The sequence below is a fragment of the Octopus sinensis genome, linkage group LG18 (genome assembly GCF_006345805.1).
Source record: "Octopus sinensis linkage group LG18, ASM634580v1, whole genome shotgun sequence".
Taxonomy (NCBI): Eukaryota; Metazoa; Mollusca; class Cephalopoda; order Octopoda; family Octopodidae; genus Octopus; species Octopus sinensis.
Window position 1 is genome coordinate 49,115,440 of NC_043014.1, and position 72,089 is coordinate 49,187,528.

The 72,089-nt window shown below is 36.1% G+C and overlaps 3 protein-coding genes across 4 annotated transcripts; all 3 read left to right on the forward strand.

Moving 5' to 3' along the window:
* Nucleotides 1-4,795: 4,795 nt before the first annotated feature.
* LOC115221268 lies at nt 4,796-14,068 on the forward strand. Its single transcript, XM_029791416.1, has 2 exons — nt 4,796-4,978; nt 13,535-14,068. Exons 1-2 carry the CDS (start codon nt 4,928-4,930, stop codon nt 14,066-14,068), a joined length of 585 nt encoding a protein of 194 aa, XP_029647276.1. The 5' UTR covers nt 4,796-4,927.
* An 8,854-nt stretch (nt 14,069-22,922) lies between these two features.
* On the forward strand, nt 22,923-30,733 carry LOC115221270 (interferon-induced protein with tetratricopeptide repeats 5-like). The gene is made up of 3 exons (XM_029791417.1): nt 22,923-22,952; nt 28,936-30,102; nt 30,575-30,733. The coding sequence occupies exons 1-3, from the start codon at nt 22,923-22,925 to the stop codon at nt 30,731-30,733; spliced, it is 1,356 nt and encodes a 451-aa protein (XP_029647277.1).
* A 7,170-nt stretch (nt 30,734-37,903) lies between these two features.
* On the forward strand, nt 37,904-49,396 carry LOC118767058. 2 transcript variants are annotated; one of them, XM_036511029.1, is made up of 2 exons: nt 37,904-38,338; nt 47,236-49,396. In XM_036511029.1, exons 1-2 carry the CDS (start codon nt 38,288-38,290, stop codon nt 47,461-47,463), a joined length of 279 nt encoding a protein of 92 aa, XP_036366922.1. In that variant the 5' UTR covers nt 37,904-38,287; the 3' UTR covers nt 47,464-49,396. The 2 variants fall into 2 exon arrangements, with proteins under 2 accessions (XP_036366922.1, XP_036366921.1); XM_036511028.1 differs by having other exon boundaries at nt 37,919-38,338.
* Nucleotides 49,397-72,089: the final 22,693 nt, after the last annotated feature.

The window sequence follows — 72,089 nt, forward strand, 5'->3', positions numbered from 1 at the left end:
AAAGATCCCATCTTTTTCTCTTGGCTTTCTTGAAAAAATTCTGTAGTTTGTAAGATATTTTCTTCAATTTTGGCAATTTCAACCAATCAATGACGTCTATTGAGGTGAAAACATTATTTGACGTAAAATTTTCTGGCGTTGAAATATGAAAATGTCCCGCGTTTAAGAAACAGATTGGGTTTATTTACATTTCTGAAGTAAAAAAGATACCTTTCCCCTCACTCCTAACCCTAACCCTAACTCTAACCGTAAAACAGATTGAAATGCAATAGATCGATACTAGGGTCATAATTATGGGTGGACACTAAAGAGGGAACGGTTTTGTTATCCAGCTGTTTACGAGTGACCCGTCAGTTTATGGCCAATGGGTATCTTTTTTCTCATTAAAAAAAACAGGGACATTTTCATATGACGCCGCCATAAAATGTTACGGCAGAAATCGTTTTCACATCAATAGACGTCATTGATTGGTTGAAATTGCCGAAATGCAAGAAATTAAAGACCAAATATCTTACAAACTATAGAATTTTCTCAAGAAAGCCAAGAGAAAAACATGTTTTATAAACACATTTTACCAGTATACGAAGTTTAAAATTTTTTAGTTACATAGAAATTATTTTAAAAAACTGCCGTTCAAACCGAAAAGATCCATGGCATTTTTTCACAGAATACTTTTACTTTATACTTTTAGTTGGTGGTGCAAAAACTGCTGCTGTTACCGTCTGAGATTACTTTAACAGATTTTATTACTTTTTCAATTTTTAATAGCTTGTGATGACCCTCCTCTTACGTTCTGGAAATTCATGAGTATCCTTTTCGCCATAACGGTGTCCCAACAGAGCTGAGTTTATTGACACGAAATTGAGTTGACTCGAAATGGGAGAACCACATGCAACAAGTTGAAGGAACATGGGCCGGCATAACATTTCAGTAATAAACGAGGCTCTGGGAAACAACTCTTTTAAGGTTTAAGCTAATAAAACGGTGAAATGGGTAACAAAACATGGCAGACAATACAATTGTTTCGCTAGAAATGAAATTGTAAGATTCCTTCTGCATCTGTTAAAATCGAAGTTGCTTGTATAGTGCAGCGATTTTATAGAAGTTAAGTTGGTGAAGGTGGTGGTGCCTGTTATATGTATCCTTAAATCCTTAAAAATGTTTCAGCCCGAAGGTCGCGGCCATGCTGGGGCACCACTGCTGTATATATACTCTTTTACTCTTTTACTTGTTTCAGTCATGTGACAGCGGCCATACTGGAGCACCGCCTTTAATCGAGCAACTCGACCCCGGGACTTATACTTTTGCAAGCCCAGTACTTATTCTATTGGTCTCTTTTGCCGAACCGCTAAGTAACGGGGACGTAAACACACCAGCATCGGTTGTCAAGCAATGCTAGGGGGACAAACACAGACATACAAACACACACACGCATATATATATATATATACATATATACGACAGGCTTCTTTCAGTTTCTGTCTACCAAATCTACTCACAAGGCTTTGGTCGGCCCGAGGCTATGGTAGAAGACGCTTGCCCAAGATTCCACACAGTGGGACTGAACCCAAAACCATGTGGTTGGTAAACAAGCTACTTACCACACAGCCACTCATGCGCCTATATATACAATATATATATATATATATATATATATATATATATATATATATATATAATATATATATATATATATATATATATTAATTTATTATAGAAGGAGCTTCTACAGGACTAGTACTGTTTCATTCAAGAGAATTTCTCTTGAATGAAACAGTACTAGTCCTGTAGAGCTCCTTCTATAATAAATAATTTTACTCTGCTATGTATTGAGTACCTTACTTACTGTGGTTAACCCGGATCAACCCGGGACCTACATATATATATATATATATATATATATATATATATATATATATATGAATAGTATATATATATATATACTAGCAGTATCGCCTGGCGTTGCTCGGGTTTGTAAGGGAAATAACTATATAAGCATTTTTAGAGAGTTACTTCCCTTATATAACCCGAGCAAAAATCATTAAAATGCGGAAAAATGATGGTAAATTTTTTTTTAAATCGTAGACTCATCGTACACGCGCGCTAATACCCAGAAGGGCTCGATATGAATGACGACTATAAGATACCCGCTTTTTGGTTAAACTGCACCGCAAAATGTGGGAGTAGTTAGGAATCTAAATCGGAGGAGACAGAGTCTCACACACACAACTTGAATTTTATATATAAAGATATATATATATATATATATATATATATATATATATATATATATACATGTAAATTTAAATTTAAAATAATAAGAGTCAAAAATTGAATATCAATTTGATTTGTAAGAATTTAAAACCAGTGGTGTAGCATATAAGACCATTGCGGATCTTCTTCCAGCAGAATGGATGTCCAGTTACTGCCCTCCCTGTTATATAATAGTTTCAGTATTTAAGTGAAAGTATCTGACATTACAACAGAGAAATGTTTTTCTTTCACTTTTGACACGTAATACTGAAATAGTAGAGAAGATACGATATTGCTGTTGGCTCGCCCTAGGCAAGAAGTTATTATTTTTTTTTGCTCATGACACCACATGGACCCTAATCAAGTCTAGCAGAATGTATGTCCAGTTACAGTTCATCCCTGTTACATAATAGTTTCATTTTAATAGTTTCAATATTAAAGTGAAAGTATCTGACATTACAATAGAGGAATCTTTTCTGTTTGATGGACGGAATTTTCTAGTTAACTAAACAATTTCAAACTTCGTATACTGGTAGAATGTGTCAAAAGAAAACATTTTGTAAACAAAATTGAAAACAAAATTGTAATTCGTAACTTAAACGTAGTTTAATTTTACGAATTTTAACTCATGAAATCGCAGCATTCGAGCTCAAATTATTTACTGCGTCTAAAAACTCACACACACACGTCTTATTCATCCTTGTCTCTTCTGTCTTCTACATGTGCTAGAAATAACAGCTATATCTCATCAATCGATGAATTTCGTCGCCCAATAAAAATATTAACGATATTTTTTGAATATTTTCTTTATTTTTTTTTACCATGGTTTTGAAGGGACAGAAACAACAAAAACAAAACAATAATATGCCTAAATCGGTCTCGCGCGTGGAGTGTGAATAGTATTGTAAAAATTTGCGAAATATTTTTTCATAAAAGGATGCCCCAGCTTGTCGGAAGCTGTGATATAAATTGGGAAAAAAATCCTCGACACCAGTGCGTAATTGGTACTTAATTATCGACCCCGAAACGATGAAACATTGACCCCTTCCCTTCTGGTTTATTTACCTTTTGTGCAAATTTGTTGCGGCAAGTGGCAAAACACGATCGTGTATGTGTGCGTATGTGTGAGTACGTATATGTCCGTTTGTATGTGTGTGTACGCTTATATATTAATTACTATGTGCTTGTGCAAATGTATATGCATGTGTTTGAGAGAGAGAGAGAGAGAATGTGTGTGTGTCGTGCGTCTGCTATATTTCTCTATCAATATCGATAACGCAGCAATGCTGGGATTTCATTGGTTAAAATTCGTAAAATTAAACTACGTTTAACTTACAAATTACAATTTTGTTTACAATAATGTTTTCTTTTGACACATTCTACCAGTATACGAAGTTTCAAATTGTTTAGTTAACTAGAAAATTCATCCATCAAACAGAAAAGATCCCAATAGAGAGATGTTTTACTTTCACTTTTGACATGTAATACCGGTTAAACCAGTATTCGAGTAGTCAATGCGGAAGTAAAATGTTTTTACAGAAGTCTTTCACTTTTACTCATTTAGTTGGTGACATTAATGGGCGTTGATATTATTATCTGAGATTCCCAAAACAGTTTTTATTATTCTTATTATTTTCCCTCTTCAATCATTGGTTTTAAAATTCGTAAAATTAACTACGTTTAAGTTACAAATTACAATTTTGTTTACAATAATGTTTTCTTTTGACACATTCTACCAGTATACGAAGTTTCAAATTGTTTAGTTAACTAGAAAATTGCGTCCACCAAACAGAAAAGATCCAATAGAGAGATGTTTTACTTTCACTTTTGACATGTGATATCGATTCACCAGTATTCGAGTAGGTCAATGCGGAAGTAAAATGTTTTACAGAAGTCTTTCACTTTTACTCATTTAGTTGGTGACATTAACGGGCGTTGATATTATTATCTGAGATTCTCAAAACAGTTTTTATTATTTCTTAATTATTTTCCTCTTCAATCATTGGTTAAAATTCGTAAAATTAAACTACGTTTAAGTTACAAATTACAATTTTGTTTACAATAATGTTTTCTTTTGACACATTCTACCAGTATACGAAGTTTGAAATTGTTTAGTTAACTAGAAAATTGCGTCCACCAAACAGAAAAGATCCCAATAGAGAGATGTTTTACTTTCACTTTTGACATGTGATATCGATTCACCAGTATTCGAGTAGGTCAATGCGGAAGTAAAATGTTTTTACAGAAGTCTTTCACTTTTACTCATTTAGTTGGTGACATTAACGGGCGTTGATATTATTATCTGAGATTCCCAAAACAGTTTTTATTATTTCTTAATTATTTTACTTCTCCAATCTCGACTGTTTTACTTTATTAATCCCTTCACAACTTCCAGCATTCCAATAGGACCTGGTTTCCAGAGAGGAACACTTGCACAAAAAGTGACACACTCTCTCTGTATATAATATTCGTTGCCATATATTTACCCTTCTGAGAAGCTTGGATAGAGATTGGATATAGATATTGACTGTTATAATTCATTATATCATTTCTACAAATTGACCTTTCTTCATTTCACGAATACAACAGAAAGCATAATTTCACAAAAAGAAAACGTACAAATTTTGTTGTCCAAAGAAAATTTGCCTTTTTATACACACACAGCTATAAAGGAATGGCTGAAGAAATGCAGAAAATAACTGGGGAAATGCAGGAAATTCTACTGGTGAGTATATCAATACATACACTCGCTTGAACAAATGTACACTCTTTACTCTCTCTTTTACTTGTTTCAGTCATTTGACTGCGGCCATGCTGGAGCACCGCCTTTAATCGAGCAACTCGACCCCGGGACTTATTCTTTTGTAAGCCCAGTACTTATTCTATCGGTCTCTTTTGCCGAACCGCTAGGTAACGGGGACATCGGTTGTCATGCACACACACTCAAACATATACATATATACGACGGGCTTCTTTCAGTTTCCGTTTACCAAATCACAAAGCTATAGTAGAAGACACTTGCCCAAGATGCCATGCAGTGGGACTGAACCCGGAGCCATGTGGTTGGTAAGCATGCTACTTACCACACAGCCACTCCAGCGCCTATATATATATATATATCGTCCCAGATGCGATAACACTTGTTCTGCGTAACTTATCAAGTCTGACAACTTCCGACAGTGTACAAAAGCGTGCTGGACGGTTTCATCGTCCAACCCGCATCTTGGACAAGTCGGTGGCACTGAAATTCCGTGCCGCGATAACTTCTCGCGAACAGGTAAAGCATTCCTATAACACTGCCAGGCCAGGGATCTTTGGAAATTATCCAAATACCCCGTCCTGAAAGTCTTTTTAAACAGGTTGGTAAGCTGGTCTTCGTCAAACCCCAGAGCCCCTCCTAGGACGTCGTCGTTCTTTGCCTCTACCAGCCTGCTATAAAATACCGAGGTGGTATTTCCGCAGCCGGCCTTGCCCGCCTTGTGGATCAGCGTGAGTGCCTGTCGGCACTCCTTTTGCCATAAAGTCAGATTCCGTCTTTTGATGCGACCGGGTTTAAAATTCACTAAGGAAGCCGGTCTCGGGAAAAATTCCCCTGCCAGCGGACTCCACACCTTATCACCCTCCAGGTGGTGCCAGAGATGCTTCAGCCTCAACGCATGCCTGCGCATCATCAACCAAGGCATTCCTAACCCACCCTTTAACGGTTCCTGGCAGCAAACGGAGCGCCTCACAAGTGGCTTTCCTCCCTTCCACAAAAAGCGGAAAAGGATTCGCTCCAACTTGCTAAGCCATGAATCGGGGCAAGGGACAGCGGTCAGGCGGTAAGTGATTACAGATGCAATGAACATCTGTGCCACCTCCGCCCTTCCTTTCAAGGACAGAGACCTTCCGGACCAGGTCCGTACTATGGCCTCCACCTTGTTCGTCACCTCACTCCAATTCCTCTCCGTTTGGGAGTCTGACCCAAACCAAACTCCTAGCAACTTAACAACCACAGTGTCACGACACTGGACGATATCGACTTGCTCCTCCAGGTGCCGAGGCGCAAGCCAACCGACTTGTCCTTGTTAACCCTTGCTCCTGCCACCGCCTCGTATCCTCTGATAGCATCTTCTACACAAGGTAGCTGGGCCTCATTGGACACGATGAGGGTGACGTCATCCGCATAAGCAGTAACCGTCCTCCCACCTCCGATCTCATCCGGGTTACTTCCCAGCCTCTCCAACTTTCGCAGCAATGGCTCGAGAGCCAACACGTATAAAAGTGGTGACAAGAGGCACCCTTGACGAACTGAACATTCGATCGAAAACGGTTCCGTTAGGTATCCGTTTATCTGGACGGTGGACTTGATGCCGTTATACATAGCGGAGATCCAACCGCGAAATTCAGGGCCCAGTCCAGCCGCTTCGAGGACCGTCGCCAGGTACTTATGGTCTACCCTATCGAACGCTTTACTTTGGTCTAAATGGACCATTACCCCGCCCTTGCCGGTTAATTTACCCACCCTATCTAAGGTGTAGCGTATAAGGTGAATATTGTCCTGGATCGACCTGCCTGGAATTGCACATGTCTGTGCTTTCCCTACAAGTTTCTCCACGACAATCGTCAACCTTTTTGCCAACACCTTGGCCAAAATCTTTAACTCTACATTAAGTAGAGTTATGGGCCTGTAATTACTAATGTTATCCCCCTTGCTCGGGTCTTTCTGGATTAGCGTCACCACTCCCCGGCTTACAGAACTGGGAATTCTCCCATTCTGCTGCCAGTTCGCGTAGACGCCTGCCATTATTCCCCCGAACAAGTCCGGCATACTTTGGTAAAACTCGTAGGGCAGACCATCCAACCCCGGCGACTTCTCCCCGGCGCATCCAGCCAGTATCCCCTCTATCTCCGCGGGAGTGATCGCTCCTTCACAGCACTCCACCTCACGCCCCGAGAGCCGCGGTCCGCCGGCTAGGAAGTCCTTTAAGGCCCTCCCCCGTTCCGGCGCCACACCACCCCCGAACACGCGGGCGAAATGATGGTGAAGAAACTTTTGCATCTCCTCCTGTCCATAGATCTTTTGTCCCTGTTCGTCAGTTAAAGACTTGATTGAAGCTTTGTTACCTCTCTGACTCTCCACTCGACGGGCCCATCCGGCAACGTTAATACCTTCTCGTTTCCCAGCGCGTAGCTTAGCTCTGACTCTGCAACCTTCGTGTTTGGAGTTAAGGTGACGGTACAATACCGTCCTTGCCGCCATCACTCCGGATGCAGAGCCAGCTTCCATTGCCTCGTTTAGATTCTTAACTAAATTGTCCTCTATCCTAGACCTATCTAACCTTAGCTGATTGCTAAATCTAATGGACTCTGAACGAATGGCTCTTTTGAGGGAGTGCCACCATCTATTGTTAATGATGGTGCCACACAATGCCCTCTGTACTAACACCTTAATCCGGGTACGGAAGTCTTCACAATTCAAAATAGACTTGTTCAGCTTCCAGTACCCGGGTCCCTGTCTATGGCACTTATCTAATTGCACCCTACAAGTCACAAATTTGTGATCCGTGTAAGGCACAATGTGAAACTGTGGACAACTAAACGTATCCTTATCTCTTTTCCTAACGAATATCCGATCTATATACGATGTGTGAGCCGTCGTTGTTACTCCACGTCCACTGTTAACGGTCCACTAGATCAAAGCTCTCTAGTAGACCCTTGAGGCTAGGTTTCCCCTTCCTATTGGTTGAGCCAACACTGTCGACCCGCGCTTCAAGGACAGTGTTAAAGTCCCCTACTAAGACTACCGTTTTCGACGTCGCTAAAAAGGGCTCCAGATTCCGAAAAAAACCCGCCTGCCTACACTCATTCGGAGCGTAGACAGCTACCAACCTGAAGGACTGTTTACTTACGTGGGTCACATCCAGAACGACCAGCCTGCCTTCTGGGTCCAGAAAGACAGTACTTACCTGCAAGTCCAAGCTCTTCCTGATAAGGACTGCCACGCCTCTTCCTCTTCCTCGGCTAGGAGAAATAAATTTCTCAAAACCATTTAGAAGAGGCGAGAACGCTTGGGCCCCGTTCATCTTGGACTCGGTTACAATAGCTACATCCACTCCGTGTGTCGTGAGGTCGTTCAGGAAATAAATTTGTTTCCATTTCGACCCCATTCCACGCACATTTACGCAACCCAGCTTTGCCATTGTCGGTGAGAGAAAAAATAAACAAACTTACGGTTGGGACAGGGAGCATGGCAGTTTAAATCTGCCTGCTTCCCCTTCTTCCTCCCTTGTGGTCGTAGCTGCAGGGCTCTTAACCGGCGTTGCCATCGGGCTCTGGGTAGGTGTGGTTGCCGGGGTTATAATAAGTTTACCCTCCAGTATTTCCTTTGTTACATCTCTTATAAGATTATTCTTTAAATGTTCTTGTAGTGTTTTTTCCTTCCACTCGTCTTCCTTTATTTTTGCGAAGCGAGTGGTTGATTTTGTGTCTGTAGACTTACTGAATAGTTTAACTTTTGAAAATTTGAAATATTTGTACACCCTATCGTTCTTCTCGTCAAATGCTATAATCTTATCATTTTTTTTAAACAATTTTTTCAAATCTTGTTTTATGGGGAGGGGCTTGGCGAACTGTGTTCCAATGAATATAGTGCCGTGGGGGTAGGGCTGGGGAATTTGTTTTGTATGTATGTCTGCGGTGTTTGCTGATTTTTTCTTTGTTTGGGGAGGGGAGTCCAGGGTGTTATCTTTTTTTCTTTTTCAAATTGTTTAGTTAACTAGAAAATTCCGTCCACCAAACAGAAAAGATCCCAATGGAGAGATGTTTTACTTTCACTTTTGACATGTGATATCGATTCACCAGTATTCGAGTAGGTCAATGCGGAAGTAAAATGTTTTTACAGAAGTCTTTCACATTTACTCATTTAGTTGGTGACATTAACGGGCGTTGATATTATTATCTGAGATTCCCAAAACAGTTTTTATTATTTCTTAATTATTTTCCCTCTTCAATCTCGACTATTTTACTTTATTAATCCCTTCACAACTTCCAGCATTCCAATAGGACCTGGTTTCCAGAGAGGAACACTTGCACAAAAAGTGACACTCTCTCTGTATATAATATTCGTTGCCATATATTTACCATTCTGAGAAGCTTGGATAGAGATTGGTTACAAATTTAAGTTACAAATTACAATTTTGTTTACAATAATGTTTTCTTTTGACACATTCTACCAGTATACGAAGTTTGAAATTGTTTAGTTAACTAGAAAATTGCGTCCACCAAACAGAAAAGATCCCAATAGAGAGATGTTTTACTTTCACTTTTGACACGTAATACCGGTTAAACCAGAATTCGAGTAGGTCAATCCGGATATCACATGCTTTCAGAGAATTCTTTCACCTTTACTCATTTAGTTGGTGACATTAACGGGCGTTGATATTATTATCTGAGATTCCCAAAACAGTGTTTATTATTTCTTAATTATTTTCCCTCTTCAATCATTGGTTAAAATTCGTAAAATTAAACTACGTTTAAGTTACAAATTACAATTTTGTTTACAATAATGTTTTCTTTTGACACATTCTACCAGTATACGGAGTTTCAAATTGTTTAGTTAACTAGAAAATTCCGTCCATCAAACAGAAAAGATCCCAATAGAGAGATGTTTTACTTTCACTTTTGACATGTGATATCGATTCACCAGTATTCGAGTAGGTCAATGCGGAAGTAAAATGTTTTTACAGAAGTCTTTCACTTTTACTCATTTAGTTGGTGACATTAACGGGCGTTGATATTATTATCTGAGATTCCCAAAACAGTTTTTATTATTTCTTAATTATTTTACTTCTCCAATCTCGACTGTTTTAGAATTTTAGAATTTTAACCTAACACAACTATAATAAGAGAAGAATAACCGATCCTAGATTTGGTAGCGTAGCATCATCTAGTTATTAGCTTTCGAAAATGTTGTGGGGAAAATGAATTCCATTGTTTATTTAAATGGTTTTTCAGTTTCATTAAACACACATACACAAATGTATATACACTCTCACACGTTCTCCAGAGTCTACAGTGGGGTATACATACTCACGCACGCACACAGTCGAGTAATGGTAAAGGGTGTGCGTGTGCACACGCACACACGCAGAGTCAGAAACGCACGCACACACTTGATCGGGCGTGCGCACACAAAACACACACACACACACACTCACACACAGAATGTCTTCAATCTTATGCATTGTCAACTTGCGAAATACTTCTTACGTAGAATGTTTCCACAATAGAAAAGTTTCAAATTTTCTAAATAACCGATCCAATTTCTTTTCGAACCTATGATAAATTTGATAACCTGATATTATCCAAGCAATTACCCAAGCAATTAGAGGTCAAAAACTCCCTGGGATCTTTTCGGTTTGAACGGCAGTTTTTAACATAATTTCTAGGTAACTAAAAAATTTTAAACTTCGTATACTGGTAGAATGTGTTTATAAAACATCTTTTTCTCTTGGCTTTATTGAGAAAATTCTATAGTTTGTAAGATATTTGTTGTTTTTTTTCTTCAATTTCTGCAATTTCAACCAATCAGTGACGTCTATTGAGTTAAAAAGCATTGTGTGCCGTATGAATATGTCCCTCGTTTAAGAAACAGATTGGGTTTATTTACATTTGTGAAGAAAAAAAAGATACCCTTCCCCCACCCCTAACCCTGACCCTAACCCTAACCCTAAAAGAGATTGAAATGCAATAGATCGATACTAGGGTCATAATTTTGGGTGACAATTTCATATGATACCGCTAGAAAAAACTGCCGTTCAAACCGAAAAGATCCCAAGCTGCTGCTAAAGTCTTATGACCGCTACAACAGCAATCAAAAAGATTCATTTTCTGTCGTGTTTTCGTGAGAAAAAAAAATGAACATCGAAGGGGAATAAATCTTTTATGGTTTGTGTATGATAGTTAAGGAAAGGTTGCCATGATTAATAAAACACGGGAGACAATATAAACGTGTGTTCCACAGAGTAATTTCCCTTGAAATAAAATTGTAAAATTCCTTTTCTCTGTATTAAAATCGAGGGCAGCGTTTATATCTCTAAGTTTTTAGTATAGTGATGCAATTTTATAGAAGACTAGCAGTATAACCCGGCGTTGCTCGGGTTTCTTTCGACCCTTTAGAATTGGAATTTTTGAAAAGTAAAAATTTTGCATTATGTAGCTTGTTATTCTCTGAACATTTTTCTGGTTGAAATACACTGAGAAATGGCGACAGAGCAGTAAAAAAAATCGTCAAAATTAGGGATTTTCATAGAAAAAAAGCACCTTTTTGATGTTAACATGCTCCGATTTGAATTTTTTCTTCTACGGAAGGAAGAGCAAGCCTTCTTCTATCATACTCTCAATTTTGGTCAACTTGTGCCGCAGGGTCTCAGAGGAGATAGTGTCAGTTGAAGGCTACCAAACCTGCCATACACAGACAACTTCAGCTTTATATAGAGAGAGATTAATTGTACAGAAATATATAATTTCGCTGCTTTTCGGAGACGCGCGCACACACACATGTATGTATATATGAATATGTATAAATGTGTAGGTGAAAGTGTTTGTGTGCGTGTATATGTGTGTGTTATATACTTATAGGCGTAGTTGTGCGGTAAAAAGGTTGTTTCTCAACCCTGTGCCACAGGGTTCGATTTCAGTTTCCGCCTATACAGGGGTTGGACAAAATAATGGAAACACCTTAACGTTTCAAACAAATTTATTTTAATATGGCAGTAATTTTGATATTTGGCAGTAATTACAAGTTGAATTCTACGAGATATGGACTTGTGCAAAGTTTGAATTCTTTCCAAAGGAATTTTTGTTCAAACAGTCTCCAGTTCTTGTAGTGATGATAGTGGAGGATATCGGCTCCTTCCTTATTTTTCTAAAATGCACCAATAAGTGTTCAATAATATTGAGACCTGGGGACTGTGGTGGCCATATAAGATGTTCAACCTCACTAAAATGTTCCTCGTACCATTCAGTAACAACTTTAGCTGTGTGAATTGGTGCATTATCATTCTGAAAGATTGCATTTCGCTCCGGAAACAGTTCTGCAACCATTGGATGAATTTGATCAGATAAAATGCTTCAATAATCTTGACTATTAATTCTGCCATGAAGGAAAAACATTGGGCCAGCAGATTTCCAAGATATAGCCCCCAAAGCTCATCATTGCAGATCCTCTTCCGTGTTTAATAAAAGAAAGCAGTCTGGGTCAAATGCTTCTTTTGGCTGACTCCACAAGTACACTCGGTGGTCGGAAAAAAGGTAAAGGATGACTCGTCCAAGAAAATAACATTCATCCACTGCTCTGGGGACCAATTCTGTAGATTTTTTACTCCACTCTAAACGCTTTGCAACGTTTGTTTTTGAAAGTAGTGGTTTTCTTAACAGTAGCCCTCCCTTGAAATCCTGCCTTTTGTAGCTCCCGGTGAACTGTTCTTGAGGAAACTGGGTTCTCTACAGTAATTTAGGGAGCTGTACTTTTGTGATTCTTTCTAATAATTCGCATAAGAATCCAACGGTCCCTATCTGGAAGTTTTGGTTTTCTTCTGGAGTTTTGTTTCAACGAGGAGGTTTTTTTCCTCTTTCTCAAAGGCTGTCATTACTTTCAAGACTTCTTGATACACCAAACATTTCAGCTGTTTTCGTTATGCTAGCGCCTGCTATACGAGCACCAACAATTTGACCGCTTTGAAAGTCCGATAGATCTGTCATCTTAATGAATTTTAATTACCTTATTTTGATGATATCTGAAAAGAAAAAGCAATTTTAGCAAAACATATTAAGCAACACTAATAATAAATCAAAAAACGTTTTGACGGTTTTATAAATATCTCAAAATTATGATGTTATGATGCTAGGTGTTTCCATTATTTTTGCGCGTGTGTGTATGTGTGTGTGAGAGAGTGTTATATCATATTATATTACATAATATAAGTGATCTGCAACAGCCTGTCCATCTTGTTGTTGTTGTCGTTGTTGTTGATGATGATGATGATGATGATGCATTTATCACTCTGTCAAACACACCTCTTACATTGTTCTCTCACTTATTTACGCTCAGTTTTCTGTGCGCATATTAAAAACATCGAACATTCGGATCCAAAATGCTCAGCCACTACATCAACCGTATCAGACAAGGAAGGTTTGACATTGTTTCATTAACTAAAAATCGAAAATTCGAGAATATCTTTTTGTCAATGATAATGTGTGATATCATATTTCATACGCAATCATTTTGTTTTTATTTCAGGATGAAGGAAGTAGAAGAGAATCGTATAGGGAGAGAATTAAAAGATTTCCAAATGTAATGGAAGAAAGTTTTGAGAAAGCCGAAGAAGGTTGGTCGTCTTTCTACAAAAAAGTAGAAAGTACGTTGAATAATGATATCTTATTTGGTTTAGAAGATGAGATTCGTCAAAAGAACGTCCTAGTATATATTCTGTGGCAGATGAACGATAAATTTTCAGCTGAAAAATTAGCCAATGAAGTTCGAGAAAAGAAGCCAGATAACCTGGTGGCATTAACCAACCTTGCATTCATTCATTTGTACGATGGAAATATCCCTGAGGTAAGAAACCTTTTGGATAATCTAAGCAAGCTTGAAGAAAGAGAAAATTTCTCGCTGATAGAAGCAGAAGGCAAAAGAAATGTTGCTTATTGTTTAGCTACTATATCTTTTGAAGATCATGAAAGAGCTGTCGAACTTTACAAAGAGTCTCTCAACGTTTGTCCAGACATTATCTGTGTATGTTTTCTATTGCTTTGTTGCAATATCGTTGTTTAAAAAAGAACATAGTAAAGAGAAAAGACGTGAAAATATTAAGGAATCAATACAGTACTTAGAGAAAATACGATGTGCTTTTCCACGCCATATTGATAAGGCCCTAATGGGAAGAACATTAGCATTGATTGGTTTGTTTCAACTTAGTCCTTATAATTTTCATAGTCAACCAGCTAAAGAGTATTTTCAGAGAGCTCTTGATATTTCCCCTGATGACCGCTATGTTTTGGAGAAAAGTGCCTATCATTATATACGTTCATATCAGAATGAAGAAGGAAGAAAATTGCTTGAAAAAGCAATTGAAATAAAGGCAACATCATATTCTCATCATCAGCTTGGATTAGTTTATCTAAGAATGAATACACCAAAATATACATATGTCCCAATGAACAAACAATTCTCAAAAGAAACGAATGAATTTGCGAAAGTTTTAAAACATGCTCAAAGTATTCCTCATATAGAAAGGAATGAGTTAATCAACAAAGCTGAATATCACTTTCAACAAGCTCTTGAACTTTCTCATGAATATTCACCTGCTCTCTATGATATCATTTTATTATATATGTCTTTGAAAGAATATGACAATGCCAGGAAGTATTGTGAAAGATTTAAAGCAGATAACACAAGGCAAGATGTTAAGTTTTACATTTTGTTTGGAAGATTATGTTTTAAAGAAGCAGATGTAAAAAATGATGAAGAAGAAAAAGATCAATTAAGACGTACAGGAATGGATTGGTTTGTTCTGGCTCTTAAATCTGCTGTAGAATTTCTTCCTTTCGACAAAGACCTGATAGAAATTTGGGAGATAAAGGAAATAATACTTGATTTATATGAGTATGGAAATGGAAATACTGAATACAAAAAATTTGTTTTGGAATTCATTCACTCAGTAGAAGACCTTGCCAATGACAAGGCGTTCCAAAATATACTTCACAAGAGTGAATTATAAAAGATAAATTGTGTTCATACTTTTCTTATTACTTTCTTTATTGATAATACTCAACAATATTTTGAAATTCATTGTTATATATCTCACGTTTTCTGAAGTAATACCAAACACGTTTATCTAAAGCTAAATTTTAAAAATCATATAAATTTAGACTACTCCTTTCTTTGAAACACAAGATGAATGTAGCAAAGAATTCTACAGGAAATATTACTGCCTTTGTAATGGATGTGGCCCTGAAACCAACGTTGAAATGATGTCAGAGCATTCAAAGGATGACGTCATAACTAACTTTCATTTTGACATATTTTAACATCCCCAAACAGTGAAGAAGTGGCAGAAAATATTAGAATGAATCTAGAGATATACTTTTGCTTGAAAGTTCCATTTGATAATCGTGACTACATATTGGGATGATGTAAAACTGGAAACCTTTGCATTATACTGAAACATCGTTGGAATATTGGAATTCTATAAGTAACAATCAAAAATTACTAATTTAAACAAAAGACACCAAGTAAATCCTTGAAGATTGACAACCTAAGTAAGGACGACATTTTACTATCAGGAAGCATGAAGCCAGAAATTCCAAAACATTTAAAAAGTTTTCCTCAATTTAAATGGCAATGTGAGAGAGAGAGAGAGAGAGAGAGAGAGAGAGAGAGAGAGAGAGAGAGAGAGAGAGAGAGAGAGAGAGAGAGAGGGGGGGAGGGAGAGAGAGAGAGAGAGAGAGAGAGAGAGAGAGAGGGGAGAGAGAGAGAGTGAGAGAGTGAGAGAGAGAGAAGAGAGAGAGAGAGAGATGAATAGTTTTAGTTTCCTTTGCAGACTATATTAGTTCGTGTTCATTAGTGTGCAGATCATTTCCTGTGTCTGTATTTTGGCAATGTCCTATCTAAGAGTTACTGCTGCTGTGGTGGTTCTACATCAGATGTAACTTAACATCGGTGACAGGTCTTGATGATAAACTTTAATACTATTTTATTATGAAAGCACTAAAGAACTGAATGGCATATTTGGCCCTTGTAAATTGTTTGCCTCTTTTCTGGGACACAAGCAAATAACTGAGGCAGCAAAATCTTTCAACAGGTTAGCCATATGTGGAAGAGTTGTAACTTTCAGTTAAACGGGCATAAAAGAAATCGATGTAATAAACATCACAGAGAAAATACGTATAAACTTATCATCAGATCCTCGTTACTTCCCTGCACTTCCCATAAAAACATGTAAACATTCCACTAACCAAACCACATTAGTTATGTATTAAAACCTTTTAACTTAAAGAAGAAAATAATGCGGGAGTGCTATGATAGTAGTAGGATGTTGAATGGTCAAGTGACCTAAAAGTGATCACTTGACAATTTTAACATCCTACTACTATCCTAACATCCTGCATTCTCTTATTATTCTGTCTCTTTCTTCCTCTTCGTCTTCCTCTCCACCACCTCCTTCCTTACTTTACTACTACTGCTGTTTAGAATAACATCTACGAAAATATTATAAACAATACATTCAAAAGAGATATCACAAGGATTCAATCACTACTACCATCCACAACAATCCACTTTCTGGGCACAACACCATTTAACATCCTACTACTATCATAGCACTCCCATATTATTTCTTCCTCCTCCACCTCCTCCTTCTTCTTCTTCTCTGCCAAGAATTCACAATGACCGCGAACCCCCAAGAGTAAACAAGAGAGACAGAGACAGGCAGAAACACGGAAAATGTCCCTTGTATTTGAATACTATGCAAACATTCTTTTAAAGTACTTTTCATTTAATTTTTTCAAAATTTAATTGTTTTCTATACTTACAGTTGAAAAAGTCTCAATGACTGAAAACGGTAATGAAATGTTTTTTTCATACAATTATTTTAGCATTTTCTACCTTGACTATTTTCCATATTTATATATATATATATACATACATACATTTTATTAACCTTAGCCATTTCACATAAACACACACACACACACCCACAGATTCCTCTCAATGACTTCTAATATCATCAATTCACTGGTCAACATATTTCACTACAGATTGACAAATGTATTTTCAAGTGCATCGATGTGTGTAAACTAGGTTGCCAAACAGACATGAAACCTGATACCATTGTTCCAACATTTAGCATAAACTCAATGCAGCATCACTTGGTTAACATTACTTACAAACACAAACAAGCCATTCCAATTTGTTCTCCTCTTTCTTATAATATCTCGTTCATGTCTAACCCCTGCCATTTTCCCAATAAATAAAGGAAATTTATTTCATTTCATAAACTGAAAATATCGGAAAGTTTTCATTAAATATAAATTCGAAAATTTGAAAAGAAATTTAATAGTGATATGGGGTAATTCGGAGAAAGAGTGCTTGTGGCCTGGTTCCGTGGTTTGGTGCCAGGCAGACGGATAAAGCCTTTGTTCTGTCAATTTTTAGAGAAATTAATGAGTTTGGAAAATACCTCTGACCCTTTTCCGGTCAAGCAAAGTTTAAGAAACCACCCTTTAAAATGCGGTGAGCTGTGAGTTTGTTGGTCAGTTCTGCCTGAGACAGTGAGTTGGCAACAGGTGCAGTCGGAGAGGCTATGACAGGGATGACAGTCATGGCGAGAAAGACAGGCAGATAGCATTGGGGGCATGTAGAGCGAAAGAGAGGGATTACGGCGAAAAGGCATGGCTATTGTAGTAGGAGTTTGTAGCGGTATGTTTTGTTTATGTTAAAATTGTGAACTGTGTTGAAAAGAAAAAGTATTGTGTCAATAAAAGAGAACTGTGATTTGAGGAAAAGAGGAAGAAAAGAAAGAAAAAAGAACATTGTGTTAAAGAGAAAAAGAAAGAAAGACAATGTTGAACTGTTTCGAACTCTATATTGCATCAAAACATTAATGTTTTGATTGTTTCCGGACGTTCTGTATTGTGCATGCCTTTTATTGTTTTCTTTTTTTAAATTCTGTTGCAGGTTATTTTCTTTAATGTATCTGATATGTTTCACGTTTTATTTGATGTTGTAATAATTGTATAAACTGTTGTTAAGCGTTAAGCAATTGCCTTCTGCCGTCTCTCTCTTTTCTTCCTGTTGTTGTTGTTGTTGTTATCTCCGGTCGCCGGTTCGAGTTCGCTGCCATCCCCCACAACCGTTTTCTCTGTGGCGGATTCCGTTCGACTGAGCCTGGTGAATCATTGCTCGACTTTGTAGGGTCCCGGGTTCGAGTTGAGCGATGGCAGGTTCGTAACAATAGCATTGTGTCTACAAGATGCCTGTAACAGCACTGGATTTTCCACAATTGACAATAAAAATTGAAATAAAATAAAAGTAAAAGTATACAGTTGTGTTTGATTGTTGTTTTCCTAAAAATTATTCAAAGAAACAGATGTATAAGAAGAAAACAATGAAAGATGAAAAAAAATCGAAATTAGATGAATTTCTGATGAATTTGATCTCATAGGATACGTATAAGGGAAAGTGATGAGTTGTATGCAGATTGAAGAAACAAACCTTCTAGACTCACAAAATACTTAAACTAAAATATAAGTGTCATTATAGTGGTGGTTGGCTGCAGAATTTCAAAGTTCGACGTAACTTAATGCTTCGTGTAGTGTATGATGAAAGGTATTCAATGGACAAGGAAGCAGTTGTAAAGGTATTGAAGAGTATTTATATATATATATATATATGTATATATATATCTATCTATATATATATATATATATATATATATATATATATATATATATATGTATATATATATCTATCTATATATATATATATATTTCAAAACGGATAAAATGAATTATAAATATAATATAAGTAAGAACACTAAGGTACGTTTCATGGCTACAATTAAATTTGAAGTACAATTAAGTTTAAATTCAATTGAAATAAATTCAAATTAAAATTACAGTCAATCTTCAGGTTAATGATAATAGTTAAATAAATAAGCAAATAGAGTTTATCAATATTTATTTAAGAAATAAATAAAATAATAATTTTTCTTAAAAAAAAATCTCTATTATCTAAATTAGAAACTTAAATCATTAGGATTATTTCCTACAACACATTTATTATGTTAAATATTTATTTTTAAGGTAAAAAAAATAGATAGAAATATGTATTTATCTATGAAGATATAATATAGTTTAAAAATAACATAATAAACTCTCGAATATCCTTAACTCAGTTATAGTCCAATATCTAATTACCAAATTATTTAAGAAAATAATCACTATTCATATTTTTAAATTTAAGTTCACATCTAATAAATATAAAATATTTAAAAATAAGTATCTAAATTATAATCAACAAATATAGTAATTAAAATCTAAAATTTACTCTATCAATAAATATAAAGACATATAATGAAAAATAAATTAATTAATTAGTCCATTATTACTTACATAAATATTATAAATATCAATATAATGTATTTATGAAATACATTTAAAAATTAAATTATTTATGTATTGGTTTATGTCTATCACTGTTTGAGTTGCATAATAGTGGTTTTATCTCTAATTCATATTTTATATCTCTATACTGTGAACTTTGATTTAATATTAAACTGAATATTTCCCTGTAAGCTTGGAGTTATACTCCCTAATATTATTATTTATATGTATATATAATCAATAATAATAAAGGGTAAAATTAATTAATTAATTAATTAATAATTAATGATTTTACCAATTAGTTATGAACCGCTAAGTTACGGGAATGTAAACACACCACCATCGGTTGTCAAGCGATGTTGGGAGGACAAACACATACACACACATACATATATATATACATATATACGACGGGCTTCTTTCTGTTTCCGTCTACCAAATCCTGGCCCGAAGCTATAGTAAAAGACGCTTGCTCAAGGTGCCATGCAGTGGGACTGAACTCAGAACCATGTAGTTCGTAACCAAGCTACTTAACACAAAGCCACACCGACGCCTATTTAAATAATTTTTTTTTTCTAATTTGATAATATTCGAGGACTTTATATGAATCACTATTTGCTTTCCGTTTCGTTTTTAGTTGTTTCTAGTTTCTAGGTATTTAATAAACGTATTCAGGTTACTCGTTTATAAATGACATTGGATCTTTTCGGTTTGAACGGCAGTTTTTTAAATTAATTTACACGTAGGAGTTTCAGTCATGTGACTGCGGCCATACTGGAGCACCGCCTTTAATCGAGCAACTCGACCCCGAGACTTATACTTTTGCAAGCCCAGTACTTATTCTATTGGTCTCTTTTGCCGAACCGCTAAGTAACGGGGACGTAAACACACCAGCATCGGTTGTCAAGCAATGCTAGGGGGACAAACACAGACATACAAACACACACACGCATATATATATATACATATATACGACAGGCTTCTTTCAGTTTCTGTCTACCAAATCTACTCACAAGGCTTTGGTCGGCCCGAGGCTATGGTAGAAGACACTTGCCCAAGGTGCCACACAGTGGGACTGAACCCAAAACCATGTGGTTGGTAAACAAGCTACTTACCACACAGCCACTCATGCGCCTATATATACATATATATATATATATATATATATATATATATGTATATATATATATATATATATATATATATGAATAGTATATATATATATATACTAGCAGTATCGCCTGGCGTTGCTCGGGTTTGTAAGGGAAATAACTATATAAGCATTTTTAGAGAGTTACTTCCCTTATATAACCCGTGTAAAAATCATTAAAAATGCGGAAAAATGATGGTAAATTTTTTTTTAAATCGTAGACTCATCGTACACGCGCGCTAATACCCAGAAGGGCTCGATATGAATGACGACTATAAGATACCCGCTTTTGGTTAAACTGCACCGCAAAATGTGGGAGTAGATAGGAATCTAAATCGGAGGAGACAGAGTCTCACACACACAACTTGAATTTTATATAAAGATATATATATATATATATATATATATATATATATATATACATGTAAATTTAAATTTAAAATAATAAGAGTGAAAAATTGAATATTAATTTGATGAGTAAGAATTTAAAACCAGTGGTGTAGCATATAAGACCATAGCGGATCTTCTTCTAGCAGAATGGATGTCCAGTTACTGCCCTCCCTGTTATATAATAGTTTCAGTATTTAAGTGAAAGTATCTGACATTACAACAGAGAAATGTTTTTCTTTCACTTTTGACACGTAATACTGAAATAGTAGAGAAGATACGATATTGCTGTTGGCTCGCCCTAGGCAAGAAGTTAATATTTTTTTTTGCTCATGACACTACATGGACCCTAAGCAAGTCTAGCAGAATGTATGTCCAGTTACAGTTACATAATAGTTTCATTTTAATAGTTTCAATATTAAAGTGAAAGTATCTGACATTACAATAGAGGAATCTTTTCTGTTTGATGGACGGAATTTTCTAGTTAACTAAACAATTTCAAACTTCGTATACTGGTAGAATGTGTCAAAAGAAAACATTATTGTAAACAAAATTGAAAACAAAATTGTAATTCGTAACTTAAACGTAGTTTAATTTTACGAATTTTAACTCATGAAATCGCAGCATTCGAGCTCAAATTATTTACTGCGTCTAAAAACTCACACACACACGTCTTATTCATCCTTGTCTCTTCTGTCTTCTACATGTGCTAGAAATAACAGCTATATCTCATCAATCGATGAATTTCGTCGCCCAATAAAAATATTAACGATATAGTTTTGAATATTTTCTTTACCTTTTTTTACCATGGTTTTGAAGGGACAGAAACAACAAAAACAAAACAATAATATGCCTAAATCGGTCTCGCGCGTGGAGTGTGAGTAGTATTGTAAAAATTTGCGAAATATTTTTTCATAAAAGGATGCCCCAGCTTGTCGGAAGCTGTGATATAAATTGGGAAAAAAATCCTCGACACCAGTGCGTAATTGGTACTTAATTTATCGACCCCGAAACGATGAAACATTGACCCCTTCCCTTCTGGTTTATTTACCTTTTGTGCAAATTTGTTGCGGCAAGTGGCAAAACACGATCGTGTATGTGTGCGTATGTGTGAGTACGTATATGTCCGTTTGTATGTGTGTGTACGCTTATATATTAATTACTATGTGCTTGTGCAAATGTATATGCATGTGTTTGAGAGAGAGAGAGAGAGAATGTGTGTGTGTGTCGTGCGTCTGCTATATTTTTTTATCAATATCGATAACGCAGCAATGCTGGGATTTCATTGGTTAAAATTCGAAGATGTTGGGATTTCATTGGTTAAAATTCGTAAAATTAAACTACGTTTAAGTTACAAATTACAATTTTGTTTACAATAATGTTTTCTTTTGACACATTCTACCAGTATACGAAGTTTCAAATTGTTTAGTTAACTAGAAAATTCATCCATCAAACAGAAAAGATCCCAATAGAGAGATGTTTTACTTTCACTTTTGACACGTAATACCGGTTAAACCAGTATTCGAGTAGGTCAATGCGGAAGTAAAATGTTTTTACAGAAGTCTTTCACTTTTACTCATTTAGTTGGTGACATTAACGGGCGTTGATATTATTATCTGAGATTCCCAAAACAGTTTTTATTATTTCTTAATTATTTTACTTCTCCAATCTCGACTGTTTTACTTTATTAATCCCTTCACAACTTCCAGCATTCCAATAGGACCTGGTTTCCAGAGAGGAACACTTGCACAAAAGTGACACACTCTCTCTGTATATAATATTCGTTGCCATATATTTACCCTTCTGAGAAGCTTGGATAGAGATTGGATATAGATATTGACTGTTATTATTCATTATATCATTTCTACAAATTGACCTTTCTTCATTTCACGAATACAACAGAAAGCATAATTTCACAAAAAGAAAACGTACAAATTTTGTTGTCCAAAGAAAATTTGCCTTTTTATACACACACAGCTATAAAGGAATGGCTGAAGAAATGCAGGAAACTCTACAGGTGAGTATATCAATATATACACTCGCTTGAACAAATGTACACTCTTTACTCTCTCTTTTACTTGTTTCAGTCATTTGACTGCGGCCATGCTGGAGCACCGCCTTTAATCGAGCAACTCGACCCCGGGACTTATTCTTACGGAAGTCTTCACAATTCAAAATAGACTTGTTCAGCTTCCAGTACCTGGGTCCCTGTCTATGGCACTTATCTAATTGCACCCTACAAGTCACAAATTTGTGATCCGTGTAAGGCACAATGTGAAACTGTGGACAACTAAACGTATCCTTATCTCTTTTCCTAACGAATATCCAATCTATATACGATGTGTGAGCCGTCGTTGTTACACCACGTCCACTGTTAACGGTCCACTAGATCAAAGCTCTCTAGTAGACCCTTGAGGCTAGGTTTCCCCTTCCTATTGGTTGAGCCAACACTGTCGACCCGCGCTTCAAGGACAGTGTTAAAGTCCCCTACTAAGACTACCGTTTCGACGTCGCTAAAAAGGGCTCCAGATTCCGAAAAAAACCCGCCTGCCTACACTCATTCGGAGCGTAGACAGCTACCAACCTGAAGGACTGTTTACTTACGTGGGTCACATCCAGAACGACCAGCCTGCCTTCTGGGTCCAGAAAGACAGTACTTACCTGCAAGTCCAAGCTCTTCCTGATAAGGACTGTCACGCCTCTTCCTCTTCCTCGGCTAGGAGAAATAAATTTCTCAAAACCATTTAGAAGAGGCGAGAACGCTTGGGCCCCGTTCATCTTGGACTCGGTTACAATAGCTACATCCACTCCGTGTGTCGTGAGGTCGTTCAGGAAATAAATTTGTTTCCATTTCGACCCCATTCCACGCACATTTACGCAACCCAGCTTTGCCATTGTCGGTGAGAGAAAAAATAAACAAAGTTACGGTTGGAACAGGGAGCATGGCAGTTTAAATCTGCCTGCTTCCCCTTCTTCCTCCCTTGTGGTCGTAGCTGCAGGGCTCTTAACCGGCGTTGCCATCGGGCTCTGGGTAGGTGTGGTTGCCGGGGTTATAATAAGTTTACCCTCCAGTATTTCCTTTGTTACATCTCTTATAAGATTATTCTTTAAATGTTCTTGTAGTGTTTTTTCCTTCCACTCGTCTTCCTTTATTTTTGCGAAGCGAGTGGTTGATTTTGTGTCTGTAGACTTACTGAATAGTTTAACTTTTGAAAATTTGAAATATTTGTACACCCTATCGTTCTTCTCGTCAAATGCTATAATCTTATCATTTTTTTTAAACAATTTTTTCAAATCTTGTTTTATGGGGAGGGGCTTGGCGAACTGTGTTCCAATGAATATAGTGCCGTGGGGGTAGGGCTGGGGAATTTGTTTTGTATGTATGTCTGCGGTGTTTGCTGATTTTTTCTTTGTTTGGGGAGGGGAGTCCAGAGTGTTATCTTTTTTTCTTTTTCAAATTGTTTAGTTAACTAGAAAATTCCGTCCACCAAACAGAAAAGATCCCAATGGAGAGATGTTTTACTTTCACTTTTGACATGTGATATCGATTCACCAGTTTTCGAGTAGGTCAATGCGGAAGTAAAATGTCTTTACAGAAGTCTTTCACATTTACTCATTTAGTTGGTGACATTAACGGGCGTTGATATTATTATCTGAGATTCCCAAAACAGTTTTTATTATTTCTTAATTATTTTCCCTCTTCAATCTCGACTATTTTACTTTATTAATCCCTTCACAACTTCCAGCATTCCAATAGGACCTGGTTTCCAGAGAGGAACACTTGCACAAAAAGTGACACTCTCTCTGTATATAATATTCGTTGCCATATATTTACCCTTCTGAGAAGCTTGGATAGAGATTGGTTACAAATTTAAGTTACAAATTACAATTTTGTTTACAATAATGTTTTCTTTTGACACATTCTACCAGTATACGAAGTTTCAAATTGTTTAGTTAACTAGAAAATTCCGTCCATCAAACAGAAAAGATCCCAATAGAGAGATGTTTTACTTTCACTTTTGACATGTGATATCGATTCACCAGTATTCGAGTAGGTCAATGCGGAAGTAAAATGTTTTTACAGAAGTCTTTCACATTTACTCATTTAGTTGGTGACATTAACGGGCGTTGATATTATTATCTGAGATTCCCAAAACAGTTTTTATTATTTCTTAATTATTTTCCCTCTTCAATCATTGGTTAAAATTCGTAAAATTAAACTACGTTTAAGTTACAAATTACAATTTTGTTTACAATAATGTTTTCTTTTGACACATTCTACCAGTATACGAAGTTTCAAATTGTTTAGTTAACTAGAAAATTCCGTCCATCAAACAGAAAAGATCCCAATAGAGAGATGTTTTACTTTCACTTTTGACATGTGATATCGATTCACCAGTATTCGAGTAGGTCAATGCGGAAGTAAAATGTTTTTACAGAAGTCTTTCACATTTACTCATTTAGTTGGTGACATTAACGGGCGTTGATATTATTATCTGAGATTCCCAAAGCAGTTTTTATTATTTCTTAATTATTTTACTTCTCCAATCTCGACTGTTTTAGAATTTTAGAATTTTATCGTAACACAACCATAATAAGAGAAGAATAACCGATCCTAGATTTGGTAGCGTAGCATCATCTAGTTATTAGCTTTCGAAAATGTTGTGGGGAAAATGAATTCCATTGTTTATTTAAATGGTTTTTCAGTTTCATTAAACACACATACACAAATGTATATACACTCTCACACGTTCTCCAGAGTCTACAGTGGGGTATACATACTCACGCACGCACACAGTCGAGTAATGGTAAAGGGTGTGCGTGTGCACACGCACACACGCAGAGTCAGAAACGCACGCACACACTTGATCGGGCGTGCGCACACAAAAACACACTCTCACACATACACACACAGAATGTCTTCAATCTTATGCATTGTCAACTTGCGAAATACTTCTTACGTAGAATCTTTCCACAATAGAAAAGTTTCAAATTTTCTAAATAACCGATCCAATTTCTTTTCGAACCTATGATAAATTTGATAACCTGATATTATCCAAGCAATTACCCAAGCTACTAGAGGTCAAAAACTCCCTGGGATCTTTTCGGTTTGAACGGCAGTTTTTAACATAATTTCTAGGTAACTAAAAAAATTTAAACTTCGTATACTGGTAGAATGTGTTTATAAAACATCTTTTTCTCTTGGCTTTATTGAGAAAATTCTATAGTTTGTAAGATATTTGTTGTTTTTTTTCTTCAATTTCTGCAATTTCAACCAATCAGTGACGTCTATTGAGTTAAAAAGCATTGTGTGCCGTATGAATATGTCCCTCGTTTAAGAAACAGATTGGGTTTATTTACATTTGTGAAGAAAAAAAAGATACCCTTCAACCACCCCTAACTAACCCTAACCCTAAAACAGATTGAAATGCAATAGATCGATACAAGGGTCATAATTTTGGGTGACAATTTCATATGAAACCGCTAGAAAAAACTGCCGTTCAAACCGAAGAGATCCCAAGCTGCTGCTAGTCTTATGACCGCTACAACAGCAATCAAAAAGATTCATGTTCTGTCGTGTTTTCGTGAGAAAAAAAAAATGGACATCGAAGGGGAATAAATCTTTTATGGTTTGTGTATGATAGTTAAGGAAAGGTTGCCATGATGAATAAAACACGGGAGACAATATATACGTGTGTTCCACAGAGTAATTTCCCTTGAAATGAAATTGTAAAATTCCTTTTCTCTGTATTAAAATCGAGGGCAGCGTTTATATCTCTAACTTTTTAGTATAGTGATGCAATTTTATAGAAGACTAGCAGTATAACCCGGCGTTGCTCGGGTTTCTTTCGACCCTTTAGGATTGGAATTTTTGAAAGCTACAAATTTTGCATTATGTAGCTTGTTATTCTCTGAACATTTTTCTGGTAGAAATACACTGAGAAATGGCGACAGAGCAGTCAAAAAAAATCGTCAAAATTAGGGATTTTCATAGAAAAAAAGCACCTTTTTGATGTTAACATGCTCCGATTTGAATTTTTTCTTCTACGGAAGGAAGAGCAAGCCTTCTTCTATCATACTCTCAATTTTGGTCAACTTGTGCCGCAGGGTCTCAGAGGAGATAGTGTCAGTTGAAGGCTACCAAACCTGCCATACACAGACAACTTCAGCTTTATATAGAGAGAGATTAATTGTACAGAAATATATAATTTCGCTGCTTTTCGGAGACGCGCGCACTCACACATGTATGTATATATGAATATGTATAAATGTGTAGGTGAAAGTGTTTGTGTGCGTGTATATGTGTGTGTTATATACTTATAGGCGTAGTTGTGCGGTAAAAAGGTTGTTTCTCAACCCTGTGCCACTTGGTTCGATTTCAGTTTCCGCCTATACAGGGGTTGGACAAAATAATGGAAACACCTTAACGTTTCAAACAAATTTATTTTGATATGGCAGTAATTTTGATATCTGGCAGTAAGTACAAGTTGAATTCTATGAGATATGGACTTGTACAAAGTTTGAATTCTTTCCAAAGGAATTTTGTTCAAACAGTCTCCAGTTCTTGTAGTGATGATAGTGGAGGATATCGGCTCCTTCCTTATTTTTCTAAAATGCACAATAAGTGTTCTATAATATTGAGACCTGGGGACTGTGGTGGCCATATAAGATGTTCAACCTCACTAAAATGTTCCTCGTACCATTCAGTAACAACTTTAGCTGTGTGAATTGGTGCATTATCATTCTGAAAGATTGCATTTCGCATCCAGAAACAATTCTGCAACCATTGGATGAATTTGATCAGATAAAATGCTTCAATAATCTTGACTATTAATTCTGCCATGAAGGAAAATCATTGGGCCAGCGGATTTCCAAGATATAGCCCCCAAAGCTCATCATTGCAGATCCTCTTCCATGTTTAATAAAAGAAAGCAGTCTGGGTCAAATGCTTCTTTTGGCTGACTCCACAAGTACACTCAGTGGTCGGAAAAAAGGTAAAGGATGACTCGTCCGAGAAAATAACATTCATCCACTGCTCTGGGGACCAATTCTGTAGATTTTTACTCCACTCTAAACGCTTTGCAACGTTTGTTTTTGAAAGTAGTGGTTTTCTTGACTGTAGCCCTCCCTTGAAATCCTGCCTTTTGTAGCTCCCGGTGAACTGTTCTTGTGGAAACTGGATTCTCGAGGTGGTCATTAAGCTCTACAGTAATTTAGGGAGCTGTACTTTTGTGATTCTTTCTAATAATTCGCATAAGAATCCAACGGTCCCTATCTGGAAGTTTTGGTTTTCTTCTGGAGTTTTGTTTCAACGAGGAGGTTTGTTTCCTCTTTCTCAAAGGCTGTCATTACTTTCAAGACTTCTTGATACACCAAACATTTCAGCTGTTTTCGTTATGCTAGCGCCAGCTATACGAGCACCAACAATTTGACCGCTTTGAAAGTCCGATAGATCTGTCATCTTAATGAATTTTAATTACCTTATTTTGATGATATCTGAAAAGAAAAAGCAATTTTAGCAAAACATATTAAGCAACACTAATAATAAATCAAAAAACGTTTTGACGGTTTTATAAATATCTCAAAATTATGATGTTATGATGCTAGGTGTTTCCATTATTTTTGCGCGTGTGTGTATGTGTGTGTGAGAGAGTGTTATATCATATTATATTACATAATTTAAGTGATCTACAACAGCCTGTCCATCTTGTTGTTGTTGTCGTTGTTGTTGCTGCTGATGATGATGATGATGCATTTATCACTCTGTCAAACACACCTCTTACATTGTTCTCTCACTTATTTACGCTCAGTTTTCTGTGCGCATATTAAAAACATCGAACATTCGGATCCAAAATGCTCAGCCACTACATCAACCATATCAGACTAGGAAGGTTTGACATTGTTTCATTAACTAAAAATCGAAAATTGGAGAATATTTTTTTGTCAATGGTAATGTGTGATATCATATTTCATACGCAATCATTTTGTTTTTATTTCAGGATGAAGGAAGTAGAAGAGAATCGTATAGGGAGAGAATTAAAAGATTTCCAAATGTAATGGAAGAAAGTTTTAAGAAAACCAAAGAAGATTGGTCGTCTTTCTACAAAAAAGTAGAAAATTCGTTGAATAAAGATATCTCATTTGGTTTAGAAGATGAGATTCGTCAAAAGAACGTCCAAGTATATATTCTTTGGCAGATGAAAGATAAATCCAAAGCTGAAGAATTAGCCAGTGAAGTTCGAGAAAAGAAGCCAGATAACCTGGTGGCATTAACCAGCCTTGCATTCATTCATTTGAACAATGGAAATATCCCTGAGGTAAGAAACCTTTTGGATGATCTAAGTAATCTTGAAGAAAGAGAAAATTTCTCGCTGATAGAAGCAGAAGGCAAAAGAAATGTTGCTTATTGTTTAGCTACTATATCTTTTGAAGATCATGAAAGAGCTGTCGAACTTTACAAAGAGTCTCTCAACGTTTGTCCGGATGATTATCTGTGTATGTTTTCCATTGCTCTGTTGCAATATCGTTGTTTAAGAAAGAACATAGATAAAGAGAAAAGATGTGAAAATATTAAGGAATCAATACAGTACTTAGAGAAAATACAATGTGCTTTTCGACAACATAATAACAAGGCCCTAATGGGAAGAACATTAGCATTGATTGGTTTGTTTCAACTTAGACCTTATAATTTTCATAGTCAAGTAGCTGAAGAGTATTTTCAGAGAGCTCTTGATATTTCCCCTGATGACCCCTATGTTTTGGAGAAAAGTGGCAATCATTATATACTTTCAAAGCAGCTTGAAAAAGCAAGAAAAGTGCTTGAAAAAGCAATTGAAAAAAAGGCAACACCATATTCTCATCATCAGCTTGGGTTACTTTATCTAAGAGATGAGAACCCTACATATACATATGTCCCAGTGAACAAACAATTCTCAAAAGAAACGAATGAATTTGCGAAATTTTTAAAACCTCCTCAAAATATTCCTGATAGAGAAAGGAATGAGTTAATCAACAAAGCTGAATATCACTTTCAACAAGCTCTTGAACTTTCTTATAGATATTCACCTGCTCTCTATGATATCATTATATTATATATGTCTTTGAAAGAATATGACAATGCCAGGAAGTATTGTGAAAGATTTAAAGCAGATAATATAATGCAAGATGTTAATTATTACATTTTGTTTGGAAAATTATATTTTAAAGAAGCAGATGTAAAAAATGATGAAGAAGAAAAAGATCAATTAAGACGTACAGGAATGGATCGGTTTGTTCGGGGTCTTGAATCTGCTGTAGAATTTCTTCCTTTCAACAAAGACCTGATAGAAATTTGGGAGATAAAGGAAATAATACTTGAAATATATGAGTATGGAAATGGAAATGGAAATACTGAATACAAAAAACGTGTTTTGGAAATCATTCAGTCAGTAGAAGACCTTGCCAATGACAAAGCGTTCCAAAATATACTTCACAAGAGTGAATTATAAAAGATAAATTGTGTTCATACTTTTCTTATTACTTTCTTTATTGATAATACTCAACAATATTTTGAAATTCATTGTTATATATCTCACGTTTTCTGAAGTAATACCAAACACGTTTATCTAAAGCTAAATTTTAAAAATCATATAAATTTAGACTACTCCTTTCTTTGAAACACAAGATGAATGTAGCAAAGAATTCTACAGGAAATATTACTGCCTTTGTAATGGATGTGGCCCTGAAACCAACGTTGAAATGACGTCAGAGCATTCAAAGGATGACGTCATAACTAACTTTCATTTTGACATATTTTAACATCCCCAAACAGTGAAGAAGTGGCAGAAAATATTGGAATGAATCTAGAGATATGTTTTTGCTTGAAAGTTCCATTTGATAATCGTAACTACATATTGGGATGATGTAAAACTGGAAACCTTTGCATTATACTGAAACATCGTTGGAATATTGGAATTCTATAAGTAACAATCAAAAATTACTAATTTACACAAAAGACACCAAGTAAATCCTTGAAGATTGACAACCTAAGTAAGGACGACATTTTACTATCAGGAAGCATGAAGCCAAAAATTCCAAAACATTTAAAAAGTTTTCCTCAATTTAAATGGCAATGTGGAGAGAGAGAGAGAGAGAGAGAGAGGAGAGGGAGGGGGAGAGAGAGAGTGAGAGAGAGAGAGAGAGGGAGGGGGAGAGAGAGAGTGAGAGAGTGAGAGAGAGAGAAAGAGAGAGAGAGAGAGATGAATAGTTTTAGTTTCCTTTGCAGACTATATTAGTTCGTGTTCATTAGTGTGCAGATCATTTCATGTGTCTGTATTTTGGCAATGTCCTATCTAAGAGTTACTGCTGTTGTGGTGGTTCTACATCAGATGTAACTTAACATCGGTGACAGGTCTTGATGATAAACTTTAATACTATTTTATTATGAAAGCACTAAAGAACTGAATGGCATATTTGGCCCTTGTAAATTGTTTGCCTCTTTTCTGGGACACAAGCAAATAACTGAGGCAGCAAAATCTTTCAACAGGTTAGCCATATGTGGAAGAGTTGTAACTTTCAGTTAAACGGGCATAAAAGAAATCGATGTAATAAACATCACAGAGAAAATACGTATAAACTTATCATCAGATCCTCGTTACTTCCCTGCACTTCCCATAAAAACATGTAAACATTCCACTAACCAAACCACATTAGTTATGTATTAAAACCTTTTAACTTAAAGAAGAAAATAATGCGGGAGTGCTATGATAGTAGTAGGATGTTGAATGGTCAAGTGACCTAAAAGTGATCACTTGACAATTTTAACATCCTACTACTATCCTAACATCCTGCATTCTCTTATTATTCTGTCTCTTTCTTCCTCTTCGTCTTCCTCTCCACCACCTCCTTCCTTACTTTACTACTACTGCTGTTTAGAATAACATCTACGAAAATATTATAAACAATACATTCAAAAGAGATATCACAAGGATTCAATCACTACTACCATCCACAACAATCCACTTTCTGGGCACAACACCATTTAACATCCTACTACTATCATAGCACTCCCATATTATTTCTTCCTCCTCCACCTCCTCCTTCTTCTTCTTCTCTGCCAAGAATTCACAATGACCGCGAACCCCCAAGAGTAAACAAGAGAGACAGAGACAGGCAGAAACACGGAAAATGTCCCTTGTATTTGAATACTATGCAAACATTCTTTTAAAGTACTTTTCATTTAATTTTTTCAAAATTTAATTGTTTTCTATACTTACAGTTGAAAAAGTATCAATGACTGAAAACGGTAATGAAATGTTTTTTTCATACAATTATTTTAGCATTTTCTACCTTGACTTTTTCCATATTTATATATATATATACATACATACATTTTATTAACCTTAGCCATTTCACATAAACACACACACACCCACAGATTCCTCTCAATGACTTCTAATATCATCAATTCACTGGTCAACATATTTCACTACAGATTGACAAATGTATTTTCAAGTGCATCGATGTGTGTAAACTAGGTTGCCAAACAGACATGAAACCTGATACCATTGTTCCAACATTTAGCATAAACTCAATGCAGCCTCACTTGGTTAACATTACTTACAAACACAAACAAGCCATTCCAATTTGTTCTCCTCTTTCTTATAATATCTCGTTCATGTCTAACCCCTGCCATTTTCCCAATAAATAAAGGAAATTTATTTCATTTCATAAACTGAAAATATCGGAAAGTTTTCATTAAATATAAATTCGAAAATTTGAAAAGAAATTTAATAGTGATATGGGGTAATTCGGAGAAAGAGTGCTTGTGGCCTGGTTCCGTGGTTTGGTGCCAGGCAGACGGATAAAGCCTTTGTTCTGTCAATTTTTAGAGAAATTAATGAGTTTGGAAAATACCTCTGACCCTTTTCCGGTCAAGCAAAGTTTAAGAAACCACCCTTTAAAATGCGGTGAGCTGTGAGTTTGTTGGTCAGTTCTGCCTGAGACAGTGAGTTGGCAACAGGTGCAGTCGGGAGAGGCTATGACAGGGATGACAGTCATGGCGAGAAAGACAGGCAGATAGCATTGGGGGCATGTAGAGCGAAAGAGAGGGATTACGGCGAAAAGGCATGGCTATTGTAGTAGGAGTTTGTAGCGGTATGTTTTGTTTATGTTAAAATTGTGAACTGTGTTGAAAAGAAAAAGTATTGTGTCAATAAAAGAGAACTGTGATTTGAGGAAAAGAGGAAGAAAAGAAAGAAAAAAGAACATTGTGTTAAAGAGAAAAAGAAAGAAAGACAATGTTGAACTGTTTCGAACTCTATATTGCATCAAAACATTAATGTTTTGATTGTTTCCGGACGTTCTGTATTGTGCATGCCTTTTATTGTTTTCTTTTTTTAAATTCTGTTGCAGGTTATTTTCTTTAATGTATCTGATATGTTTCACGTTTTATTTGATGTTGTAATAATTGTATAAACTGTTGTTAAGCGTTAAGCAATTGCCTTCTGCCGTCTCTCTCTTTTCTTCCTGTTGTTGTTGTTGTTGTTATCTCCGGTCGCCGGTTCGAGTTCGCTGCCATCCCCCACAACCGTTTTCTCTGTGGCGGATTCCGTTCGACTGAGCCTGGTGAATCATTGCTCGACTTTGTAGGGTCCCGGGTTCGAGTTGAGCGATGGCAGGTTCGTAACAACAGCATTGTGTCTACAAGATGCCTGTAACAGCATTGGATTTTCCACAATTGACAATAAAAATTGAAATAAAATAAAAATAAAAGTATACAGTTGTGTTTGATTGTTGTTTTCCTTAAAATTATTCAAAGAAACAGATGTATAAGAAGAAAACAATGAAAGATGAAAAAAAAATGGAAATCAGATGAATTTCTGATGAATTTGATCTCATAGGATACGTATAAGGGAAAGTAATGAGTTGTATGCAGATCTAATATTGAAGAAACAAACCTTCTAGACTCACAAAATACTTAAACTAAAATATAAGTGTCATTATAGTGGTGGTTGGCTGCAGAGTTTCAAAGTTCGACGTAACTTAATGTTTCGTGTAGTGTATGATGAAAGGTATTCAGTGGACAAGGAAGCAGCCGTAAAGGTATGGAAGAGTATTTATATATATATGTATTTATTTATATATATATAAATATATAAATATATATATATATATATATATATATATATATATATATATATATATATATATATATATATATATATATATATATATATATATATATATATCAAAAAGTATTAAATGAATTATAAATATAATATAAGTAAGAACACTAAGGTACGTTTCATGGCTACAATTAAATTTGAATTACAATTAAGTTTAAATTCAATTGAAATAAATTAAAATTAAAATTATAGTCAATCTTCAGGTTAATGATAATAGTTAAATAAATAAGCAAATAGAGTTAAACAATATTTATTTAAGAAATAAATAAAATAATAATTTTTCTTATAGAAAATCTCCATTATCAAAATTAGAAACTTAAATCATTAGGATTATTTCCTACAACACATTTATTAAGTTAAATATTTATTTTTAGGGTAAAATAAAATAGATAGAAATATGTATTTATCTATGAAGATATAATATAGCTTTAAAAAAACATAATAAACTCTCGAATATCCTTAACTCAGTTATAGTCCAATATTTAATTACCAAATTATTTAACAAAATAATCACTATTCATATTTTTAAATTTAAGTTCACATCTAATAAATATAAAATATTTTAAAATAAGTATCTAAATTATAATCAACAAATATAGTAATTAAAATCTAAAATTTACTCTATCAATAAATATAAAGACATATAATGAAAAATAAATTAATTAATTAGTCCATTATTACTTACATAAATATTATAAATATCAATATAATATATTCATGAAATACATTTAAAAATTAAATTATTTATGTATTGGTTTATGTCTATCACTGTTTGAGTTGCATATTAATGGTTTTATCTCTAATTCATATTTTATATCTCTATACTATGAAATTTGATTTAATATTAAACTGAATATTTCCCTGTAAGCTTATATTATTATTTATATGTATATATAATCAATAATAATAAAGGGTAAAATTAATTAATTAATTAATTAATAATTAATGATTTTACCAATTAGTTATGAACCGCTAAGTTACGGGAATGTAAACACACCACCATCGGTTGTCAAGCGATGTTGGGAGGACAAACACATACACACACATACATATATATATACATATATACGACGGGCTTCTTTCAGTTTCCGTCTACCAAATCCTGGCCCGAAGCTATAGTAAAAGACGCTTGCTCAAGGTGCCATGCAGTGGGACTGAACTCAGAACCATGTAGTTCGTAACCAAGCTACTTAACACAAAGCCACTCCTACGCCTATTTAAATAATTTTTTTTTTCTAATTTGATAATATTCGAGGACTTTATATGAATCACTATTTGCTTTCCGTTTCGTTTTTAGTTGTTTCTAGTTTCTAGGTATTTAATAAACGTATTCAGGTTACTCGTTTATAAATGACATTGGATCTTTTCGGTTTGAACGGCAGTTTTTTAAATTAATTTACACGTAGGAGTTTCAGTCATGTGACTGCGGCCATACTGGAGCACCGCCTTTAATCGAGCAACTCGACCCCGGGACTTATACTTTTGCAAGCCCAGTACTTATTCTATTGGTCTCTTTTGCCGAACCGCTAAGTAACGGGGACGTAAACACACCAGCATCGGTTGTCAAGCAATGCTAGGGGGACAAACACAGACATACAAACACACACACGCATATATATATATACATATATACGACAGGCTTCTTTCAGTTTCTGTCTACCAAATCTACTCACAAGGCTTTGGTCGGCCCGAGGCTATGGTAGAAGACACTTGCCCAAGGTGCCACACAGTGGGACTGAACCCAAAACCATGTGGTTGGTAAACAAGCTACTTACCACACAGCCACTCATGCGCCTATATATACATATATATATATATATATATATATATATATATATGTATATATATATATATATATATATATATATATGAATAGTATATATATATATATACTAGCAGTATCGCCTGGCGTTGCTCGGGTTTGTAAGGGAAATAACTATATAAGCATTTTTAGAGAGTTACTTCCCTTATATAACCCGAGCAAAAATCATTAAAAATGCGGAAAAATGATGGTAAATTTTTTTTTAAATCGTAGACTCATCGTACACGCGCGCTAATACCCAGAAGGGCTCGATATGAATGACGACTATAAGATACCCGCTTTTGGTTAAACTGCACCGCAAAATGTGGGAGTAGATAGGAATCTAAATCGGAGGAGACAGAGTCTCACACACACAACTTGAATTTTATATATAAAGATATATATATATATATATATATATATATATATATACATGTAAATTTAAATTTAAAATAATAAGAGTGAAAAATTGAATATCAATTTGATTTGTAAGAATTTAAAACCAGTGGTGTAGCATGTAAGACCATAGCGGATCTTCTTCTAGCAGAATGGATGTCCAGTTACTGCCCTCCCTGTTATATAATAGTTTCAGTATTTAAGTGAAAGTATCTGACATTACAACAGAGAAATGTTTTTCTTTCACTTTTGACACGTAATACTGAAATAGTAGAGAAGATACGATATTGCTGTTGGCTCGCCCTAGGCAAGAAGTTATTATTTTTTTTTGCTCATGACACCACATGGACCCTAATCAAGTCTAGCAGAATGTATGTCCAGTTACAGTTACATAATAGTTTCATTTTAATAGTTTCAATATTAAAGTGAAAGTATCTGACATTACAATAGAGGAATCTTTTCTGTTTGATGGACGGAATTTTCTAGTTAACTAAACAATTTCAAACTTCGTATACTGGTAGAATGTGTCAAAAGAAAACATTATTGTAAACAAAATTGAAAACAAAATTGTAATTCGTAACTTAAACGTAGTTTAATTTTACGAATTTTAACTCATGAAATCGCAGCATTCGAGCTCAAATTATTTACTGCGTCTAAAAACTCACACACACACGTCTTATTCATCCTTGTCTCTTCTGTCTTCTACATGTGCTAGAAATAACAGCTATATCTCATCAATCGATGAATTTCGTCGCCCAATAAAAATATTAACGATATAGTTTTGAATATTTTCTTTACCTTTTTTACCATGGTTTTGAAGGGACAGAAACAACAAAAACAAAACAATAATATACCTAAATCGGTCTCGCGCGTGGAGTGTGAGTAGTATTGTAAAAATTTGCGAAATATTTTTTCATAAAAGGATGCCCCAGCTTGTCGGAAGCTGTGATATAAATTGGGAAAAAAATCCTCGACACCAGTGCGTAATTGGTACTTAATTTATCGACCCCGAAACGATGAAACATTGACCCCTTCCCTTCTGGTTTATTTACCTTTTGTGCAAATTTGTTGCGGCAAGTGGCAAAACACGATCGTGTATGTGTGCGTATGTGTGAGTACGTATATGTCCGTTTGTATGTGTGTGTACGCTTATATATTAATTACTATGTGCTTGTGCAAATGTATATGCATGTGTTTGAGAGAGAGAGAGAGAGAATGTGTGTGTGTGTCGTGCGTCTGCTATATTTTTTTATCAATATCGATAACGCAGCAATGCTGGGATTTCATTGGTTAAAATTCGAAGATGTTGGGATTTCATTGGTTAAAATTCGTAAAATTAAACTACGTTTAAGTTACAAATTACAATTTTGTTTACAATAATGTTTTCTTTTGACACATTCTACCAGTATACGAAGTTTCAAATTGTTTAGTTAACTAGAAAATTCATCCATCAAACAGAAAAGATCCCAATAGAGAGATGTTTTACTTTCACTTTTGACACGTAATACCGGTTAAACCAGTATTCGAGTAGGTCAATGCGGAAGTAAAATGTTTTTACAGAAGTCTTTCACTTTTACTCATTTAGTTGGTGACATTAACGGGCGTTGATATTATTATCTGAGATTCCCAAAACAGTTTTTATTATTTCTTAATTATTTTACTTCTCCAATCTCGACTGTTTTACTTTATTAATCCCTTCACAACTTCCAGCATTCCAATAGGACCTGGTTTCCAGAGAGGAACACTTGCACAAAAAGTGACACACTCTCTCTGTATATAATATTCGTTGCCATATATTTACCCTTCTGAGAAGCTTGGATAGAGATTGGATATAGATATTGACTGTTATTATTCATTATATCATTTCTACAAATTGACCTTTCTTCATTTCACGAATACAACAGAAAGCATAATTTCACAAAAAGAAAACGTACAAATTTTGTTGTCCAAAGAAAATTTGCCTTTTTATACACACACAGCTATAAAGGAATGGCTGAAGAAATGCAGAAAATAACTGGGGAAATGCAGGAAATTCTACTGGTGAGTATATCAATACATACACTCGCTTGAACAAATGTACACTCTTTACTCTCTCTTTTACTTGTTTCAGTCATTTGACTGCGGCCATGCTGGAGCACCGCCTTTAATCGAGCAACTCGACCCCGGGACTTATTCTTTTGTAAGCCCAGTACTTATTCTATCGGTCTCTTTTGCCGAACCGCTAGGTAACGGGGACATCGGTTGTCATGCACACACACTCAAACATATACATATATACGACGGGCTTCTTTCAGTTTCCGTTTACCAAATCACAAGGCTATAGTAGAAGACACTTGCCCAAGATGCCATGCAGTGGGACTGAACCCGGAGCCATGTGGTTGGTAAGCATGCTACTTACCACACAGCCACTCCAGCGCCTATATATATATATATCGTCCCAGATGCGATAACACTTGTTCTGCGTAACTTATCAAGTCTGACAACTTCCGACAGTGTACAAAAGCGTGCTGGACGGTTTCATCGTCCAACCCGCATCTTGGACAAGTCGGTGGCACTGAAATTCCGTGCCGCGATAACTTCTCGCGAACAGGTAAAGCATTCCTATAACACTGCCAGGCCAGGGATCTTTGGAAATTATCCAAATACCCCGTCCTGAAAGTCTTTTTAAACAGGTTGGTAAGCTGGTCTTCGTCAAACCCCAGAGCCCCTCCTAGGACGTCGTCGTTCTTTGCCTCTACCAGCCTGCTATAAAATACCGAGGTGGTATTTCCGCAGCCGGCCTTGCCCGCCTTGTGGATCAGCGTGAGTGCCTGTCGGCACTCCTTTTGCCATAAAGTCAGATTCCGTCTTTTGATGCGACCGGGTTTAAAATTCACTAAGGAAGCCGGTCTCGGGAAAAATTCCCCTGCCAGCGGACTCCACACCTTATCACCCTCCAGGTGGTGCCAGAGATGCTTCAGCCTCAACGCATGCCTGCGCATCATCAACCAAGGCATTCCTAACCCACCCTTTAACGGTTCCTGGCAGCAAACGGAGCGCCTCACAAGTGGCTTTCCTCCCTTCCACAAAAAGCGGAAAAGGATTCGCTCCAACTTGCTAAGCCATGAATCGGGGCAAGGGACAGCGGTCAGGCGGTAAGTGATTACAGATGCAATGAACATCTGCTCCACCTCCGCCCTTCCTTTCAAGGACAGAGACCTTCCGGACCAGGTCCGTACTATGGCCTCCACCTTGTTCGTCACCTCACTCCAATTCCTCTCCGTTTGGGAGTCTGACCCAAACCAAACTCCTAGCAACTTAACACTGGACGATATCGACTTGCTCCTCCAGGTGCCGAGGCGCAAGCCAACCGACTTGTCCTTGTTAACCCTTGCTCCTGCCACCGCCTCGTATCCTCTGATAGCATCTTCTACACAAGGTAGCTGGGCCTCATTGGACACGATGAGGGTGACGTCATCCGCATAAGCAGTAACCGTCCTCCCACCTCCGATCTCATCCGGGTTACTTCCCAGCCTCTCCAACTTTCGCAGCAATGGCTCGAGAGCCAACACGTATAAAAGTGGTGACAAGAGGCACCCTTGACGAACTGAACATTCGATCGAAAACGGTTCCGTTAGGTATCCGTTTATCTGGACGGTGGACTTGATGCCGTTATACATAGCGGAGATCCAACCGCGAAATTCAGGGCCCAGTCCAGCCGCTTCGAGGACCGTCGCCAGGTACTTATGGTCTACCCTATCGAACGCTTTACTTTGGTCTAAATGGACCATTACCCCGCCCTTGCCGGTTAATTTACCCACCCTATCTAAGGTGTAGCGTATAAGGTGAATATTGTCCTGGATCGACCTGCCTGGAATTGCACATGTCTGTGCTTTCCCTACAAGTTTCTCCACGACAATCGTCAACCTTTTTGCCAACACCTTGGCCAAAATCTTTAACTCTACATTAAGTAAAGTTATGGGCCTGTAATTACTAATGTTATCCCCCTTGCTCGGGTCTTTCTGGATTAGCGTCACAACTCCCTGGCTTACAGAACTGGGAATTCTCCCATTCTGCTGCCAGTTCGCGTAGACGCTTGCCATTATTCCCCCGAACAAGTCCGGCATACTTTGGTAAAACTCGTAGGGCAGACCATCCAACCCCGGCGACTTCTCCCCGGCGCATCCAGCCAGTATCCCCTCTATCTCCGCGGGAGTGATCGCTCCTTCACAGCACTCCACCTCACGCCCCGAGAGCCGCGGTCCGCCGGCTAGGAAGTCCTTTAAGGCCCTCCCCCGTTCCGGCGCCACACCACCCCCGAACACGCGGGCGAAATGATGGTGAAGAAACTTTTGCATCTCCTCCGGTCCATAGATCTTTTGTCCCTGTTCGTCAGTTAAAGACTTGATTGAAGCTTTGTTACCTCTCTGACTCTCCACTCGACGGGCCCATCCGGCAACGTTAATACCTTCTCGTTTCCCAGCGCGTAGCTTAGCTCTGACTCTGCAACCTTCGTGTTTGGAGTTAAGGTGACGGTACAATACCGTCCTTGCCGCCATCACTCCGGATGCAGAGCCAGCTTCCATTGCCTCGTTTAGATTCTTAACTAAATTGTCCTCTATCCTAGACCTATCTAACCTTAGCTGATTGCTAAATCTAATGGACTCTGAACGAATGGCTCTTTTGAGGGAGTGCCACCATCTATTGTTAATGATGGTGCCACACAATGCCCTCTGTACTAACACCTTAATCCGGGTACGGAAGTCTTCACAATTCAAAATAGACTTGTTCAGCTTCCAGTACCCGGGTCCCTGTCTATGGCACTTATCTAATTGCACCCTACAAGTCACAAATTTGTGATCCGTGTAAGGCACAATGTGAAACTGTGGACAACTAAACGTATCCTTATCTCTTTTCCTAACGAATATCCGATCTATATACGATGTGTGAGCCGTCGTTGTTACTCCACGTCCACTGTTAACGGTCCACTAGATCAAAGCTCTCTAGTAGACCCTTGAGGCTAGGTTTCCCCTTCCTATTGGTTGAGCCAACACTGTCGACCCGCGCTTCAAGGACAGTGTTAAAGTCCCCTACTAAGACTACCGTTTTCGACGTCGCTAAAAAGGGCTCCAGATTCCGAAAAAAACCCGCCTGCCTACACTCATTCGGAGCGTAGACAGCTACCAACCTGAAGGACTGTTTACTTACGTGGGTCACATCCAGAACGACCAGCCTGCCTTCTGGGTCCAGAAAGACAGTACTTACCTGCAAGTCCAAGCTCTTCCTGATAAGGACTGCCACGCCTCTTCCTCTTCCTCGGCTAGGAGAAATAAATTTCTCAAAACCATTTAGAAGAGGCGAGAACGCTTGGGCCCCGTTCATCTTGGACTCGGTTACAATAGCTACATCCACTCCGTGTGTCGTGAGGTCGTTCAGGAAATAAATTTGTTTCCATTTCGACCCCATTCCACGCACATTTACGCAACCCAGCTTTGCCATTGTCGGTGAGAGAAAAAATAAACAAACTTACGGTTGGAACAGGGAGCATGGCAGTTTAAATCTGCCTGCTTCCCCTTCTTCCTCCCTTGTGGTCGTAGCTGCAGGGCTCTTAACCGGCGTTGCCATCGGGCTCTGGGTAGGTGTGGTTGCCGGGGTTATAATAAGTTTACCCTCCAGTATTTCCTTTGTTACATCTCTTATAAGATTATTCTTTAAATGTTCTTGTAGTGTTTTTTCTTTCCACTCGTCTTCCTTTATTTTTGCGAAGCGAGTGGTTGATATTGTGTCTGTAGACTTACTGAATAGTTTAACTTTTGAAAATTTGAAATATTTGTACACCCTATCGTTCTTCTCGTCAAATGCTATAATCTTATCATTTTTTTTAAACAATTTTTTCAAATCTTGTTTTATGGGGAGGGGCTTGGCGAACTGTGTTCCAATGAATATAGTGCCGTGGGGGTAGGGCTGGGGAATTTGTTTTGTATGTATGTCTGCGGTGTTTGCTGATTTTTTCTTTGTTTGGGGAGGGGAGTCCAGGGTGTTATCTTTTTTTCTTTTTCAAATTGTTTAGTTAACTAGAAAATTCCGTCCACCAAACAGAAAAGATCCCAATGGAGAGATGTTTTACTTTCACTTTTGACATGTGATATCGATTCACCAGTATTCGAGTAGGTCAATGCGGAAGTAAAATGTTTTTACAGAAGTCTTTCACATTTACTCATTTAGTTGGTGACATTAACGGGCGTTGATATTATTATCTGAGATTCCCAAAACAGTTTTTATTATTTCTTAATTATTTTCCCTCTTCAATCTCGACTATTTTACTTTATTAATCCCTTCACAACTTCCAGCATTCCAATAGGACCTGGTTTCCAGAGAGGAACACTTGCACAAAAAGTGACACTCTCTCTGTATATAATATTCGTTGCCATATATTTACCATTCTGAGAAGCTTGGATAGAGATTGGTTACAAATTTAAGTTACAAATTACAATTTTGTTTACAATAATGTTTTCTTTTGACACATTCTACCAGTATACGAAGTTTGAAATTGTTTAGTTAACTAGAAAATTCCGCCCACCAAACAGAAAAGATCCCAATAGAGAGATGTTTTACTTTCACTTTTGACACGTAATACCGGTTAAACCAGAATTCGAGTAGGTCAATGCGGATATCACATGCTTTCAGAGAATTCTTTCACTTTTACTCATTTAGTTGGTGACATTAACGGGCGTTGATATTATTATCTGAGATTCCCAAAACAGTTTTTATTATTTCTTAATTATTTTTCCTCTTCAATCATTGGTTAAAATTCGTAAAATTAAACTACGTTTAAGTTACAAATTACAATTTTGTTTACAATAATGTTTTCTTTTGACACATTCTACCAGTATACGAAGTTTGAAATTGTTTAGTTAACTAGAAAATTCCGTCCACCAAACAGAAAAGATCCCAATAGAGAGATGTTTTACTTTCACTTTTGACACGTAATACCGGTTAAACCAGAATTCGAGTAGGTCAATGCGGATATCACATGCTTTCAGAGAATTCTTTCACTTTTACTCATTTAGTTGGTGACATTAACGGGCGTTGATATTATTATCTGAGATTCCCAAAACAGTTTTTATTATTTCTTAATTATTTTTCCTCTTCAATCATTGGTTAAAATTCGTAAAATTAAACTACGTTTAAGTTACAAATTACAATTTTGTTTACAATAATGTTTTCTTTTGACACATTCTACCAGTATACGAAGTTTGAAATTGTTTAGTTAACTAGAAAATTCCGTCCACCAAACAGAAAAGATCCCAATGGAGAGATGTTTTACTTTCACTTTTGACATGTGATATCGATTCACCAGTATTCGAGTAGGTCAATGCGGAAGTAAAATGTTTTTACAGAAGTCTTTCACATTTACTCATTTAGTTGGTGACATTAACGGGCGTTGATATTATTATCTGAGATTCCCAAAACAGTTTTTATTATTTCTTAATTATTTTACTTCTCCAATCTCGACTGTTTTAGAATTTTAGAATTTTATCGTAACACAACCATAATAAGAGAAGAATAACCGATTCTAGATTTGGTAGCGTAGCATCATCTAGTTATTAGCTTTCGAAAATGTTGTGGGGAAAATGAATTCCATTGTTTATTTAAATGGTTTTTCAGTTTCATTAAACACACATACACAAATGTATATACACTCTCACACGTTCTCCAGAGTCTACAGTGGGGTATACATACTCACGCACGCACACAGTCGAGTAATGGTAAAGGGTGTGCGTGTGCACACGCACACACGCAGAGTCAGAAACGCACGCACACACTTGATCGGGCGTGCGCACACAAAAACACACTCTCACACATACACACACAGAATGTCTTCAATCTTATGCATTGTCAACTTGCCAAATACTTCTTACGTAGAATGTTTCCACAATAGAAAAGTTTCAAATTTTCTAAATAACCGATCCAATTTCTTTTCGAACCTATGATAAATTTGATAACCTGATATTATCCAAGCAATTACCCAAGCTACTAGAGGTCAAAAACTCCCTGGGATCTTTTCGGTTTGAACGGCAGTTTTTAACATAATTTCTAGGTAACTAAAAAAATTTAAACTTCGTATACTGGTAGAATGTGTTTATAAAACATCTTTTTCTCTTGGCTTTATTGAGAAAATTCTATAGTTTGTAAGATATTTGTTGTTTTTTTTCTTCAATTTCTGCAATTTCAACCAATCAGTGACGTCTATTGAGTTAAAAAGCATTGTGTGCCGTATGAATATGTCCCTCGTTTAAGAAACAGATTGGGTTTATTTACATTTGTGAAGAAAAAAAAGATACCCTTCAACCACCCTAACTAACCCTAACCCTAAAACAGATTGAAATGCAATAGATCGATACTAGGGTCATAATTTTGGGTGACAATTTCATATGAAACCGCTAGAAAAAACTGCCGTTCAAACCGAAGAGATCCCAAGCTGCTGCTAGTCTTATGACCGCTACAACAGCAATCAAAAAGATTCATGTTCTGTCGTGTTTTCGTGAGAAAAAAAAAATGGACATCGAAGGGGAATAAATCTTTTATGGTTTGTGTATGATAGTTAAGGAAAGGTTGCCATGATGAATAAAACACGGGAGACAATATATACGTGTGTTCCACAGAGTAATTTCCCTTGAAATGAAATTGTAAAATTCCTTTTCTCTGTATTAAAATCGAGGGCAGCGTTTATATCTCTAAGTTTTTAGTATAGTGATGCAATTTTATAGAAGACTAGCAGTATAACCCGGCGTTGCTCGGGTTTCTTTCGACCCTTTAGGATTGGAATTTTTGAAAGCTACAAATTTTGCATTATGTAGCTTGTTATTCTCTGAACATTTTTCTGGTAGAAATACACTGAGAAATGGCGACAGAGCAGTAAAAAAAATCGTCAAAATTAGGGATTTTCATAGAAAAAAAGCACCTTTTTGATGTTAACATGCTCCGATTTGAATTTTTTCTTCTACGGAAGGAAGAGCAAGCCTTCTTCTATCATACTCTCAATTTTGGTCAACTTGTGCCGCAGGGTCTCAGAGGAGATAGTGTCAGTTGAAGGCTACCAAACCTGCCATACGCAGACAACTTCAGCTTTATATAGAGAGAGATTAATTGTACGGAAATATATAATTTCGCTGCTTTTCGGAGACGCGCACACACACACATGTATGTATATATGAATATGTATAAATGTGTAGGTGAAAGTGTTTGTGTGCGTGTATGTGTGTGTGTTATATACTTATAGGCTTGGTTGTGAGGTATAAAAGTTGTTTCTCAACCCTGTGCTACTGGGTTCGGTTTCAATGTGCGGCAATTTCAATTTCTGCCTACACAGGGGTTGGCCAAAATAATGGAAACACCTTAACGTTTCAAACAAATTTATTTTGATATGGCAGTAATTTTGATATTTGGCAGTAATTACAAGTTGAATTCTACGAGATATGGACTTGTACAAAGTTTGAATTCTTTCCAAAGGAATTTTTGTTCAAACAGTCTCCAGTTCTTGTAGTGATGATAGTGGAGGATATCGGCTCCTTCCTTATTTTTCTAAAATGCACAATAAGTGTTCAATAATATTGAGACCTGGGGACTGTGGTGGCCATATAAGATGTTCAACCTCACTAAAATGTTCCTCGTACCATTCAGTAACAACTTTAGCTGTGTGAATTGGTGCATTATCATTCTGAAAGATTGCATTTCGCTCCGGAAACAGTTCTGCAACCATTGGATGAATTTGATCAGATAAAATGCTTCAATAGTCTTGACTATTAATTCTGCCATGAAGGAAAATCATTGGGCCAGCGGATTTCCAAGATATATCCCCGAAAGCTCATCATTGCAGATCCTCTTCCGTGTTTAATAAAAGAAAGCAGTCTGGGTCAAATGCTTCTTTTGGCTGACTCCACAAGTACACTCGGTGGTCGGAAAAAAGGTAAAGGATGACTCGTCCAAGAAAATAACATTCATCCACTGCTCTGGGGACCAATTCTGTAGATTTTTTACTCCACTCTAAACGCTTTGCAACGTTTGTTTTTGAAAGTAGTGGTTTTCTTAACAGTAGCCCTCCCTTGAAATCCTGCCTTTTGTAGCTCCCGGTGAACTGTTCTTGAGGAAACTGGGTTCTCTACAGTAATTTAGGGAGCTGTACTTTTGTGATTCTTTCTAATAATTCGCATAAGAATCCAACGGTCCCTATCTGGAAGTTTTGGTTTTCTTCTGGAGTTTTGTTTCAACGAGGAGGTTTTTTTCCTCTTTCTCAAAGGCTGTCATTACTTTCAAGACTTCTTGATACACCAAACATTTCAGCTGTTTTCGTTATGCTAGCGCCTGCTATACGAGCACCAACAATTTGACCGCTTTGAAAGTCCGATAGATCTGTCATCTTAATGAATTTTAATTACCTTATTTTGATGATATCTGAAAAGAAAAAGCAATTTTAGCAAAACATATTAAGCAACACTAATAATAAATCAAAAAACGTTTTGACGGTTTTATAAATATCTCAAAATTATGATGTTATGATGCTAGGTGTTTCCATTATTTTTGCGCGTGTGTGTATGTGTGTGTGAGAGAGTGTTATATCATATTATATTACATAATATAAGTGATCTGCAACAGCCTGTCCATCTTGTTGTTGTTGACGTTGTTGTTGATGATGATGATGATGATGATGCATTTATCACTCTGTCAAACACACCTCTTACATTGTTCTCTCACTTATTTACGCTCAGTTTTCTGTGCGCATATTAAAAACATCGAACATTCGGATCCAAAATGCTCAGCCACTACATCAACCGTATCAGACAAGGAAGGTTTGACATTGTTTCATTAACTAAAAATCGAAAATTGGAGAATATCTTTTTGTCAATGATAATGTGTGATATCATATTTCATACGCAATCATTTTGTTTTTATTTCAGGATGAAGGAAGTAGAAGAGAATCGTATAGGGAGAGAATTAAAAGATTTCCAAATGTAATGGAAGAAAGTTTTGAGAAAGCCGAAGAAGGTTGGTCGTCTTTCTACAAAAAAGTAGAAAGTACGTTGAATAATGATATCTTATTTGGTTTAGAAGATGAGATTCGTCAAAAGAACGTCCTAGTATATATTCTGTGGCAGATGAACGATAAATTTCAGCTGAAAAATTAGCCAATGAAGTTCGAGAAAAGAAGCCAGATAACCTGGTGGCATTAACCAACCTTGCATTCATTCATTTGTACGATGGAAATATCCCTGAGGTAAGAAACCTTTTGGATAATCTAAGCAAGCTTGAAGAAAGAGAAAATTTCTCGCTGATAGAAGCAGAAGGCAAAAGAAATGTTGCTTATTGTTTAGCTACTATATCTTTTGAAGATCATGAAAGAGCTGTCGAACTTTACAAAGAGTCTCTCAACGTTTGTCCAGACGATTATCTGTGTATGTTTTCTATTGCTTTGTTGCAATATCGTTGTTTAAAAAAGAACATAGATAAAGAGAAAAGACGTGAAAATATTAAGGAATCAATACAGTACTTAGAGAAAATACGATGTGCTTTTCCACGCCATATTGATAAGGCCCTAATGGGAAGAACATTAGCATTGATTGGTTTGTTTCAACTTAGTCCTTATAATTTTCATAGTCAACCAGCTAAAGAGTATTTTCAGAGAGCTCTTGATATTTCCCCTGATGACCGCTATGTTTTGGAGAAAAGTGCCTATCATTATATACGTTCATATCAGAATGAAGAAGGAAGAAAATTGCTTGAAAAAGCAATTGAAATAAAGGCAACATCATATTCTCATCATCAGCTTGGATTAGTTTATCTAAGAATGAATACACCAAAATATACATATGTCCCAATGAACAAACAATTCTCAAAAGAAACGAATGAATTTGCGAAAGTTTTAAAACATGCTCAAAGTATTCCTCATATAGAAAGGAATGAGTTAATCAACAAAGCTGAATATCACTTTCAACAAGCTCTTGAACTTTCTCATGAATGTTCACCTGCTCTCTATGATATCATTTTATTATATATGTCTTTGAAAGAATATGACAATGCCAGGAAGTATTGTGAAAGATTTAAAGCAGATAACAAAATGCAAGATGTTAATTTTAACATTTTGTTTGGAAGATTATGTTTTAAAGAAGCAGATGTAAAAAATGATGAAGAAGAAAAAGATCAATTAAGACGTACAGGAATGGATAGGTTTGTTCTGGCTCTTAAATCTGCTGTAGAATTTCTTCCTTTCAACAAAGACCTGATAGAAATTTGGGAGATAAAGGAAATAATACTTGATTTATATGAGTATGGAAATGGAAATACTGAATACAAAAAATTTGTTTTGGAATTCATTCACTCAGTAGAAGACCTTGCCAATGACAAAGCGTTCCAAAATATACTTCACAAGAGTGAATTATAAAAGATAAATTGTGTTCATAAATATACTTTCCTTATTACTTTCTTTATTGATAATACTCAACAATATTTTGAAATTCATTGTTATATATCTCACGTTTTCTGAAGTAATACCAAACACGTTTATCTAAAGCTAAATTTTAAAAATCATATAAATTTAGACTACTCCTTTCTTTGAAACACAAGCTGAATGTAGCAAAGAATTCTACAGGAAATATTACTGCCTTTGTTATGGATGTGGCCCTGAAACCAACGTTGAAATGACGTCAGAGCATTCAAAGGATGACGTCATAACTAACTTTCATTTTGACATATTTTAACATCCCCAAACAGTGAAGAAGTGGCAGAAAATATTGGAATGAATCTAGAGATATGCTTTTGCTTGAAAGTTCCATTTGATAATCGTGACTACATATTGGGATGATGTAAAACTGGAAACCTTTGCATTATACTGAAACATCGTTGGAATATTGGAATTCTATAAGTAACAATCAAAAATTACTAATTTACACAAAAGACACCAAGTAAATCATTGAAGATCGATAACCTAAGTAAGGACGACATTTTACTATCAGGAAACATGAAGCCAGAAATTCCAAAACATTTAAAAAGTTTTCCTCAATTTAAATGGCAATGTGGAGAGAGAGAGAGAGAGAGAGAGAGAGAGAGAGAGAGAGAGAGAGAGAGAGAGAGAGAGAGAGAGAGAGAGAGAGAGATGAATAGTTTTAGTTTCCTTTGCAGACTATATTAGTTCGTGTTCATTAGTGTGCAGATCATTTCATGTGTCTGTATTTTGGCAATGTCCTATCTAAGAGTTACTGCTGTTGTGGTGGTTCTACATCAGATGTAACTTAACATCGGTGACAGGTCTTGATGATAAACTTTAATACTATTTTATTATGAAAGCACTAAAGAACTGAATGGCATATTTGGCCCTTGTAAATTGTTTGCCTCTTTTCTGGGACACAAGCAAATAACTGAGGCAGCAAAATCTTTCAACAGGTTAGCCATATGTGGAAGAGTTGTAACTTTCAGTTAAACGGGCATAAAAGAAATCGATGTAATAAACATCACAGAGAAAATACGTATAAACTTATCATCAGATCCTCGTTACTTCCCTGCACTTCCCATAAAAACATGTAAACATTCCACTAACCAAACCACATTAGTTATGTATTAAAACCTTTTAACTTAAAGAAGAAAATAATGCGGGAGTGCTATGATAGTAGTAGGATGTTGAATGGTCAAGTGACCTAAAAGTGATCACTTGACAATTTTAACATCCTACTACTATCCTAACATCCTGCATTCTCTTATTATTCTGTCTCTTTCTTCTTCTTCGTCTTCCTCTCCACCACCTCCTTCCTTACTTTACTACTACTGCTGTTTAGAATAACATCTACGAAAATATTATAAACAATACATTCAAAAGAGATATCACAAGGATTCAATCACTACTACCATCCACAACAATCCACTTACTGGGCAAAACGCCATTTAACATCCTACTACGATCATAGCACTCCCATATTATTTCTTCCTCCTCCACCTCCTCCTTCTTCTTCTTCTCTGCCAAGAACTCACAATGACCGCGAACCCCCAAGAGTAAACAAGAGAGACAGAGACAGGCAGAAACACGGAAAATGTCCCTTGTATTTGAATACTATGCAAATATTCTTTTAAAGTACTTTTCATATAATTTTTTCAAAATTTAATTGTTTTCCATACTTACAGTTGAAAAAGTCTCAATGACTGAAACCAGTAATGAAATGTTTTTTTTATATAATTATTTTAGCATTTTCTACCTTGACTTTTTTCCATATATAAATATATATATATATATATATATATATATATATATATATATATATATATATATATATATATATATATATACATACATACATACATACATTTTATTAACCTTAGCAATTTCACATAAACACACACACACCCACAGATTCCTCTCAATGACTTCTAATATCATCAATTCACTGGTCAACATATTTCACTACAGATTGACAAATGTATTTTCAAGTGCATCGATGTGTGTAAACTAGGTTGCCAAACAGACATGAAACCTGATACCATTGTTCCAACATTTAGCATAAACTCAATGCAGCCTCACTTGGTTAACATTACTTACAAACACAAACAAGCCATTCCAATTTGTTCTCCTCTTTCTTATAATATCTCGTTCATGTCTAACCCCTGCCATTTTCCCAATAAATAAAGGAAATTTATTTCATTTCATAAACTGAAAATATCGGAAAGTTTTCATTAAATATAAATTCGAAAATTTGAAAAGAAATTTAATAGTGATATGGGGTAATTCGGAGAAAGAGTGCTTGTGGCCTGGTTCCGTGGTTTGGCGCCAGGCAGACGGATAAAGCCTTTGTCCTGTCAATTTTTAGAGAAATTAATGAGTTTGGAAAATACCTCAGACCCTTTTCCGGTCAAGCAAAGTTTAAGAAACCACCCTTTAAAATGCGGTGAGCTGTGAGTTTGTTGGTCAGTTCTGTCTGAGACGGTGAGTTGGCAACAGGTGCAGTCGGGAGAGGCTATGACAGGGATGACAGTCATGGCGAGAAAGACAGGCAGATAGCATTGGGGGCATGTAGAGCGAAAGAGAGGGATTACGGCGAAAAGGCATGGCTATTGTAGTAGGAGTTTGTAGCGGTATGTTTTGTTTATGTTAAAATTGTGAACTGTGTTGAAAAGAAAAAGTATTGTGTCAATAAAAGAGAACTGTGAATTGAGGAAAAGAGGAAGAAAAGAAAGAAAAAAGAACATTGTGTTAAAGAGAAAAAGAAAGAAAGACAATGTTGAACTGTTTCGAACTCTATATTGCATCAAAACATTAATGTTTTGATTGTTTCCAGACGTTCTGTATTGTGCATGCCTTTTATTGTTTTCTTTTTTTAAATTCTGTTGCAGGTTATTTTCTTTAATGTATCTGATATGTTTCACGTTTTATTTGATGTTGTAATAATTGTATAAACTGTTGTTAAGCGTTAAGCAATTGCCTTCTGCCGTCTCTCTCTTTTCTTCCTGTTGTTGTTGTTGTTGTTATCTCCGGTCGCCGGTTCGAGTTCGCTGCCATCCCCCACAACCGTTTTCTCTGTGGCGGATTCCGTTCGACTGAGCCTGGTGAATCATTGCTCGACTTTGTAGGGTCCCGGGTTCGAGTTGAGCGATGGCAGGTTCGTAACAACAGCATTGTGTCTACAAGATGCCTGTAACAGCATTGGATTTTCCACAATTGACAATAAAAATTGAAATAAAATAAAAATAAAAGTATACAGTTGTGTTTGATTGTTGTTTTCCTTAAAATTATTCAAAGAAACAGATGTATAAGAAGAAAACAATGAAAGATGAAAAAAAAATGGAAATCAGATGAATTTCTGATGAATTTGATCTCATAGGATACGTATAAGGGAAAGTAATGAGTTGTATGCAGATCTAATATTGAAGAAACAAACCTTCTAGACTCACAAAATACTTAAACTAAAATATAAGTGTCATTATAGTGGTGGTTGGCTGCAGAGTTTCAAAGTTCGACGTAACTTAATGTTTCGTGTAGTGTATGATGAAAGGTATTCAGTGGACAAGGAAGCAGCCGTAAAGGTATGGAAGAGTATTTATATATATATGTATTTATTTATATATATATAAATATATAAATATATATATATATATATATATATATATATATATATATATATATATATATATATATATATATATATATATATATATATATATATATATATATATATATCAAAAAGTATTAAATGAATTATAAATATAATATAAGTAAGAACACTAAGGTACGTTTCATGGCTACAATTAAATTTGAATTACAATTAAGTTTAAATTCAATTGAAATAAATTAAAATTAAAATTATAGTCAATCTTCAGGTTAATGATAATAGTTAAATAAATAAGCAAATAGAGTTAAACAATATTTATTTAAGAAATAAATAAAATAATAATTTTTCTTATAGAAAAAACTCCATTATCAAAATTAGAAACTTAAATCATTAGGATTATTTCCTACAACACATTTATTAAGTTAAATATTTATTTTTAGGGTAAAATAAAATAGATAGAAATATGTATTTATCTATGAAGATATAATATAGCTTTAAAAAAACATAATAAACTCTCGAATATCCTTAACTCAGTTATAGTCCAATATTTAATTACCAAATTATTTAACAAAATAATCACTATTCATATTTTTAAATTTAAGTTCACATCTAATAAATATAAAATATTTAAAAATAAGTATCTAAATTATAATCAACAAATATAGTAATTAAAATCTAAAATTTACTCTATCAATAAATATAAAGACATATAATGAAAAATAAATTAATTAATTAGTCCATTATTACTTACATAAATATTATAAATATCAATATAATGTATTTATGAAATACATTTAAAAATTAAATTATTTATGTATTGGTTTATGTCTATCACTGTTTGAGTTGCATAATAGTGGTTTTATCTCTAATTCATATTTTATATCTCTATACTGTGAACTTTGATTTAATATTAAACTGAATATTTCCCTGTAAGCTTGGAGTTATACTCCCTAATATTATTATTTATATGTATATATAATCAATAATAATAAAGGGTAAAATTAATTAATTAATTAATTAATAATTAATGATTTTACCAATTAGTTATGAACCGCTAAGTTACGGGAATGTAAACACACCACCATCGGTTGTCAAGCGATGTTGGGAGGACAAACACATACACACACATACATATATATATACATATATACGACGGGCTTCTTTCTGTTTCCGTCTACCAAATCCTGGCCCGAAGCTATAGTAAAAGACGCTTGCTCAAGGTGCCATGCAGTGGGACTGAACTCAGAACCATGTAGTTCGTAACCAAGCTACTTAACACAAAGCCACACCGACGCCTATTTAAATAATTTTTTTTTTCTAATTTGATAATATTCGAGGACTTTATATGAATCACTATTTGCTTTCCGTTTCGTTTTTAGTTGTTTCTAGTTTCTAGGTATTTAATAAACGTATTCAGGTTACTCGTTTATAAATGACATTGGATCTTTTCGGTTTGAACGGCAGTTTTTTAAATTAATTTACACGTAGGAGTTTCAGTCATGTGACTGCGGCCATACTGGAGCACCGCCTTTAATCGAGCAACTCGACCCCGGGACTTATACTTTTGCAAGCCCAGTACTTATTCTATTGGTCTCTTTTGCCGAACCGCTAAGTAACGGGGACGTAAACACACCAGCATCGGTTGTCAAGCAATGCTAGGGGGACAAACACAGACATACAAACACACACACGCATATATATATATACATATATACGACAGGCTTCTTTCAGTTTCTGTCTACCAAATCTACTCACAAGGCTTTGGTCGGCCCGAGGCTATGGTAGAAGACACTTGCCCAAGGTGCCACACAGTGGGACTGAACCCAAACCATGTGGTTGGTAAACAAGCTACTTACCACACAGCCACTCATGCGCCTATATATACATATATATATATATATATATATATATATATATATATATATATATATGTATATATATATATATATATATATATATATATATATATATATGAATAGTATATATATATATATACTAGCAGTATCGCCTGGCGTTGCTCGGGTTTGTAAGGGAAATAACTATATAAGCATTTTTAGAGAGTTACTTCCCTTATATAACCCGAGCAAAAATCATTAAAAATGCGGAAAAATGATGGTAAATTTTTTTTTAAATCGTAGACTCATCGTACACGCGCGCTAATACCCAGAAGGGCTCGATATGAATGACGACTATAAGATACCCGCTTTTGGTTAAACTGCACCGCAAAATGTGGGAGTAGATAGGAATCTAAATCGGAGGAGACAGAGTCTCACACACACAACTTGAATTTTATATAGAAAGATATATATATATATATATATATATATATATATATATATACATGTAAATTTAAATTTAAAATAATAAGAGTGAAAAATTGAATATCAATTTGATTTGTAAGAATTTAAAACCAGTGGTGTAGCATGTAAGACCATAGCGGATCTTCTTCTAGCAGAATGGATGTCCAGTTACTGCCCTCCCTGTTATATAATAGTTTCAGTATTTAAGTGAAAGTATCTGACATTACAACAGAGAAATGTTTTTCTTTCACTTTTGACACGTAATACTGAAATAGTAGAGAAGATACGATATTGCTGTTGGCTCGCCCTAGGCAAGAAGTTATTATTTTTTTTTGCTCATGACACCACATGGACCCTAATCAAGTCTAGCAGAATGTATGTCCAGTTACAGTTACATAATAGTTTCATTTTAATAGTTTCAATATTAAAGTGAAAGTATCTGACATTACAATAGAGGAATCTTTTCTGTTTGATGGACGGAATTTTCTAGTTAACTAAACAATTTCAAACTTCGTATACTGGTAGAATGTGTCAAAAGAAAACATTATTGTAAACAAAATTGAAAACAAAATTGTAATTCGTAACTTAAACGTAGTTTAATTTTACGAATTTTAACTCATGAAATCGCAGCATTCGAGCTCAAATTATTTACTGCGTCTAAAAACTCACACACACACGTCTTATTCATCCTTGTCTCTTCTGTCTTCTACATGTGCTAGAAATAACAGCTATATCTCATCAATCGATGAATTTCGTCGCCCAATAAAAATATTAACGATATAGTTTTGAATATTTTCTTTACCTTTTTTTACCATGGTTTTGAAGGGACAGAAACAACAAAAACAAAACAATAATATGCCTAAATCGGTCTCGCGCGTGGAGTGTGAGTAGTATTGTAAAAATTTGCGAAATATTTTTTCATAAAAGGATGCCCCAGCTTGTCGGAAGCTGTGATATAAATTGGGAAAAAAATCCTCGACACCAGTGCGTAATTGGTACTTAATTTATCGACCCCGAAACGATGAAACATTGACCCCTTCCCTTCTGGTTTATTTACCTTTTGTGCAAATTTGTTGCGGCAAGTGGCAAAACACGATCGTGTATGTGTGCGTATGTGTGAGTACGTATATGTCCGTTTGTATGTGTGTGTACGCTTATATATTAATTACTATGTGCTTGTGCAAATGTATATGCATGTGTTTGAGAGAGAGAGAGAGAGAATGTGTGTGTGTGTCGTGCGTCTGCTATATTTTTTATCAATATCGATAACGCAGCAATGCTGGGATTTCATTGGTTAAAATTCGAAGATGTTGGGATTTCATTGGTTAAAATTCGTAAAATTAAACTACGTTTAAGTTACAAATTACAATTTTGTTTACAATAATGTTTTCTTTTGACACATTCTACCAGTATACGAAGTTTCAAATTGTTTAGTTAACTAGAAAATTCATCCATCAAACAGAAAAGATCCCAATAGAGAGATGTTTTACTTTCACTTTTGACACGTAATACCGGTTAAACCAGTATTCGAGTAGGTCAATGCGGAAGTAAAATGTTTTTACAGAAGTCTTTCACTTTTACTCATTTAGTTGGTGACATTAACGGGCGTTGATATTATTATCTGAGATTCCCAAAACAGTTTTTATTATTTCTTAATTATTTTACTTCTCCAATCTCGACTGTTTTACTTTATTAATCCCTTCACAACTTCCAGCATTCCAATAGGACCTGGTTTCCAGAGAGGAACACTTGCACAAAAAGTGACACACTCTCTCTGTATATAATATTCGTTGCCATATATTTACCCTTCTGAGAAGCTTGGATAGAGATTGGATATAGATATTGACTGTTATTATTCATTATATCATTTCTACAAATTGACCTTTCTTCATTTCACGAATACAACAGAAAGCATAATTTCACAAAAAGAAAACGTACAAATTTTGTTGTCCAAAGAAAATTTGCCTTTTTATACACACACAGCTATAAAGGAATGGCTGAAGAAATGCAGAAAATAACTGGGGAAATGCAGGAAATTCTACTGGTGAGTATATCAATACATACACTCGCTTGAACAAATGTACACTCTTTACTCTCTCTTTTACTTGTTTCAGTCATTTGACTGCGGCCATGCTGGAGCACCGCCTTTAATCGAGCAACTCGACCCCGGGACTTATTCTTTTGTAAGCCCAGTACTTATTCTATCGGTCTCTTTTGCCGAACCGCTAGGTAACGGGGACATCGGTTGTCATGCACACACACTCAAACATATACATATATACGACGGGCTTCTTTCAGTTTCCGTCTACCAAATCACAAGGCTATAGTAGAAGACACTTGCCCAAGATGCCATGCAGTGGGACTGAACCCGGAGCCATGTGGTTGGTAAGCATGCTACTTACCACACAGCCACTCCAGCGCCTATATATATATATATCGTCCCAGATGCGATAACACGTGTTCTGCGTAACTTATCAAGTCTGACAACTTCCGACAGTGTACAAAAGCGTGCTGGACGGTTTCATCGTCCAACCGCATCTTGGACAAGTCGGTGGCACTGAAATTCCGTGCCGCGATAACTTCTCGCGAACAGGTAAAGCATTCCTATAACACTGCCAGGCCAGGGATCTTTGGAAATTATCCAAATACCCCGTCCTGAAAGTCTTTTTAAACAGGTTGGTAAGCTGGTCTTCGTCAAACCCCAGAGCCCCTCCTAGGACGTCGTCGTTCTTTGCCTCTACCAGCCTGCTATAAAATACCGAGGTGGTATTTCCGCAGCCGGCCTTGCCCGCCTTGTGGATCAGCGTGAGTGCCTGTCGGCACTCCTTTTGCCATAAAGTCAGATTCCGTCTTTTGATGCGACCGGGTTTAAAATTCACTAAGGAAGCCGGTCTCGGGAAAAATTCCCCTGCCAGCGGACTCCACACTTATCACCCTCCAGGTGGTGCCAGAGATGCTTCAGCCTCAACGCATGCCTGCGCATCATCAACCAAGGCATTCCTAACCCACCCTTTAACGGTTCCTGGCAGCAAACGGAGCGCCTCACAAGTGGCTTTCCTCCCTTCCACAAAAAGCGGAAAAGGATTCGCTCCAACTTGCTAAGCCATGAATCGGGGCAAGGGACAGCGGTCAGGCGGTAAGTGATTACAGATGCAATGAACATCTGCTCCACCTCCGCCCTTCCTTTCAAGGACAGAGACCTTCCGGACCAGGTCCGTACTATGGCCTCCACCTTGTTCGTCACCTCACTCCAATTCCTCTCCGTTTGGGAGTCTGACCCAAACCAAACTCCTAGCAACTTAACACTGGACGATATCGACTTGCTCCTCCAGGTGCCGAGGCGCAAGCCAACCGACTTGTCCTTGTTAACCCTTGCTCCTGCCACCGCCTCGTATCCTCTGATAGCATCTTCTACACAAGGTAGCTGGGCCTCATTGGACACGATGAGGGTGACGTCATCCGCATAAGCAGTAACCGTCCTCCCACCTCCGATCTCATCCGGGTTACTTCCCAGCCTCTCCAACTTTCGCAGCAATGGCTCGAGAGCCAACACGTATAAAAGTGGTGACAAGAGGCACCCTTGACGAACTGAACATTCGATCGAAAACGGTTCCGTTAGGTATCCGTTTATCTGGACGGTGGACTTGATGCCGTTATACATAGCGGAGATCCAACCGCGAAATTCAGGGCCCAGTCCAGCCGCTTCGAGGACCGTCGCCAGGTACTTATGGTCTACCCTATCGAACGCTTTACTTTGGTCTAAATGGACCATTACCCCGCCCTTGCCGGTTAATTTACCCACCCTATCTAAGGTGTAGCGTATAAGGTGAATATTGTCCTGGATCGACCTGCCTGGAATTGCACATGTCTGTGCTTTCCCTACAAGTTTCTCCACGACAATCGTCAACCTTTTTGCCAACACCTTGGCCAAAATCTTTAACTCTACATTAAGTAGAGTTATGGGCCTGTAATTACTAATGTTATCCCCCTTGCTCGGGTCTTTCTGGATTAGCGTCACCACTCCCTGGCTTACAGAACTGGGAATTCTCCCATTCTGCTGCCAGTTCGCGTAGACGCTTGCCATTATTCCCCCGAACAAGTCCGGCATACTTTGGTAAAACTCGTAGGGCAGACCATCCAACCCCGGCGACTTCTCCCCGGCGCATCCAGCCAGTATCCCCTCTATCTCCGCGGGAGTGATCGCTCCTTCACAGCACTCCACCTCACGCCCCGAGAGCCGCGGTCCGCCGGCTAGGAAGTCCTTTAAGGCCCTCCCCCGTTCCGGCGCCACACCACCCCCGAACACGCGGGCGAAATGATGGTGAAGAAACTTTTGCATCTCCTCCGGTCCATAGATCTTTTGTCCCTGTTCGTCAGTTAAAGACTTGATTGAAGCTTTGTTACCTCTCTGACTCTCCACTCGACGGGCCCATCCGGCAACGTTAATACCTTCTCGTTTCCCAGCGCGTAGCTTAGCTCTGACTCTGCAACCTTCGTGTTTGGAGTTAAGGTGACGGTACAATACCGTCCTTGCCGCCATCACTCCGGATGCAGAGCCAGCTTCCATTGCCTCGTTTAGATTCTTAACTAAATTGTCCTCTATCCTAGACCTATCTAACCTTAGCTGATTGCTAAATCTAATGGACTCTGAACGAATGGCTCTTTTGAGGGAGTGCCACCATCTATTGTTAATGATGGTGCCACACAATGCCCTCTGTACTAACACCTTAATCCGGGTACGGAAGTCTTCACAATTCAAAATAGACTTGTTCAGCTTCCAGTACCCGGGTCCCTGTCTATGGCACTTATCTAATTGCACCCTACAAGTCACAAATTTGTGATCCGTGTAAGGCACAATGTGAAACTGTGGACAACTAAACGTATCCTTATCTCTTTTCCTAACGAATATCCGATCTATATACGATGTGTGAGCCGTCGTTGTTACTCCACGTCCACTGTTAACGGTCCACTAGATCAAAGCTCTCTAGTAGACCCTTGAGGCTAGGTTTCCCCTTCCTATTGGTTGAGCCAACACTGTCGACCCGCGCTTCAAGGACAGTGTTAAAGTCCCCTACTAAGACTACCGTTTTCGACGTCGCTAAAAAGGGCTCCAGATTCCGAAAAAAACCCGCCTGCCTACACTCATTCGGAGCGTAGACAGCTACCAACCTGAAGGACTGTTTACTTACGTGGGTCACATCCAGAACGACCAGCCTGCCTTCTGGGTCCAGAAAGACAGTACTTACCTGCAAGTCCAAGCTCTTCCTGATAAGGACTGCCACGCCTCTTCCTCTTCCTCGGCTAGGAGAAATAAATTTCTCAAAACCATTTAGAAGAGGCGAGAACGCTTGGGCCCCGTTCATCTTGGACTCGGTTACAATAGCTACATCCACTCCGTGTGTCGTGAGGTCGTTCAGGAAATAAATTTGTTTCCATTTCGACCCCATTCCACGCACATTTACGCAACCCAGCTTTGCCATTGTCGGTGAGAGAAAAAATAAACAAACTTACGGTTGGGACAGGGAGCATGGCAGTTTAAATCTGCCTGCTTCCCCTTCTTCCTCCCTTGTGGTCGTAGCTGCAGGGCTCTTAACCGGCGTTGCCATCGGGCTCTGGGTAGGTGTGGTTGCCGGGGTTATAATAAGTTTACCCTCCAGTATTTCCTTTGTTACATCTCTTATAAGATTATTCTTTAAATGTTCTTGTAGTGTTTTTTCCTTCCACTCGTCTTCCTTTATTTTTGCGAAGCGAGTGGTTGATTTTGTGTCTGTAGACTTACTGAATAGTTTAACTTTTGAAAATTTGAAATATTTGTACACCCTATCGTTCTTCTCGTCAAATGCTATAATCTTATCATTTTTTTTAAACAATTTTTTCAAATCTTGTTTTATGGGGAGGGGCTTGGCGAACTGTGTTCCAATGAATATAGTGCCGTGGGGGTAGGGCTGGGGAATTTGTTTTGTATGTATGTCTGCGGTGTTTGCTGATTTTTTCTTTGTTTGGGGAGGGGAGTCCAGGGTGTTATCTTTTTTTCTTTTTCAAATTGTTTAGTTAACTAGAAAATTCCGTCCACCAAACAGAAAAGATCCCAATGGAGAGATGTTTTACTTTCACTTTTGACATGTGATATCGATTCACCAGTATTCGAGTAGGTCAATGCGGAAGTAAAATGTTTTTACAGAAGTCTTTCACATTTACTCATTTAGTTGGTGACATTAACGGGCGTTGATATTATTATCTGAGATTCCCAAAACAGTTTTTATTATTTCTTAATTATTTTCCCTCTTCAATCTCGACTATTTTACTTTATTAATCCCTTCACAACTTCCAGCATTCCAATAGGACCTGGTTTCCAGAGAGGAACACTTGCACAAAAAGTGACACTCTCTCTGTATATAATATTCGTTGCCATATATTTACCATTCTGAGAAGCTTGGATAGAGATTGGTTACAAATTTAAGTTACAAATTACAATTTTGTTTACAATAATGTTTTCTTTTGACACATTCTACCAGTATACGAAGTTTGAAATTGTTTAGTTAACTAGAAAATTCCGCCCACCAAACAGAAAAGATCCCAATAGAGAGATGTTTTACTTTCACTTTTGACACGTAATACCGGTTAAACCAGAATTCGAGTAGGTCAATGCGGATATCACATGCTTTCAGAGAATTCTTTCACTTTTACTCATTTAGTTGGTGACATTAACGGGCGTTGATATTATTATCTGAGATTCCCAAAACAGTTTTTATTATTTCTTAATTATTTTCCTCTTCAATCATTGGTTAAAATTCGTAAAATTAAACTACGTTTAAGTTACAAATTACAATTTTGTTTACAATAATGTTTTCTTTTGACACATTCTACCAGTATACGAAGTTTGAAATTGTTTAGTTAACTAGAAAATTCCGTCCACCAAACAGAAAAGATCCCAATGGAGAGATGTTTTACTTTCACTTTTGACATGTGATATCGATTCACCAGTATTCGAGTAGGTCAATGCGGAAGTAAAATGTTTTTACAGAAGTCTTTCACATTTACTCATTTAGTTGGTGACATTAACGGGCGTTGATATTATTATCTGAGATTCCCAAAACAGTTTTTATTATTTCTTAATTATTTTACTTCTCCAATCTCGACTGTTTTAGAATTTTAGAATTTTATCGTAACACAACCATAATAAGAGAAGAATAACCGATTCTAGATTTGGTAGCGTAGCATCATCTAGTTATTAGCTTTCGAAAATGTTGTGGGGAAAATGAATTCCATTGTTTATTTAAATGGTTTTTCAGTTTCATTAAACACACATACACAAATGTATATACACTCTCACACGTTCTCCAGAGTCTACAGTGGGGTATACATACTCACGCACGCACACAGTCGAGTAATGGTAAAGGGTGTGCGTGTGCACACGCACACACGCAGAGTCAGAAACGCACGCACACACTTGATCGGGCGTGCGCACACAAAAACACACTCTCACAGAGAATGTCTTCAATCTTATGCATTCTCAACTTGCCAAATACTTCTTACGTAGAATGTTTCCACAATAGAAAAGTTTCAAATTTTCTAAATAACCGATCCAATTTCTTTTCGAACCTATGATAAATTTGATAACCTGATATTATCCAAGCAATTACCCAAGCTACTAGAGGTCAAAAACTCCCTGGGATCTTTTCGGTTTGAACGGCAGTTTTTAACATAATTTCTAGGTAACTAAAAAAATTTAAACTTCGTATACTGGTAGAATGTGTTTATAAAACATCTTTTTCTCTTGGCTTTATTGAGAAAATTCTATAGTTTGTAAGATATTTGTTGTTTTTTTTCTTCAATTTCTGCAATTTCAACCAATCAGTGACGTCTATTGAGTTAAAAAGCATTGTGTGCCGTATGAATATGTCCCTCGTTTAAGAAACAGATTGGGTTTATTTACATTTGTGAAGAAAAAAAAGATACCCTTCAACCACCCCTAACTAACCCTAACCCTAAAACAGATTGAAATGCAATAGATCGATACTAGGGTCATAATTTTGGGTGACAATTTCATATGAAACCGCTAGAAAAAACTGCCGTTCAAACCGAAGAGATCCCAAGCTGCTGCTAGTCTTATGACCGCTACAACAGCAATCAAAAAGATTCATCTTCTGTCGTGTTTTCGTGAGAAAAAAAAAAGAACATCGAAGGGGAATAAATCTTTTATGGTTTGTGTATGATAGTTAAGGAAAGGTTGCCATGATTAATAAAACACGGGAGACAATATATACGTGTGTTCCACAGAGTAATTTTCCTTGAAATGAAATTGTAAACTTCCTTTTCTCTGTATTAAAATCGAGGGCAGCGTTTATATCTCTAAGTTTTTAGTATAGTGATGCAATTTTATAGAAGACTAGCAGTATAACCCGGCGTTGCTCGGGTTTCTTTCGACCCTTTAGGATTGGAATTTTTGAAAGCTACAAATTTTGCATTATGTAGCTTGTTATTCTCTGAACATTTTTCTGGTAGAAATACACTGAGAAATGGCGACAGAGCAGTAAAAAAAAATCGTCAAAATTAGGGATTTTCATAGAAAAAAAGCACCTTTTTGATGTTAACATGCTCCGATTTGAATTTTTTCTTCTACGGAAGGAAGAGCAAGCCTTCTTCTATCATACTCTCAATTTTGGTCAACTTGTGCCGCAGGGTCTCAGAGGAGATAGTGTCAGTTGAAGGCTACCAAACCTGCCATACACAGACAACTTCAGCTTTATATAGAGAGAGATTAATTGTACAGAAATATATAATTTCGCTGCTTTTCGGAGACGCGCGCACACACACACACACATGTATGTATATATGAATATGTATAAATGTGTAGGTGCGAGTGTATGTGTGCGTGTATATGTGTGTGTTATATACTTATAGGCGTAGTTGTGAGGTATAAAAGTTGTTTCTCAACCCTGTGCTACTGGGTTCGGTTTCAATGTGCGGCGATTTCAGTTTCTGCCTACACAGGGGTTGGACAAAATAATGGAAACACCTTAACGTTTCAAACAAATTTATTTTAATATGGCAGTAATTACAAGTTGAATTCTACGAGATATGGACTTGTGCAAAGTTTGAATTCTTTCCAAAGGAATTTTTGTTCAAACAGTCTCCAGTTCTTGTAGTGATGATAGTGGAGGATATCGGCTCCTTCCTTATTTTTCTAAAATGCACCAATAAGTGTTCAATAATATTGAGACCTGGGGACTGTGGTGGCCATATAAGATGTTCAACCTCACTAAAATGTTCCTCGTACCATTCAGTAACAACTTTAGCTGTGTGAATTGGTGCATTATCATTCTGAAAAATTGCATTTCGCTCCGGAAACAGTTCTGCAACCATTGGATGAATTTGATCAGATAAAATGCTTCAATAGTCTTGACTATTAATTCTGCCATGAAGGAAAATCATTGGGCCAGCGGATTTCCAAGATATAGCCCCCAAAGCTCATCATTGCAGATCCTCTTCCATGTTTAATAGAAGAAAGCAGTCTGGGTCAAATGCTTCTTTTGGCTGACTCCACAAGTACACTCGGTGGTCGGAAAAAAGGTAAAGGATGACTCGTCCGAGAAAATAACATTCATCCACTGCTCTGGGGACCAATTCTGTAGATTTTTACTCCACTCTAAACGCTTTGCAACGTTTGTTTTTGAAAGTAGTGGTTTTCTTGACTGTAGCCCTCCCTTGAAATCCTGCCTTTTGTAGCTCCCGGTGAACTGTTCTTGTGGAAACTGGGTTCTCGAGGTGGTCATTAAGCTCTACAGTAATTTAGGGAGCTGTACTTTTGTGATTCTTTCTAATAATTCGCATAAGAATCCAACGGTCCCTATCTGGAAGTTTTGGTTTTCTTCTGGAGTTTTGTTTCAACGAGGAGGTTTTTTTCCTCTTTCTCAAAGGCTGTCATTACTTTCGAGACTTCTTGATACACCAAACATTTCAGCTGTTTTCGTTACGCTAGCGCCTGCTATACGAGCACCAACAATTTGACCGCTTTGAAAGTCCGATAGATCTGTCATCTTAATGAATTTTAATTACCTTATTTTGATGATATCTGAAAAGAAAAAGCAATTTTAGCAAAACATATTAAGCAACACTAATAATAAATCAAAAAACGTTTTGACGGTTTTATAAATATCTCAAAATTATGATGTTATGATGCTAGGTGTTTCCATTATGTTTGCGCGTGTGTGTATGTGTGTGTGAGAGAGTGTTATATCATATTATATTACATAATTTAAGTGATCTACAACAGCCTGTCCATCTTGTTGTTGTTGTCGTTGTTGATGATGATGATGATGATGATGCATTTATCACTCTGTCAAACACACCTCTTACATTGTTCTCTCACTTATTTACGCTCAGTTTTCTGTGCGCATATTAAAAACATCGAACATTCGGATCCAAAATGCTCAGCCACTACATCAACCGTATCAGACAAGGAAGGTTTGACATTGTTTCATTAACTAAAAATCGAAAATTGGAGAATATCTTTTTGTCAATGATAATGTGTGATATCATATTTCATACGCAATCATTTTGTTTTTATTTCAGGATGAAGGAAGTAGAAGAGAATCGTATAGGGAGAGAATTAAAAGATTTCCAAATGTAATGGAAGAAAGTTTTGAGAAAACCAAAGAAGATTGGTCGTCTTTCTACAAAAAAGTAGAAAATTCGTTGAATAAAGATATCTCATTTGGTTTAGAAGATGAGATTCGTCAAAAGAACGTCCAAGTATATATTCTTTGGCAGATGAAAGATAAATCCAAAGCTGAAGAATTAGCCAGTGAAGTTCGAGAAAAGAAGCCAGATAACCTGGTGGCATTAACCAGCCTTGCATTCATTCATTTGGACAATGGAAATATCCCTGAGGTAAGAAACCTTTTGGATGATCTAAGTAATCTTGAAGAAAGAGAAAATTTCTCGCTGATAGAAGCAGAAGGCAAAAGAAATGTTGCTTATTGTTTAGCTACTATATCTTTTGAAGATCATGAAAGAGCTGTCGAACTTTACAAAGAGTCTCTCAACGTTTGTCCGGATGATTATCTGTGTATGTTTTCTATTGCTTTGTTGCAATATCGTTGTTTAAGAAAGAACATAGATAAAGAGAAAAGATGTGAAAATATTAAGGAATCAATACAGTACTTAGAGAAAATACAATGTGCTTTTCGACATATAACAAGGCCCTAATGGGAAGAACATTAGCATTGATTGGTTTGTTTCAACTTAGACCTTATAATTTTCATAGTCAAGTAGCTGAAGAGTATTTTCAGAGAGCTCTTGATATTTCCCCTGATGACCCCTATGTTTTGGAGAAAAGTGCCAATAATTATATACTTTCAAATCAGCATGAAGAAGGAAGAAAATTGCTTGAAAAAGCAATTGAAATAAAGGCAACACCATATTCTCATCATCAGCTTGGATCAATTTCTCTAAGAATTGAGAACCCTACATATACATATGTCCCAATGAACAAACAATTCTCAAAAGAAACGAATGAATTTGCGAAATTTTTAAAACATGCTCAAAATATTCCTCCTAGAGAAAGGAAAGAGTTAATCAACAAAGCTGAATATCACTTTCAACAAGCTCTTGAACTTTCTTATAGATATTCACCTGCTCTCTATGATATCATTATATTATATATGTCTTTGAAAGAATATGACAATGCCAGGAAGTATTGTGAAAGATTTAAAGCAGATAACACAAGGCAAGATGTTAATTTTTACATTTCGTTTGGAAAATTATGTTTTAAAGAAGCAGATGTAAAAAATGATGAAAAAGAAAAAGATCAATTAAGATGTACAGGAATGGATTGGTTTGTTCTGGCTCTTAAATCTGCTGTAGAATTTCTTCCTTTCAACAAAGACCTGATAGAAATTTGGGAGATAAAGGAAATAATACTTGAATTATATGAGTATGGAAATGGAAATGGAAATACTGAATACAAAAAGTTTGTTTTGGAATTCATTCACTCAGTAGAAGACCTTGCAAATGATAAAGAGCTCCAAAATATACTTCACAAGAGTGAATTATAAAAGATTAATTGTGTTCATACTTTTCTTATTACTTTCTTTATTGATAATACTCAACAATATTTTGAAATTCATTGTTATATATCTCACGTTTTCTGAAGTAATACCAAACACGTTTATCTAAAGCTAAATTTTAAAAATCATATAAATTTAGACTACTCCTTTCTTTGAAACACAAGATGAATGTAGCAAAGAATTCTACAGGAAATATTACTGCCTTTGTATGGATGTGGCCCTGAAACCAACGTTGAAATGACGTCAGAGCATTCAAAGGATGACGTCATAACTAACTTTCATTTTGACATATTTTAACATCCCCAAACAGTGAAGAAGTGGCAGAAAATATTGGAATGAATCTAGAAATATGTTTTGCTTGAAAGTTCCATTTGATAATCGTGACTACATATTGGGATGATGTAAAACTGGAAACCTTTGCATTATACTGAAACATCGTTGGAATATTGGAATTCTATAAGTAACAATCAAAAATTACTAATTTACACAAAAGACACCAAGTAAATCCTTGAAGATTGACAACCTAAGTAAGGACGACATTTTACTATCAGGAAGCATGAAGCCAGAAATTCCAAAACATTTAAAAAGTTTTCCTCAATTTAAATGGCAATGTGGAGAGAGAGAGAGAGAGAGGAGAGAGAGAGAGAGAGAGAGGGGGAGGGGGGAGAGAGAGAGTGAGAGAGAGAGAGGGAGGAGGGAGAGAGAGTGAGAGAGTGAGAGAGAGAGAAAGAGAGAGAGAGAGAGATGAATAGTTTTAGTTTCCTTTGCAGACTATATTAGTTCGTGTTCATTAGTGTGCAGATCATTTCATGTGTCTGTATTTTGGCAATGTCCTATCTAAGAGTTACTGCTGCTGTGGTGGTTCTACATCAGATGTAACTTAACATCGGTGACAGGTCTTGATGATAAACTTTAATACTATTTTATTATGAAAGCACTAAAGAACTGAATGGCATATTTGGCCCTTGTAAATTGTTTGCCTCTTTTCTGGGACACAAGCAAATAACTGAGGCAGCAAAATCTTTCAACAGGTTAGCCATATGTGGAAGAGTTGTAACTTTCAGTTAAACGGGCATAAAAGAAATCGATGTAATAAACATCACAGAGAAAATACGTATAAACTTATCATCAGATCCTCGTTACTTCCCTGCACTTCCCATAAAAACATGTAAACATTCCACTAACCAAACCACATTAGTTATGTATTAAAACCTTTTAACTTAAAGAAGAAAATAATGCGGGAGTGCTATGATAGTAGTAGGATGTTGAATGGTCAAGTGACCTAAAAGTGATCACTTGACAATTTTAACATCCTACTACTATCCTAACATCCTGCATTCTCTTATTATTCTGTCTCTTTCTTCTTCTTCGTCTTCCTCTCCACCACCTCCTTCCTTACTTTACTACTACTGCTGTTTAGAATAACATCTACGAAAATATTATAAACAATACATTCAAAAGAGATATCACAAGGATTCAATCACTACTACCATCCACAACAATCCACTTTCTGGGCACAACACCATTTAACATCCTACTACTATCATAGCACTCCCATATTATTTCTTCCTCCTCCACCTCCTCCTTCTTCTTCTTCTCTGCCAAGAATTCACAATGACCGCGAACCCCCAAGAGTAAACAAGAGAGACAGAGACAGGCAGAAACACGGAAAATGTCCCTTGTATTTGAATACTATGCAAACATTCTTTTAAAGTACTTTTCATTTAATTTTTTCAAAATTTAATTGTTTTCTATACTTACAGTTGAAAAAGTATCAATGACTGAAAACGGTAATGAAATGTTTTTTTCATACAATTATTTTAGCATTTTCTACCTTGACTTTTTTCCATATTTATATATATATATACATACATACATTTTATTAACCTTAGCAATTTCACATAAACACACACACACCCACAGATTCCTCTCAATGACTTCTAATATCATCAATTCACTGGTCAACATATTTCACTACAGATTGACAAATGTATTTTCAAGTGCATCGATGTGTGTAAACTAGGTTGCCAAACAGACATGAAACCTGATACCATTGTTCCAACATTTAGCATAAACTCAATGCAGCATCACTTGGTTAACATTACTTACAAACACAAACAAGCCATTCCAATTTGTTCTCCTCTTTCTTATAATATCTCGTTCATGTCTAACCCCTGCCATTTTCCCAATAAATAAAGGAAATTTATTTCATTTCATAAACTGAAAATATCGGAAAGTTTTCATTAAATATAAATTCGAAAATTTGAAAAGAAATTTAATAGTGATATGGGGTAATTCGGAGAAAGAGTGCTTGTGGCCTGGTTCCGTGGTTTGGCGCCAGGCAGACGGATAAAGCCTTTGTTCTGTCAATTTTTAGAGAAATTAATGAGTTTGGAAAATACCTCTGACCCTTTTCCGGTCAAGCAAAGTTTAAGAAACCACCCTTTAAAATGCGGTGAGCTGTGAGTTTGTTGGTCAGTTCTGTCTGAGACGGTGAGTTGGCAACAGGTGCAGTCGGGAGAGGCTATGACAGGGATGACAGTCATGGCGAGAAAGACAGGCAGATAGCATTGGGGGCATGTAGAGCGAAAGAGAGGGATTACGGCGAAAAGGCATGGCTATTGTAGTAGGAGTTTGTAGCGGTATGTTTTGTTTGTGTTAAAATTGTGAACTGTGTTGAAAAGAAAAAGTATTGTGTCAATAAAAGAGAACTGTGAATTGAGGAAAAGAGGAAGAAAAGAAAGAAAAAAGAACATTGTGTTAAAGAGAAAAAGAAAGAAAGACTTTAATGTTGAACTGTTTCGAACTCTATATTGCATCAAAACATTAATGTTTTGATTGTTTCCGGACGTTCTGTATTGTGCATGCCTTTTGTTGTTTTCTTTTTTTAAATTCTGTTGCAGGTTATTTTCTTAAATGTATCTGATATGTTTCACGTTTTATTTGATGTTGTAATAATTGTATAAACTGTTGTTAAACGTTAAGCAATTGCCTTCCGCCGTCTCTCTCTCTTCTTCCTGCTGTTGTTGTTGTTGTTATCTCCGGTCGCCGGTTCGAGTTCGCTGCCATCCCCCACCACCGTTTTCTCTGTGGCGGATTCCGTTCGACTGAGCCTGGTCAATCGTCGTCGCTCGACTTAGTAGGGTCCCGGGTTCGAGTTGAGCGACGGCAGGTTCGTAACAATAGCATTGTGTCTACAAGATGCCTGTAACAGCACTGGATTTTCCAAAATTGACAATAAAAATTGAAATAAAATAAAAATAAAAGTATACAGTTGTGTTTGATTGTTGTTTTCCTAAAAATTATTCAAAGAAACAGATGTATAAGAAGAAAACAATGAAAGATGAAAAAAAATCGAAATTAGATGAATTTCTGATGAATTTGATCTCATAGGATACATATAAGGGAAGGTAATGAGTTGTATGAAGATCTAATATTGAAGAAACAAACCTTCTAGACTCACAAAATACTTAAACTAAAATATAAGTGTCATAATAGTGGTGGTTGGCTGCAGAGTTTCAAAGTTCGACGTAACTTAATGTTTCGTGTAGTATATGATGAAAGGTATTCAGTGGACAAGGAAGCAGCTGTGAAGGTATGGAAGAGTATTTATATAATATGTATTTATTTATATATATATAAATATATATATATATATTTATATATATATATATATATATTATATATATATATATATATATATATATATATATATATATATCAAAAAGTATTAAATGAATTATAAATATAATATAAGTAAGAACACAAAGGTACGTTTCATGGCTACAATTAAATTTGAATTACAATTAAGTTTAAATTCAATTGAAATAAATTAAAATTAAAATTATAGTCAATCTTCAGGTTAATGATAATAGTTAAATAAATAAGCAAATAGAGTTAAACAATATTTATTTAAGAAATAAATAAAATAATAATTTTTCTTATAGAAAAAACTCCATTATCAAAATTAGAAACTTAAATCATTAGGATTATTTCCTACAACACATTTATTAAGTTAAATATTTATTTTTAGGGTAAAATAAAATAGATAGAAATATGTATTTATCTATGAAGATATAATATAGCTTTAAAAAAACATAATAAACTCTCGAATATCCTTAACTCAGTTATAGTCCAATATTTAATTACCAAATTATTTAACAAAATAATCACTATTCATATTTTTAAATTTAAGTTCACATCTAATAAATATAAAATATTTAAAAATAAGCATCTAAATTATAATCAACAAATATAGTAATTAAAATCTAAAATTTACTCTATCAATAAATATAAAGACATATAATGAAAAATAAATAAATTAATTAGTCCATTATTACTTACATAAATATTATAAATATCAATATAATATATTCATGAAATACATTTAAAAATTAAATTATTTATGTATTGGTTTATGTCTATCACTGTTTGAGTTGCATAATAGTGGTTTTATCTCTAATTCATATTTTATATCTCTATACTGTGAAATTTGATTTAATAGTAAACTGAATATTTCCCTGTAAGCTTGGAGTTATACTCCCTAATATTATTATTTATATGTATATATAATCAATAATAATAAAGGGTAAAATTAATTAATAATTAATGATTTTACCAATTAGTTACCAGCATCGGTTGTCAAGCGATGTTGGGAGGACAAACACATACACACACATACATATATATATACATATATACGACGGGCTTCTTTCAGTTTCCGTCTACCAAATCCTGGCCCGAAGCTATAGTAAAAGACGCTTGCTCAAGGTGCCATGCAGTGGGACTGAACTCAGAACCATGTAGTTCGTAACCAAGCTACTTAACACAAAGCCACTCCTACGCCTATTTAAATAATTTTTTTTTTCTAATTTGATAATATTCGAGGAATTTATATGACTCACTATTTGCTTTCCGTTTCGTTTTTAGTTGTTTCTGGTTTCTAGGTATTTAATAAACGTATTCAGGTTACTCGTTTATAAATGACATTGGATCTTTTCGGTTTGAACGGCAGTTTTTTAAAATAATTTACACGTAGGAGTGGCTGTGTGGTAAGTAGCTTGTTTACCAACCACATGGTTTTGGGTTCAGTTGCACTGTGTGGCACCTTGGGCAAGTGTCTTCTACCATAGCCTCAGGCCGACCAAAGCCTTGTGAGTAGATTTGGCAGAGAGAAACTGAAAGAAGCCTGTCGTATATATGTATATATATATATATGCGTGTGTGTGTTTGTATGTCTGTGTTTGTCCCCCTAGCATTGCTTGACAACCGATGCTGGTGTGTTTACGACCTCGTAACTTAGCGGTTCGGCAAAAGAGACCAATAGAATAAGTACTGGGCTTGCAAAAGAATA

Bases quoted from the DNA above. Each gene is read 5' to 3' on its own strand.
- LOC118767058 (XM_036511028.1), top strand. From the start codon at position 47,733: ATGTTTTCTATTGCTTTGTTGCAATATCGTTGTTTAAAAAAGAACATA.
- LOC115221270 (XM_029791417.1), top strand. From the start codon at position 22,923: ATGGCTGAAGAAATGCAGGAAACTCTACAG. The intron at 22,953-28,935 runs GTGAGTATATCA...TTTTTATTTCAG, and splicing joins AAATGCAGGAAACTCTACAG to GATGAAGGAAGTAGAAGAGA. The intron at 30,103-30,574 runs GTTAATTATTAC...ATATAAATTTAG, and splicing joins CAGATAATATAATGCAAGAT to ACTACTCCTTTCTTTGAAAC.
- LOC115221268 (XM_029791416.1), top strand. From the start codon at position 4,928: ATGGCTGAAGAAATGCAGAAAATAACTGGGGAAATGCAGGAAATTCTA. The intron at 4,979-13,534 runs GTGAGTATATCA...TTTTTATTTCAG, and splicing joins AAATGCAGGAAATTCTACTG to GATGAAGGAAGTAGAAGAGA.